This window comes from Salvelinus alpinus, chromosome 39 (assembly GCF_045679555.1).
Source record: "Salvelinus alpinus chromosome 39, SLU_Salpinus.1, whole genome shotgun sequence".
NCBI lineage: Eukaryota > Metazoa > Chordata > Actinopteri > Salmoniformes > Salmonidae > Salvelinus > Salvelinus alpinus.
This window is the reverse complement of record NC_092124.1, coordinates 6,829,540-6,893,264: the sequence shown is the minus strand read 5'-3', so window position 1 is coordinate 6,893,264 and position 63,725 is coordinate 6,829,540. Positions and strand designations below refer to the sequence as shown.

Below are 63,725 nucleotides of genomic sequence, written 5' to 3'. Positions count from 1 at the left end.
TAGCAGAGAGACAGTACTCTGTGTGTGATACAGAAAGTCTTGGTGTCAAATGCGAATATTAGCTCCAGATGTGGACCCCCAACAGGCTTCCGCTCCTTGCTACTGCGCATAGGGAAAATGCCCTCGCGAAATCACACTTAAGTAAACTAGTGGAACACTGTTCAGGTTTATGCTTTCTCTGTGTATGCTCATGCTGTTACCTTTTGATCCTTGCGTGCACACCAATGCTGGTTTGATTAACAAAGAATTCGGTGATGACTTGCTTACTAATACCTTAGCGAGACTGCAGCTGTACTCCTCCCCCCATTTTGTCAGAGTGTTTCTGAACTCTCTGCGCCGTAACCTTCAAATATTTCTTCAAAATGTATTTCAAAAAGTCTACTATCCTTGTCTGATGTGCAGCCCAACCCACTGTTCACCTCTCCCTGCGTTGCTATGACAAAAAGCCTATTGTACTTAATCTGTTAAAACACAGATCCAGTCCAAATGACTTAGCGCTCAGCGATATTCATCACTGGTCATCGGAACCCTCTAAATCCATACCCAAAGGCCCCCGTCACGCAAAACAAAAATATCCATCATCACAAAGATATCCACCATCTTAGTTTTTTCCCCAAAGAGCATTGAATAACGTGGTTCTAGATTCGCTAACTCTGCAGAAAGAGAAAAATCTGGGGGCCCCAGTATATGCCCTGTATTGATTAAAGGCTGTTGATCGATACTGCACAGTTGATGGTTAGTAGTTTTATGAGGGGCAGTCATGCCATCCCACTTTGTTTTATGGACCCCTTCACCCTCTGCTGACCCAGCACTCTTTACAGGCTCTGGCTAGGGCCCAGGCAGGGGGAGGCAGAGAGGAAGGCAGGCTGGGGGAAACAGACCAGTCAGGGAGACCAGGTAGGCTGGGGGAAACAGACCAGACAGGCATGCCGGGAAGTATAGGCAGAGAGGGAGGCAGGACAGGAAGGCTGGGGGAGGTAGACCAGGCAGACAGACAGGCAGACAGACAGACATACAGACTGGCAGGCAGACAGGCAGAGGGTGCGGGGGCATGTCTTTAGTTCAGCCTCCTAATATCCTCTGGAGTTCAGTGGCAGAGGGAACGTTTGATATTGTGTTCACTAAGGGCTTTGTTTGTTCTCTGTCTGTGTCCTCGCAGAACAGTGAGCTTTTATTCTGCGGTGTTTGTGTAGTGCTTTGCTGTTACTGTGTCCCTCATCGACTGTGAGTCATGCAATGAAAAGAGAAGTACAGTCAAAAGGATATTTGATCATATTTTGTTATAACAATGATATTACCATATCCGTGTAAACATTTGTGTATAACATTAAGTGGTTGAATAGGAGTTGTGTAGGTGGTAAAGGTGGCTCTAAATCATGTTGCATTTCCACAATCATTTTGAAGAGAGATTTGTTCTGTTCTGTTCTATGCTGCCGTCTCCTGACGACTCCTGACACTGTCACCCCCCACAGCACGTGTGTTGCTGTATTGATTACATGATTTCCAGCTTTGACACACGCACACACACACACACACACACACGGGACTCACACACACGGGACTCACACACACACGGGACTCACACACACGCACATAAACCCATGCACACAAGGGCGGGCGCGCACACAAATCACTCACACAAACTGCTGTTGCTGGTCTTTCAATCGCTGTGTAGGGCCATGAATACATATGGTAATACATTCAAGGGGTCATGCATATTTTACAGCTTTAAAGGGCGAGGGAGGCGAGGGAGAAAACAGTGAGTGACCAGATATATATATAATCTTCTAAAGATATTTCAGGTCATACCTCTCCTTTAAAAATAATCTCCACCTCAACTGATGATAGCATATGCAGTACATAAACAATCCCATAATTGACATGCGTTGTGTGGTCCCACAGAAATACCTCCTCCAAGGCTGCGTGTGTGTGTGTATGACTTTGCAGATATGATGGGTTGCCCTTGAGAGACCTTCACTAGCATTGCAGGGATGATGAAATGCACACTCTCTGTTACTGTATTCACTCTACCTCCCTCCTCTGACCAAACCAGGGAACTGCACCCAAATCAGATGCGCAGTGAGCACACCAGCGTTTAAATTGCAGGGGCGCATCGAGGGAGGCAGTCGTGCACCTGAATTGTTGGTCCACACAACTGTCTGGGTGGTTCAAACAGCTTTCTTCTGCTGTAATTACTTCCTTAATTCATTATTCAAATTATTAACTGCTTTTAAAGGGGTGAATTGGATGCTATCCTAGCTGCTACCCTGTAACTTACATACTGTGTAGCCGGCTACACCTAATATTGCTGTTAAGGGCAAACACTATACAAATGGTCAAGTCAGTTAGTCAATCGACATTTGAAACATAATCCAAATCAAACGTAGATGCCCTGGCTCCTGAGCATAACAGAGCAGAGCTTATTTTTTTCTGTACAAAATGAAGTGACAAATATAATGGAAAATACATACATTGTCGATATAGCCTATCTATTTGGATATTTATCTAATCTTTTCTCGTCCAGATAAGTCCTCCTATAACACAGCCTGTGATAAGTGCTTCCTGTACTGCCCCATAAGCTAACCTGAATTCAAAGTGGACAGGGAAATTCTCTTTTGACTTGGTTGTTTAATAGTGTTGGGGGAGAGGGAACCCCGTTTTGTGGGGGAACACCTGAGCAGTGGAGCCAGATAACCTGCCCCTGTGGACAATGTAAATGTAATGGGGTTGTGTTGTGACGCAGACCAGTGAAGTTAAGGTCTAATTATAACACTTTTAAGGGGCGACTTTATAGTCAGCTAGATGCTGTACATACTTCACAAGGCGATTGTTAAGTGAGTCAACCTGGGGACTAGTAGTTCGCTTTGTTTACCTAACGGCTATTGAAAGAAGTGTTTGCAAATACCTAATTTAGTCTAAACGTGCGAAGAATAATTCTTTTTTTTGTCTGTGTAAAATGCATGAAATAGGGTGCCAGCTGAAAACATAGTCAGTTCCAGGAGCCCATTGCAACAGTGTGACAGCCTTTTGTTCATTCAACACTTACCTGGACAAGTCCCTGAGGTAGCGCTGTTCTTTCATGATGTCTGGGGTTGAGTGGTGGTGGTGGTGGGGGGGGGGGGGGGGGGGGTGTCGGGAAGAAGGAGTGTCTGCATTCTGGTCTCCGTGCACGTCCTACTGCGTCACACAACCCACCCCTTCCATCACCCCCCTACCTCGCTCTCTCACTCCCCTCCCCTCTTCTCTCTCACTTTGCAGCTCTCAAGGCTTCACACCAGCCAGCTCTTATGCAATCCAGCCCTCACTTGTGGAAATAGCCCTGCAATGCAGCACAGTTATGAAATAGCAAGCCGCACTGCTGCTGTTGGGTTGTGCTCAGGATGGAGGCTGAGAGATATGCTAGTGAAGTGGCTGCAAGCGAGAGAGGGAGGTTCAGCACACAGTATCTGCATTCATAGAGGAGGTTGGAGATTGAACACCCAGAGAAGAAAGTCCTTGAGAAATAACTGTTTTTCAAGTCCTCTGTTTTTCTGTAGGCTAATTCACTGCTGCCTTTGATGACTGTATGCAAGCATGCAGATTTGCAGAATTCAGAAACTTCTGAATGAAGAGTTGATCAGACATTTGATTGAATATCTACCCTAAGGTAGCCTGGTAGTTCGCTGAGCTATGTGCTCTCATTTGCCTGATGGGTGACCTTACCTGAGACCTTAAGCTCATATAGATAACACCTAGGATTTAGCTTAGCGGGATATTATGAGTTGAGTGATGACCATAGACCGGTGAGGACCCACATTTGATACCCGGGCCTGTTCAATTAAACTCATCCAGGCCAGGGGTAGTCATTGATTAAAGAAACATTTCAGAGAAATAGCTCCATCAACTGGCAATGAGAATCCTTCAGAAACTAGAAAAGGAACATTTTCTGAAGAAAATATGTGTGCTTGCTTCAGCTTTTACTACATGTTTCAGATACAGTGTATGTATTCTAGTTCGATGAGTTGTAAGTATTGGTCTAGATTAGAGCTAGTCTGGTCCCAGATCTGTTTGTGCTTTTGCCAGCTCCATTGCTGTCATTGTCAAGCCATACATAATTGGCATCACAACAAAGAGTGACAAGGCGTTGGCATGATGGTACAAACAGACTGGCACACAATCTAGTTGGTCTTAATCTATAGTCTTATAGAAAGTCAAAATATTAAGTCTAGGTAGAGGTCAAGTAAGTTGGTCTAGGACTTGACCTGTACTATTAGACTAGTTAGATGTCTAGTTGGTACAGTTGGTTTTAGGGTGCGGTTTAGTTGGCCTAGACCTAAATCTATGATGAAGTAAGATGTTTAGATGGTCTTGTCCAGTGTTTCCCAAACTCGGTACTGGTGCTCCCCCTGGGTTCACAGCTTTTTTGTTGTTGTTGTTGGGGGAGGCAAGTCCGAGTTTGGGAAACACTGGTCTAGTCTAGGTCTATGTTATAGTTAGATGCCTTGTAGATAGATCTATAGTGAAGTTTGATACCTAGCTAGAAGGCCTGATTGGTGGAGTTCTGCAGAGATGGTTGTTGTTCTGGAAGGTTCTCCCATCTCCACAGAGGAACTCTAGACCTCTGTCAGAGTGACCATCGGGTTCTTGGTCACCTCCCTGACCAAGGCTCTTCTCCAGATTGCTCAGTTTGGCCAGGTGGCCAGCTCTATGAAGAGTCTTGATGGTTCCAAACAACCTCAATTTAAGAACGATAGAGGTCACTGTGTTCTTGGGGACCTTGGAGGGGGGGCGTCACGTGCGCTAGCTAACTAGCACACAGTGTAGCCAACTAACAAGCTAGCCTCCCGCCTGCTGTACCAGTAAACAGTGTCCTTCTCCCACGTCTGTCGAGCAACTTTTTCACGCTGTTCTATTAACGAAGACAGGTGTTTGGCAGGAACCAATGGGATGCTTGGGGGCAGGTGTTCCTGTTGATACAGGAATGCCCACATGCAGGAACACCCCGAATTGCAGGCTGCAGTTGAACACTAATTGTACTGGCTCGGTGAGAGGTTTGCGCTGCTCGAATATAAAATGAAGTATATATTTTTTAAGATTTCGCACACAAAAGCAATATATGTGCCAGTAATGTTAAATTAGTTTGAGTATAAGTACCCGGGACCATTTCACTTTCACGCAAGCCTATATCTGAAAGAGACATGATGAGAGACATTACATGAAATTAGAGGATCTGCTTGAATAAAGGTAGGTAGCAAGTTAATTTAGTACAACGTTCACGCTTCAGAGTATTGCATGCTAGCGCTAGCTTGGTGGTACCTAGCTAGCTAACTTTGACCTAGCTACAGTAACTAGCTGACGTTAGCGGAATTACACTTTTGGCTAAAGTTATCTTGCTAGCTAACTAACGCAATATAGACAAGACAAATATATTGTGCTTCGTTATAACTAACTTCGCTATCATTTTAGTTAATGTAATATATTCGCATTTTCACTATGAATCACAACGCTAGCTAGCCTAGTTGAAATTAGCTGAAGTTAGCACACGTAAGTTAGCTGGCTAGTATACCGGTAGTTATCTAGCTAGCAAGTAGGAAATGTAACACTAGTCAGATATTCATCATATAGATACCAAATCTCACATTTGTCATTGTCGGCTAACTAACCAGTGTGAATAAAGCGAGTTGAGTTAACTAGCTATCCCGCTAACGACGTTAACAGCAACCCATAGATAGCTAACTGCTAATAGCTTGTTGGCAACATAACCGGGCTGATTTAGGCGAACTTTTTAAGCTAATAGGTATGTAGCGAGCTAACGTCAGCTACTTTTATAAATTGAGACCGACTTTGATATGGCAAGGCTGACTATACAAACATGTCTATTCAAACTAAAAAGGAATAGTTAGCCTAACATTTGTATTCCCTGGCAAGTTTATTCTAGCTAGCTAACATACTGTATAATTGAAATAGCTACATTGTAAATAGCTAGAATAGTTAGTCCTTTAATGAGAAATATATAGTTAGTTGAAACTGGCTAATTTTCTATCTACATCTGATTTCAGCAATGCCCATTACACTATTATTTAATGTACATTTGTGGCGTGAGTGTATGGATGGAGGCCTGTGTGCTGGCTATTAGAGAATACAGTAGATTTATGTTTGTTGCTTCGGGTGTGGAATTAAATATTTTGTCCCACCACCTACTACTGTACATCAAAGTACATTCTTAGTATTCCTCTGAATACCAGTGGGTGGCGCAATTTCACAATTAGCAACACGTTATTTTCATAAACTGCCTTTAGATTTAACAGTATATGATACAGATATACAGTATGAAATAAACAGACCAGGATCTGTCTTTGTTTAGGTACGAAATAGACGTGTTATGCAGGCCTTTGTCTAGACTATACAATCTTGGGAGGCAGACCCTTTTTATATCCTAATCAGACAGCACTAAATGTTCTGTAAACACCAGCCCGAGAGTCTTGTAGGAAGTCAAAACAAAAAGGCAATGAATGTCAGATGCTACAGAATCACAGAGTTCACAGGATGTCATCAATACAATACAACAGTAAATCATTTGTGTGTCCTCAGTCCTTGTACATCCAGTCTGGCGTCAACTACTATCAACAGATAGGAGAATAATCCATAACATTCAGTATCAAGTCTAGTGACCATCAACCCGTACCTTGAGTATCACAAACACTGGAAATCATGTGTATTACAGATAGGGAAAATGTATAAATATTCAAAACATTGTATTAATAACCCTCAAATTAATATGAATTTTGTATTACATTTTTAATAGAATTTTATAACATACAGTGAAGCCACTCAACATTTACATTCAGCAGACACTCCCATCCAGAACGACCCACGGGAGCAACCAGGGTCAAGCGCCCCCACCCAGTCGAACCGGGGACCCGAACCAGCGATCTCTCGGCCACCCGCCCTAGCTCCCAACAGCCAGACCACCAACCATCTAAGATACCCCTACAGTTCCCCTTTTTCCAAACAGTGAAATTACTTGACCAACAGAAAATAATATCAAAGATCTGTATAAAATGACGAGGTGCTTATGTTTACGCCCTAACAATGGGAGTGGTTCTAAGGCAGGGAAGGCAGGCGGACAAGTTTAGGCCCAAAATAAGCCCATAGAAGTGCATTGGATTAATTTTGGATTGATTTTGGCGAGAGCGAAACTGATACTACGCATGCATACAAGGACCGGACATTTTTTCATTAAGAGTTTAATGGAAACATTCAACAATGGTAAGTCTATCGAGTTAGTCAAAAGGCTATAGCCTATTATTGAACATGCAACTCCTTAAATGTAATGGCAAAATGTAGATTTCCGCCTAAATAGGCATACCCAAAAGTAACTGCTATTCATGTGTAATTACATGATTGTGACATGCAAAAATGTGGTATATTTGGAAAGAAGACATCTGGGAGATTGTGAGGAAATGATCAGAAGATAGGAGTTACACAAGATCAAGCACACAAAATAAACGTTTTTTTTTATATTGAAAGTCCTATTTCATTGACAAGCTATAAGTGAATTATTGATGACAACGTGAACAATATCAGAAAAATAATGTGATTAATACACCTAACAACTAGAAATGAGCAGATGTTTTAGTAAGTGGTGTCAGGTGTGGTCATGGGACGTTTCCAAATCTCTGAGCCAGGTAGCAATAGTTCGCATTACGCATAAAGGCCTAGGCCTCCCGAGTGGCGCAGTAGTCTAAGGCACTGCATCGCAGTGCTAGCTGTGCCACTAGAGATCCTGGTTCGAGTCCAGGCTTTGTCGCAGCCGGCCTCGACCGGGAGACCCATGGGGTGATGCACAATTGTCCCAGCAATGCACGCTCACACTGTTGCCAGGTGCACAGTGTTTCCTCCGACACATTGGTGTGGTTGGCTTCCGGGTTAAGCGGGCATTGTGTCAAGAAGGTTGTGTTTCGGAGGACGCACGGCTCTCGACCTTTGCTTGTCCTGAGTCCGTACGGGAGTTGCAGCGATAGGACAAGACTGTAACTACCAATTGGATACCATGAGAAGAAGAGAAAAAGGGGTAAAAAAAAAAGGTCTATGCCTTGCTTTGTCCCACCCAGGTCGTCTGCATATCCCTGTAAACATTATCTCATTGGCTAAGAGACTGTTAAGTTGCCATAGTAGCCAGTTCCCTGTGTAATGGATGTCTACCGCGCGTAAGCAGGTAACATCATTTTTTTGTCCCACCCAGGTCGTCTACATATCCCTGTAAACATTATCTCATTGGCTAAGAGACTGTTAAGTTGCCATAGTAGCCAGTTCCCTGTGTAATGAATGCCTACCGCGCGTAAGCAGGTAACATCATTTTTTTGTCCCACCCAGGTCGTCTACATATCCCTGTAAACATTATCTCATTGGCTAAGAGACTGTTAAGTTGCCAATTCCCTGTGTAATGGATGCCTACCGCGCGTAAGCAGGTAACATCATTTTTTTGATGCGCAAAGATATAGTCACTCGGTGGACATTCGATGTTGCTATTAAGTCATACATCATCAGATAACATGGGCAATATGCTAGATTTGTTCATACCAACCAAATTATTAATTTGATACCCTCTATGTAGCTATAGCTCAAACACAGACAAAATCTAAGCTTACCTTGTAAGATGTTTGGTGAAAACGTTTTGCAAAAAATATTTTGACTCTCGGGGCTGGTGATCAATAACTGTAGGTCACAGGGAGACAAATAAGATATCCTCATGATCTGTGGAATCCCGGCTTTCGGTGTGTATCAACGTATCCGTGTTTTAGTTTATGCGTCGCAACGCTAACCGGAATGTAGGTAGCAGCCATCTTGAAATGAGGTCATCGGCTCGGCCTGTCCTTATAAATTTAGATGCCTATACAGTGGGGAGAACAAGTATTTGATACACTGCCGATTTTGCAGGTTTTCCTACTTACAAAGCATGTAGAGGTTATAATTTTTATCATAGGTACACTTCAACTGTGAGACGGAATCTAAAACAAAATTCCAGAAAATCACATTGTATGATTTTTAAGTAATTCATTTGCATTTTATTGCATGACATAAGTATTTGATCACCTACCAACCAGTAAGAATTCCGGCTCTCACAGACCTGTTAGTTTTTCTTTAAGAAGCCCTCCTGTTCTCCACTCGTTACCTGCATAAAGACACCTGTCCACACACTCAATCAAACAGACTCCAACCTCTCCACAATGGCCAAGACCAGAGAGCTGTGTAAGGACATCAGGGATAAAATTGTAGACCTGTACAAGGCTGGGATGGGATACAGGACAATAGGCAAGCAGCTTGGTGAGAAGGCAACAACTGTTGGCGCAATTATTAGAAAATGGAAGAAGTTGAAGATGATGGTCAATCACCCTCGGTCTGGGGCTCCATGCAAGATCTCACCTCGTGGGTCATCAATGATCATGAGGAAGGTGAGGGATCAGCCCAGAACTACACGGCAGGACCTGGTCAATGACCTGAAGAGAGCTGGGACCACAGTCTCAAAGAAAACCATTAGTAACACACTACGCCGTCACGGATTAAAATCCTGCAGCGCACGCAAGGTCCCCCTGCTTAAGCCAGCGCATGTCCAGGCCCGTCTGAAGTTTGCCAATGACCATCTGGATGATCCGGAGGAGGAATGGGAGAAGGTGATGTGGTCTGATGAGACGAATAGAGCTTTTTGGTCTAAACTCCACTCGCCGTGTTTGGAGGAAGAAGAAGGATGAGTACAACCCCAAGAACACCATCCCAACCGTGAAGCATGGAGGTGGAAACATCATTCTTTGGGGATGCTTTCCTGCAAAGGGGACAGGACGACTGCACCGTATTGAGGGGAGGATGGATGAGGCCATGTATCGCGAGATCTTGGCCAACAACCTCCTTCCCTCAGTAAGAGCATTGAAGATGGGTCGTGGCTGGGTCTTCCAGCATGACAACGACCCGAAACACACAGCCAGGGCAACTAAGGAGTGGCTCCGTAAGAAGCATCTCAAGGTTCTGGAGTGGCCTAGCCAGTCTCCAGACCTGAACCCAATAGATCATCTTTGGAGGGAGCTGAAAGTCCGTATTGCCCAGCGACAGCCCCGAAACCTGAAGGTCTGTATGGAGGAGTGGGCCAAAATCCCTGCTGCAGTGTGTGCAAACCTGGTCAAGAACTACGGGAAACGTATGATCTCTGTAATTGCAAACAAAGGATTCTGTACCAAATATTAAGTTCTGCTTTTCTGATGTATCAAATACTTATGTCATGCAATAAAATGCAAATGAATTACTTAAAAATCATACAATGTGATTTTCTGGAATTTTGTTTTAGATTCCGTCTCTCACAGTTGAAGTGTACCTATGATAAAAATTACAGACCTCTACATGCTTTGTAAGTAGGAAAACCTGCAAAATCGGCAGTGTATCAAATACTTGTTCTCCCCACTGTATATGGTAGTAAATCACATGGAAGAATTGGAGGCACCAATCAATAGCCAAGACTCTCAGCTTTCCGCAGACACCCTGCTTTTGCATATAGGGATTACCCTTCTCATACCAGACTCAATTGAACAAAACAAATCTCATAGGGTCCCCAAATATGGGGACTTAACATTTTGAGAGTTAATGAGGCAGCTAATAAAACTTAATTTTAAAAAATTTGTCCAAATGCAATTAGTGGAAAACACATTTATAAACTGCACACCTAATGCAAGCAGTTCCATATCATATCTATTTAAACTTTGTCACGTGCCGAATACAATAAGTGTGGACTTTACCGTGAAATGCTTACTTACAAGCCCTTAACCAACAGTGCAGTTCAAGAAGTGAAAAGAAAATCTGTACCAAGTAGACTAAAATAAAAAGTAATGATAAGTAACACAATAATAATAATAACGAGGCTATATACAGGGTGCACCGGTACCGAGTCAGTGTGCGGGGGTACAGGTTAGTTGAGGTAATTTGTACATGTAGGTGGGGGTGAAGTGACTGCATAGATAATAAACAGCGAGTACAAAAGGGCCCCCTTTTGAGGGGGTGTCAATGTAAATTGTCCGGTGGCGATTTTATTAATTGTTCAGCAGTCTTATGGCTTGGGGGTAGAAGCTGTTAAGGAGCCTTTTGGTCCTAGACTTGGAGCTCCGGTACCGCTTGCCGTGCTGTAGCAGAGAAAACAGTCTATGACTTGGGTGACTGGAATCTCTGACAATTTTATGGGCTTTCCTCTGACACAGCCTATTATATAGGTCCTGGATGGCAGGAAGCTTGGCCCCAGTGATGTACTGGGCTGTTCTCACTACCCTCTGTAGCTCCTTACGATCAGATGCCGAGCAGTTGCCATTCCAGGCGGTGATGCAACCGGTCAGGATGCTCTCGATGGTGCAGCTGTAGAACCTTTTGAGGATCTGGGAACCCATGCCAAATCTTTTCAGTCTCCTGAGGGGGGAAAAGGTTTTGTCGTGCCCTTTTCGACTGTCTTGGTATGTTTGGACCATGATAGTTCGTTGATGTGGACACCTAGGAACTTGAAGCTCTCAACCTGCTCCAGTACAGCCCTGTTAATGGGGGCCTGTTTGGCCTGCCTTTTCCTGTAGTCCACGATCAGCTCCTTTGTCTTGATCACATTGAGGGAGAGGTTGTTGTCCTGGCACCACACCAACAGTTCTCTGACCTCCTCCCTATAGGCTGTCTCATCGTTGTCGATGATCAGGCCTACCATTGTTGTGTCGTCAGCAAACTTAATGATGGTGTTGGAGTCGTATTTGGCCACGCAGTCTTGGGTGAACAGGGAATATAGGAGGGAACTAAGTACACACCCCTGAGGGGCCCCAGTGTTAAGGATCAGCGTGGCAGACGTGTTGTTGCCTACTCTTACCACCTGGGGGCGGCCCGTCAGGAAGTCCAGGAACGAGTTGCAGAGGGAGGGGTTTAATCCCAGTCCTTAGCTTAGTGATGAGCTTCATGGGCACTATGGTGAATGCTGAGCTGTAGTCAATGAACAGCATTCTCACATAGCTGTTCCTTTTGTCCAGGTGAGAAAGGGCAGTGTGGAGTGCAATAGAGATTGCGTCATCTGTAGATCTGTTGGGGCGGTATGCGAATTGGAGTGGGTCTAGGGTGTCCGGGAGGATGCTGTTGATGTGAGCCATGACCAGCCTTTCGAAGCACTTCATGGCTACCGACGTGAGTGCCACGGGGCGGTAATTATGTAGGCAGGTTACCTTTGCTTTCTTGGGCACAGGGACTGTGGTGGTCTGCTTGAAACATGTTGGTATTACAGATCCCGTCAGGGAGAGGTTGAAAATGTCAGTGAAGACACTTGACAGTTGGTCTGCGCATGCTTTGTGTACACGTCCTGGTAATCCATCTGGCCCAGCGGCTTTGTGAATGTTAACCTGTTTAAAAGTTTTGTTCACATCGGCTACCGAGAGCGTTATCACACAGTCATCCAGAACAGTTGGTGCTCTCGTGCATGCTTCAGTGTTGCTTGCCTCGAGTCGAACATAAAAAGCATTTAGCTTGTCTGGTATGCTCGCGTCTGGGTTCCCCTTTGTAGTCCGTAATAGTTTTCAAGCCCTGCCACATCCGACGAGCATCAGAGCTGGTGTAGTAGGATTCAATCTTAATCCTGTGTTGATGCTTTGCTTGTTTGATGGTTCGTCTGAGGGCATAGCGGAATTTCTTATAAGCGTCCGGAATAATGTCATTCTATCAGGAGGATAGAATTATGGTCAAATTTGCCAAATGGACGGCGAGGGAGATTTTTGTATGTGTCTCTGTGTGAGGAGTAAAGGTGGTCTTTTTTCCCTCTGGTTGCACATGTGACATGCTGGTAGAAATGAGGTAAAACGGATTTAAGTTTGCCTGCATTAAAGTCCCCGGCCATTAGGAGCACCGATTCTGGGTTAGTATTTTCTTGTTTGCTTATGGCCTTATAGAGTTGGTTGAGAGCGATCTTAGTGCCAGCTTCGTTCTGTGGCGGTAAATAGACGGCTATGAATATTATAATGAGAACTCTCTTGGTAGATATTGTGGTCTACAGCTTATCATAAGGTACTCTACCTCAGGCGAACAATACCTCTAGACTTCTTTAATATTAGACATCGCACACCAGCTGTTATTGACAAATAGACACACACCCCCACCCTTCGTCTTACCAGAGGTAGCGTCTCTGTTCTGCCGGTGCATGGAAAATCCAGCTAGCTCTATATTGTCCGTATCGTCGTTAAGCCACGTCTCGGTGAAACATAAGATGTTAGTTTTTAATGTCCCGTTGGTAGGATAATCTTAATCGTAGGTCATCAATTTTATTTTCTAATAATTGCACGTTAGCAAGAAGAACAGATGGCAGTGGGAGTTTACTCGCTCGCCTACGGATTCTCGGAAGTCTGCCCGATCTGCGTCCCCTTTTCCTGCGTCTTTTCTTCACGCAAAAGGCGGGGATCTGGGCCTGTTCCAGTGAAAGCAAGATATCCTTCTCGTCAGACTCGTTAAAGGAAAAAGTTTCTTCCAGTCCGCGGTGAGTAACCGCTGTTCTGATGTCCAGAATTTATTTTCAGTCATAAGAGACGGTAGCAGCAACATTATGTACACAGTAAGTTACACAAAATGCTAAAAAAAAACACAATTGGTTGAGAGAATGTCAAATGTCAGCCATGTTCTTTGGCGCCATCTTGTGACAGAGATGACAACTTAGAAAGAGGGGGAATCTAACAGCAGTTACGATGATGGGTTGCTAATATGACTAGGATTGTGCCTTTGGCTTCTGGACGACGAAAGAAAGTTCATATGAAAACCAATAGAACAGGAGAGAAATGCTGGTAATGGCATAAGGAAGTCTTTATAAAATAATTGCCTCCACGTTTCTCTGGATGGATTTTTGAAAGGCTACTTTGAAGCAAAGTAAGACATGTCTCATTATTTGAAGTGAAGTAAAACGTTCAGGTTTCAAACAATTATACTGCCTTAAGGTCACATTGCAAACTGATGGGTGATGTGCTGATAGTCAACGGTATGCCGACTATAGCCTATGCATCCGAATGGCGAAGGGGAGGCACGCTTTACAAGTTGAGATTGAGAGATAAAAATAGCTCCTTTTTTAATCGTGGCCACCGAACCTTTTAACGCACGACTGTATTTAGAATTGTTATTTGTTGCGCAATGACTGAGTTTATAAAACCAGGATTCAATCCAGTAGCCTACAGGCTTTTTGAGGTGCTACTATCACACTGTCTGACAGGTGGTAGGTAGGCTAACATTTTGGGGGGGTATGATATTTATGCCTCTAACTTTCTCACTCCGCATTATTAACAATTAATTCAGGACCATCCGTAACCATGGTAGCATTTACATTAATGTAGAAGTGTTTAGAAACATTCTATTCCTATATACAATAAAATTACATTCATAATTACAATATATTATTCACCATTCATGTCTATTGGGCCACAATTAATCTGAAACACAACCAAAACAAACAACAAAAGCATCCAACAAGTTTGTGGAGTTCCAAGCTTGACGTAATCATTGCGTGCTAGGAATATGGGACAAAATACTACACTTTTGACTACTTTTACTACTACTACTTTAATGTACATATGAGTGAATTTGGCTCAATACTTTTATTCCCCTAAAATGGGAGGGACTATGTACAAAAAGTGCTGTAATTTATAAACAGTTAACCCGATATCACAATACCTCTATATTAAAGCTGACAGTCCGCACTTTAACTTCATAGTCATTATATCATTTAAAATCCAACGTGCTGGAGTACAGAGCCAAAACAACAAATGGGTCACTGTCCCAACACTTTTGGAGCTTACTGTAACTATCTTAAACAAATATATGGCATGTTAATATACCTTGCCTAATCGGGGTCTATGTTTGGGCTAGGCGATGTAGGATTATCAATATTTTCCTATGCAAACAATGTTCTCGCTATATAGATGGAGAGTGGCGGTGTCTGTGCAAACAGTGTCTATGCAGTGTCCTCGGCTTGGACCAGGATGGATAAGAGGATGTAAACAGACAGCAGGTGAATGGGTTCAGAAATCTGTAGTTTTTTTTCTGGTTGCTTATCAAAGATAGCTGGCTTTCTGGGGAATAGAATCAGCTTGATCCCCTCTGTCGAAGACGCTTGGACCTTCTTTTTTTGATATTTTCAGTTTGCAAACACACCGCCATAAAGAAAATGAGAATTAAAAACAGGTTCAGCCCCTGGTTCAACCGTGATCTTGTACTCCACCTCAAGAATTGCATTTTGGCGGAAGGCTCGGAACACGCATATTCAGGCTGACTGGCTCTCGTTTAGGCAAATGAGAAATAAGTTCACTCAGGCTATCCGGAAGGCAAAAGTTAGTTACTTTAAGGAGCAGTTCTCGCTCTGTGGGTCTAACCCCAAGAAGTTCTGGAAAACGGTTAAAGACCTGGAGAATAAACCCTCCTCACAGCTGCCCATGTCCCTTAAAGTTGATGATGTGGTTGTTACTGACAAGAAGCACATGGCTGAGCTCTTTAATCACCACTTCATTAAGTCAGGATTCCTATTTGACTCAGCCATGCCTCCTTGCCTGTCCAAAATGTCCTCATCTCCCACCCCTTCTAATGTGATTATCCCTGATGCTTCTCCCTCTTTTTCCCCTGCTCCACTACAAAGTGTCTCTGTGCAGGTGTCACTGAGTCCGAGGTGCTATAGGAGCTTCTTAAACTTGACCCCAAAAAAACATCTAGGTCAGATGGTTTAGACCCTTTCTTCTTTAAGGTTGCTGCCCCTATCATAGCCAAGCCTATCTCCAACCTTTTTAACCTGTCTCTCCTTTCTGGGGAAGTTCCCATTTGCTTGGAAGGCAGCCACGGTTGGTCCATTATTTAAAGGGGGAGATCAAGCTGATTCTTCCTAATTGTTATAGGCCTATTTATATTTTGCCATGTTTATCAAAAGTGTTGGAAAAACTTGTTAATAATCAACTGACTGGCTTTCTTGACGTCTATAGTATTCTATCGGGTATGCAATCTGGTTCCTGCTCAGGTTATGGATGTCACTGCACCCTTAAAAGTCCTCAAGAATGTCACCATTGTCCTTGATTCTAAGCAATGTTGTGCTGCTATTTTTGACTTGGCCAAAGCTTTTGATAAAGTAGACCATTCCATTCTTGTGGGCCGGCTAAGGAGTATTGGTGTCTCTGAGGGGTCTTTGGCCTGGTTTGCTAACTACATCTCAAAAAGTGCAGTGTATAAAGTCAGAAAATCTGCTTTCTCAGCCACTGCCTGTCACCAACGGAGTACCCCCAAGGCTCAATCCTAGGCCCCACGCTCTTCTCAATTTACATCAACAACATAGCTCAGGCAGTAGGAAGCTCACTCATCCATTTACATGCAGATGATAGTCTTATACTCAGCTGGGCTCTCCCTGGATTTTGTGTTAAATGCTCTACAACAAAGCTTTCTTAGTGTCCAACAAGCTTTCTCTACCCTTAACCTTATTCTGAACACCTCCAAAACAAAGGTAATGTGGTTTGGTAAGAAGAATGCCCCTCCCCACAGGTGTGATTACTACCTATGAGGGTTTAGAGCTTGAGGTAGTCACCTCATACAAGTACTTAGGAGTATGGCTAGACAGTACACTGTCCTTCTCTCAGCACATATCCAAGCTGCAGGCTAAAGTTAAATCTAGCCTTAGTTTCCTCTATCGTAATCGCTCCTCTTTCACCCCAGCGGCACAACTAACCCTGATTCAGATGAACATCCTACCCATGCTAGATTATGGAGACGTAATTTATAGATCGGCAGGAAAGGGTGCTCTCGAGCAGCTAGATGTTCTTTACCTTTCGGCCATCAGATTTGCCACCAATGCTCCTTATAGGGCACATCACTGCACTCTATACTCTTCTGTAAACTGTCTATCTCTGCATACCTGTCGCAAGACCCACTGATTGATGCTTATTTATAAAACCCTCTTAGGCCTCATTCCCTCCTATCTGAGATACCTACTGTAGGTCTCATCCGCCACATACAACACCCATTCTGTCAGTCACATTCTGTTAAAGGTCCCCAAAGCACACACATCCCTGGGTCGCTCGTCTTTTCAGTTCGCTGCAGCTAGCGACTGGAACGGGCTGCAACAAACACTCAAACTGAACAGCTTTATCTCAATCTCTTCATTCAAAGACTCAATCATGGACACTCTTACTGACAGTTGTGGCTGCTTTGCGTGATGTATTGTTGTCTCTACCTTCTTGCCCTTTGTGCTGTTGTCTGTGCTCAATAATGTTTGTACAATGTTTTGTGCTGCTACCATGTTTTGTGCTGCTACCATGCTGTGTTGTCATGTGTTGCTGCCTTGCTATGTTGTCTTAGGTCTCTCTTTATGTAGTGTTGTCATATATATATTTTTTTTTTTATCCCATCCCCGCAGGAGGTCTTTTGCCTTTTGGTAGGCCGTCACTGTAAATAAGAATTTGTTCTTAACTGACTTGCCTAGTTAAATAAAAGTAAAAAATAATAACATTGATCCGGCTTTGTAGTACACTTCTCAGGTTGTATCATTGTACCATTCCAACCTGTCCCTCAAACCTGGTAAAATAAGGGTTAAAAATAATAAGAATTTCAAACACCTGAGGGGGGGAACAAATCTTAATCAGACGTGGCGGCTTCCTGACTATACTATAATATTTGCACAAAGGAAGGCCAAGGACTCAGGCTTTAAGCCTAAGCAAACAAGGACCAATCGAAAGACACCCTGCAGATGGCAGAGCTGGCAAAAAGCCACAAGTACATCTTGGAGAAGATGGGAAAGAACTGATGTTTTGACATTGTTCTTTTATGAGTAAGATTTATTATAACCTTAGTAATAATGTTAGGGACCGATTACAATCAAAAATTTGACACATCGAATCATCAATGATCACATTGAATCATGATGCGGGCGCTGTATGTGAATTGTAAAATAATATATGTAATCGTACAATTTTTTTTAATCAACAATCTGATGTATTGCACTGTTATGCTTTAGCTTGTGCTAGTTAGCACCATAAGTCCCTCGATTGGTGTTTAAAATGGTGTAAAATACAAGAACTAATAAAGAATCCAAACAAGGCACAAATGAATCACTTTCTTTGACATAATTGAGATTACAGGAGTAATTGCTTTATCTATACCAGGCAGGTTCCAGAACTAAGATGCTGATTTAATGCATTTTAAACGTCGCATGCAGAACACCCATACGAATATTATAGCTTTACCATACGCATAAATATGAGCCCAAGCCCCTCCCAAAAAAACAGAATATTATATTATACAGCAGAACAACATAAAAAAAAAGTCCATAGATTTAACCTTTCTAGCCCCAGCGTTCCGCTAGCGGAACTCCTCCCACATTCCACTAAAAAGCCAGAGCATGAAATTCAAAAAATATTTTTTTGAAATATTTAACTTTCAAGTCCAATACAGCAAATGAAAGATACACATCTTGTGAATCCAGCCAACATGTCCGATTTTTTTTTAATGTTTTACAGGGAAAACACAATATATATTTATGTTAGCTCACCAACAAATAGAAAAAAGCACAGACATTTTTCACAGCACAGGTAGCATGCACAAAATCAACCAAACTAACCTAGAACAAACCAAAGAAACCAAGAAACAACTTAATCAGATGACAGTCTTATAACATGTTATACAATAAATCTATGTTTTCTTCGAAAAATGTGCATATTTCAGGTATAAATCATAGTTTACATTGCGGCTACAATCAGAAATTGCACCGAAAGCAGCCAGAATAATTACAGACACCAACGTGACATACCGAAATACTCATCATAAAACATTTCTGAAAAATACATGGTGTATAGCAAATGAAAGACAAAGATCTTGTGAATACAGCCAATATTTTCGATTTTTTAAGTGTTTTACAGCGAAAACACAATATAGCATTATATTAGCTTACTACAATAGCCTACCACACTACCGCATTCATTCATCAAGGCACGTTAGCGATAGCAATAGGCACGTTAGCGTTAGCGAATAAACCAGCAAAACATATTAAATTTCACTAACCTTCATAAACCTTCCTCAGATGACAGTCCTATAACATCAGGTTATACATACACTTATGTTTTGTTCGAAAATGTGCATATTTAGAGCTGAAATCCGTGGTTATACAACGTAGCATAACGTAGCATAACGTGTTAACGTAGCATCTTTTTCCCAGAATGTGCGGATATTTCTATTAGACTCTCACCTATTCTGACCAAATAGCTATTCATAAACATTACAAAAAAATACATGTTGTATAGGAAACGATAGATCCATTAGTTCTTAATGCAATCGCAGTGTTAGAATTCTAAAAATATCTTCATTACGACATAAGACTTAGTTATGGTAAGGGAATAACCAAAACCTGAGCGCAAAGCTACTAGTACACAGTTCGACAGATATATATGAAATAGCATCACAAAATGGTTCCTACTTTTGCTGATCTTCTATCAGAATGTTGTACAAGGGGTCCTTTGTCCAGAACCGTCGTTGTTTTGGATTCAGAACGTTCTTTTTCCCTCTTGAATTAGCAAGCACACTGGCCATGCGGCGCTAAGCTCTCCAACGTCAACAAAGTCAAACAACGCAACACGCCTAACGTCCCGAATAAATTTCAATAATCTAATGAAACTATATTGAAAAAACATACTTTAGGATGATATTGTAACATGTATCAAATAAAATCAAAGCCGGAGATCATATTCGCCCATAACGACAGCTTTCCAGTAGGCAATAACAGGTCCCAACACGCGCCTTGCAGAAAACAGAAAATGGGGGACACGTTGTTCCAAGAGGGCTTATTCAACGTCAGACAGAGATAATCAACTAATTTTTCCTCTCACTTCCTCTTGACATCCGGGTGAAGGTGTATGACGTGCACGTATAGTCATAGGTATCATACCCATTTATAGGCAGTCACTTGAACAGAACATAGATTTCAGACTTTCCACTTCCTGGTCACAAAGTGTGCTGCCAAATGAGTTCTGTTTTACCCACAGACAAAATTCAAACGGTTTTAGAAACTAGAGAGTGTTTTCTATCCAATAGTAATAATAATATGCATATTGTACGAGCAAGAATTGAGTACGAGGCCGTTTATGGGCTTTCCTCTGACACAGCCTATTATATAGGTCCTGGATGGCAGGAAGCTTGGCCCCAGTGATGTACTGGGCTGTTCTCACTACCCTCTGTAGCTCCTTACGATCAGATGCCGAGCAGTTGCCATTCCAGGCGGTGATGCAACCGGTCAGGATGCTCTCGATGGTGCAGCTGTAGAACCTTTTGAGGATCTGGGAACCCATGCCAAATCTTTTCAGTCTCCTGAGGGGGGAAAAGGTTTTGTCGTGCCCTTTTCGACTGTCTTGGTATGTTTGGACCATGATAGTTCGTTGATGTGGACACCTAGGAACTTGAAGCTCTCAACCTGCTCCAGTACAGCCCTGTTAATGGGGGCCTGTTTGGCCTGCCTTTTCCTGTAGTCCACGATCAGCTCCTTTGTCTTGATCACATTGAGGGAGAGGTTGTTGTCCTGGCACCACACCAACAGTTCTCTGACCTCCTCCCTATAGGCTGTCTCATCGTTGTCGATGATCAGGCCTACCATTGTTGTGTCGTCAGCAAACTTAATGATGGTGTTGGAGTCGTATTTGGCCACGCAGTCTTGGGTGAACAGGGAATATAGGAGGGAACTAAGTACACACCCCTGAGGGGCCCCAGTGTTAAGGATCAGCGTGGCAGACGTGTTGTTGCCTACTCTTACCACCTGGGGGCGGCCCGTCAGGAAGTCCAGGAACGAGTTGCAGAGGGAGGGGTTTAATCCCAGTCCTTAGCTTAGTGATGAGCTTCATGGGCACTATGGTGAATGCTGAGCTGTAGTCAATGAACAGCATTCTCACATAGCTGTTCCTTTTGTCCAGGTGAGAAAGGGCAGTGTGGAGTGCAATAGAGATTGCGTCATCTGTAGATCTGTTGGGGCGGTATGCGAATTGGAGTGGGTCTAGGGTGTCCGGGAGGATGCTGTTGATGTGAGCCATGACCAGCCTTTCGAAGCACTTCATGGCTACCGACGTGAGTGCCACGGGGCGGTAATTATGTAGGCAGGTTACCTTTGCTTTCTTGGGCACAGGGACTGTGGTGGTCTGCTTGAAACATGTTGGTATTACAGATCCCGTCAGGGAGAGGTTGAAAATGTCAGTGAAGACACTTGACAGTTGGTCTGCGCATGCTTTGTGTACACGTCCTGGTAATCCATCTGGCCCAGCGGCTTTGTGAATGTTAACCTGTTTAAAAGTTTTGTTCACATCGGCTACCGAGAGCGTTATCACACAGTCATCCAGAACAGTTGGTGCTCTCGTGCATGCTTCAGTGTTGCTTGCCTCGAGTCGAACATAAAAAGCATTTAGCTTGTCTGGTATGCTCGCGTCTGGGTTCCCCTTTGTAGTCCGTAATAGTTTTCAAGCCCTGCCACATCCGACGAGCATCAGAGCTGGTGTAGTAGGATTCAATCTTAATCCTGTGTTGATGCTTTGCTTGTTTGATGGTTCGTCTGAGGGCATAGCGGAATTTCTTATAAGCGTCCGGAATAATGTCATTCTATCAGGAGGATAGAATTATGGTCAAATTTGCCAAATGGACGGCGAGGGAGATTTTTGTATGTGTCTCTGTGTGAGGAGTAAAGGTGGTCTTTTTTCCCTCTGGTTGCACATGTGACATGCTGGTAGAAATGAGGTAAAACGGATTTAAGTTTGCCTGCATTAAAGTCCCCGGCCATTAGGAGCACCGATTCTGGGTTAGTATTTTCTTGTTTGCTTATGGCCTTATAGAGTTGGTTGAGAGCGATCTTAGTGCCAGCTTCGTTCTGTGGCGGTAAATAGACGGCTATGAATATTATAATGAGAACTCTCTTGGTAGATATTGTGGTCTACAGCTTATCATAAGGTACTCTACCTCAGGCGAACAATACCTCTAGACTTCTTTAATATTAGACATCGCACACCAGCTGTTATTGACAAATAGACACACACCCCCACCCTTCGTCTTACCAGAGGTAGCGTCTCTGTTCTGCCGGTGCATGGAAAATCCAGCTAGCTCTATATTGTCCGTATCGTCGTTAAGCCACGTCTCGGTGAAACATAAGATGTTAGTTTTTAATGTCCCGTTGGTAGGATAATCTTAATCGTAGGTCATCAATTTTATTTTCTAATAATTGCACGTTAGCAAGAAGAACAGATGGCAGTGGGAGTTTACTCGCTCGCCTACGGATTCTCGGAAGTCTGCCCGATCTGCGTCCCCTTTTCCTGCGTCTTTTCTTCACGCAAAAGGCGGGGATCTGGGCCTGTTCCAGTGAAAGCAAGATATCCTTCTCGTCAGACTCGTTAAAGGAAAAAGTTTCTTCCAGTCCGCGGTGAGTAACCGCTGTTCTGATGTCCAGAATTTATTTTCAGTCATAAGAGACGGTAGCAGCAACATTATGTACACAGTAAGTTACACAAAATGCTAAAAAAAAACACAATTGGTTGAGAGAATGTCAAATGTCAGCCATGTTCTTTGGCGCCATCTTGTGACAGAGATGACAACTTAGAAAGAGGGGGAATCTAACAGCAGTTACGATGATGGGTTGCTAATATGACTAGGATTGTGCCTTTGGCTTCTGGACGACGAAAGAAAGTTCATATGAAAACCAATAGAACAGGAGAGAAATGCTGGTAATGGCATAAGGAAGTCTTTATAAAATAATTGCCTCCACGTTTCTCTGGATGGATTTTTGAAAGGCTACTTTGAAGCAAAGTAAGACATGTCTCATTATTTGAAGTGAAGTAAAACGTTCAGGTTTCAAACAATTATACTGCCTTAAGGTCACATTGCAAACTGATGGGTGATGTGCTGATAGTCAACGGTATGCCGACTATAGCCTATGCATCCGAATGGCGAAGGGGAGGCACGCTTTACAAGTTGAGATTGAGAGATAAAAATAGCTCCTTTTTTAATCGTGGCCACCGAACCTTTTAACGCACGACTGTATTTAGAATTGTTATTTGTTGCGCAATGACTGAGTTTATAAAACCAGGATTCAATCCAGTAGCCTACAGGCTTTTTGAGGTGCTACTATCACACTGTCTGACAGGTGGTAGGTAGGCTAACATTTTGGGGGGGTATGATATTTATGCCTCTAACTTTCTCACTCCGCATTATTAACAATTAATTCAGGACCATCCGTAACCATGGTAGCATTTACATTAATGTAGAAGTGTTTAGAAACATTCTATTCCTATATACAATAAAATTACATTCATAATTACAATATATTATTCACCATTCATGTCTATTGGGCCACAATTAATCTGAAACACAACCAAAACAAACAACAAAAGCATCCAACAAGTTTGTGGAGTTCCAAGCTTGACGTAATCATTGCGTGCTAGGAATATGGGACAAAATACTACACTTTTGACTACTTTTACTACTACTACTTTAATGTACATATGAGTGAATTTGGCTCAATACTTTTATTCCCCTAAAATGGGAGGGACTATGTACAAAAAGTGCTGTAATTTATAAACAGTTAACCCGATATCACAATACCTCTATATTAAAGCTGACAGTCCGCACTTTAACTTCATAGTCATTATATCATTTAAAATCCAACGTGCTGGAGTACAGAGCCAAAACAACAAATGGGTCACTGTCCCAACACTTTTGGAGCTTACTGTAACTATCTTAAACAAATATATGGCATGTTAATATACCTTGCCTAATCGGGGTCTATGTTTGGGCTAGGCGATGTAGGATTATCAATATTTTCCTATGCAAACAATGTTCTCGCTATATAGATGGAGAGTGGCGGTGTCTGTGCAAACAGTGTCTATGCAGTGTCCTCGGCTTGGACCAGGATGGATAAGAGGATGTAAACAGACAGCAGGTGAATGGGTTCAGAAATCTGTAGTTTTTTTTCTGGTTGCTTATCAAAGATAGCTGGCTTTCTGGGGAATAGAATCAGCTTGATCCCCTCTGTCGAAGACGCTTGGACCTTCTTTTTTTGATATTTTCAGTTTGCAAACACACCGCCATAAAGAAAATGAGAATTAAAAACAGGTTCAGCCCCTGGTTCAACCGTGATCTTGTACTCCACCTCAAGAATTGCATTTTGGCGGAAGGCTCGGAACACGCATATTCAGGCTGACTGGCTCTCGTTTAGGCAAATGAGAAATAAGTTCACTCAGGCTATCCGGAAGGCAAAAGTTAGTTACTTTAAGGAGCAGTTCTCGCTCTGTGGGTCTAACCCCAAGAAGTTCTGGAAAACGGTTAAAGACCTGGAGAATAAACCCTCCTCACAGCTGCCCATGTCCCTTAAAGTTGATGATGTGGTTGTTACTGACAAGAAGCACATGGCTGAGCTCTTTAATCACCACTTCATTAAGTCAGGATTCCTATTTGACTCAGCCATGCCTCCTTGCCTGTCCAAAATGTCCTCATCTCCCACCCCTTCTAATGTGATTATCCCTGATGCTTCTCCCTCTTTTTCCCCTGCTCCACTACAAAGTGTCTCTGTGCAGGTGTCACTGAGTCCGAGGTGCTATAGGAGCTTCTTAAACTTGACCCCAAAAAAACATCTAGGTCAGATGGTTTAGACCCTTTCTTCTTTAAGGTTGCTGCCCCTATCATAGCCAAGCCTATCTCCAACCTTTTTAACCTGTCTCTCCTTTCTGGGGAAGTTCCCATTTGCTTGGAAGGCAGCCACGGCTGGTCCATTATTTAAAGGGGGAGATCAAGCTGATTCTTCCTAATTGTTATAGGCCTATTTATATTTTGCCATGTTTATCAAAAGTGTTGGAAAAACTTGTTAATAATCAACTGACTGGCTTTCTTGACGTCTATAGTATTCTATCGGGTATGCAATCTGGTTCCTGCTCAGGTTATGGATGTCACTGCACCCTTAAAAGTCCTCAAGAATGTCACCATTGTCCTTGATTCTAAGCAATGTTGTGCTGCTATTTTTGACTTGGCCAAAGCTTTTGATAAAGTAGACCATTCCATTCTTGTGGGCCGGCTAAGGAGTATTGGTGTCTCTGAGGGGTCTTTGGCCTGGTTTGCTAACTACATCTCAAAAAGTGCAGTGTATAAAGTCAGAAAATCTGCTTTCTCAGCCACTGCCTGTCACCAACGGAGTACCCCCAAGGCTCAATCCTAGGCCCCACGCTCTTCTCAATTTACATCAACAACATAGCTCAGGCAGTAGGAAGCTCACTCATCCATTTACATGCAGATGATAGTCTTATACTCAGCTGGGCTCTCCCTGGATTTTGTGTTAAATGCTCTACAACAAAGCTTTCTTAGTGTCCAACAAGCTTTCTCTACCCTTAACCTTATTCTGAACACCTCCAAAACAAAGGTAATGTGGTTTGGTAAGAAGAATGCCCCTCCCCACAGGTGTGATTACTACCTATGAGGGTTTAGAGCTTGAGGTAGTCACCTCATACAAGTACTTAGGAGTATGGCTAGACAGTACACTGTCCTTCTCTCAGCACATATCCAAGCTGCAGGCTAAAGTTAAATCTAGCCTTAGTTTCCTCTATCGTAATCGCTCCTCTTTCACCCCAGCGGCACAACTAACCCTGATTCAGATGAACATCCTACCCATGCTAGATTATGGAGACGTAATTTATAGATCGGCAGGAAAGGGTGCTCTCGAGCAGCTAGATGTTCTTTACCTTTCGGCCATCAGATTTGCCACCAATGCTCCTTATAGGGCACATCACTGCACTCTATACTCTTCTGTAAACTGTCTATCTCTGCATACCTGTCGCAAGACCCACTGATTGATGCTTATTTATAAAACCCTCTTAGGCCTCATTCCCTCCTATCTGAGATACCTACTGTAGGTCTCATCCGCCACATACAACACCCATTCTGTCAGTCACATTCTGTTAAAGGTCCCCAAAGCACACACATCCCTGGGTCGCTCGTCTTTTCAGTTCGCTGCAGCTAGCGACTGGAACGGGCTGCAACAAACACTCAAACTGAACAGCTTTATCTCAATCTCTTCATTCAAAGACTCAATCATGGACACTCTTACTGACAGTTGTGGCTGCTTTGCGTGATGTATTGTTGTCTCTACCTTCTTGCCCTTTGTGCTGTTGTCTGTGCTCAATAATGTTTGTACAATGTTTTGTGCTGCTACCATGTTTTGTGCTGCTACCATGCTGTGTTGTCATGTGTTGCTGCCTTGCTATGTTGTCTTAGGTCTCTCTTTATGTAGTGTTGTCATATATATATTTTTTTTTTTATCCCATCCCCGCAGGAGGTCTTTTGCCTTTTGGTAGGCCGTCACTGTAAATAAGAATTTGTTCTTAACTGACTTGCCTAGTTAAATAAAAGTAAAAAATAATAACATTGATCCGGCTTTGTAGTACACTTCTCAGGTTGTATCATTGTACCATTCCAACCTGTCCCTCAAACCTGGTAAAATAAGGGTTAAAAATAATAAGAATTTCAAACACCTGAGGGGGGGAACAAATCTTAATCAGACGTGGCGGCTTCCTGACTATACTATAATATTTGCACAAAGGAAGGCCAAGGACTCAGGCTTTAAGCCTAAGCAAACAAGGACCAATCGAAAGACACCCTGCAGATGGCAGAGCTGGCAAAAAGCCACAAGTACATCTTGGAGAAGATGGGAAAGAACTGATGTTTTGACATTGTTCTTTTATGAGTAAGATTTATTATAACCTTAGTAATAATGTTAGGGACCGATTACAATCAAAAATTTGACACATCGAATCATCAATGATCACATTGAATCATGATGCGGGCGCTGTATGTGAATTGTAAAATAATATATGTAATCGTACAATTTTTTTTAATCAACAATCTGATGTATTGCACTGTTATGCTTTAGCTTGTGCTAGTTAGCACCATAAGTCCCTCGATTGGTGTTTAAAATGGTGTAAAATACAAGAACTAATAAAGAATCCAAACAAGGCACAAATGAATCACTTTCTTTGACATAATTGAGATTACAGGAGTAATTGCTTTATCTATACCAGGCAGGTTCCAGAACTAAGATGCTGATTTAATGCATTTTAAATGTCGCATGCAGAACACCCATACGAATATTATAGCTTTACCATACGCATAAATATGAGCCCAAGCCCCTCCCAAAAAAACAGAATATTATATTATACAGCAGAACAACATAAAAAAAAAGTCCATAGATTTAACCTTTCTAGCCCCAGCGTTCCGCTAGCGGAACTCCTCCCACATTCCACTAAAAAGCCAGAGCATGAAATTCAAAAAATATTTTTTTGAAATATTTAACTTTCAAGTCCAATACAGCAAATGAAAGATACACATCTTGTGAATCCAGCCAACATGTCCGATTTTTTTTTAATGTTTTACAGGGAAAACACAATATATATTTATGTTAGCTCACCAACAAATAGAAAAAAGCACAGACATTTTTCACAGCACAGGTAGCATGCACAAAATCAACCAAACTAACCTAGAACAAACCAAAGAAACCAAGAAACAACTTAATCAGATGACAGTCTTATAACATGTTATACAATAAATCTATGTTTTCTTCGAAAAATGTGCATATTTCAGGTATAAATCATAGTTTACATTGCGGCTACAATCAGAAATTGCACCGAAAGCAGCCAGAATAATTACAGACACCAACGTGACATACCGAAATACTCATCATAAAACATTTCTGAAAAATACATGGTGTATAGCAAATGAAAGACAAAGATCTTGTGAATACAGCCAATATTTTCGATTTTTTAAGTGTTTTACAGCGAAAACACAATATAGCATTATATTAGCTTACTACAATAGCCTACCACACTACCGCATTCATTCATCAAGGCACGTTAGCGATAGCAATAGGCACGTTAGCGTTAGCGAATAAACCAGCAAAACATATTAAATTTCACTAACCTTCATAAACCTTCCTCAGATGACAGTCCTATAACATCAGGTTATACATACACTTATGTTTTGTTCGAAAATGTGCATATTTAGAGCTGAAATCCGTGGTTATACAACGTAGCATAACGTAGCATAACGTGTTAACGTAGCATCTTTTTCCCAGAATGTGCGGATATTTCTATTAGACTCTCACCTATTCTGACCAAATAGCTATTCATAAACATTACAAAAAAATACATGTTGTATAGGAAACGATAGATCCATTAGTTCTTAATGCAATCGCAGTGTTAGAATTCTAAAAATATCTTCATTACGACATAAGACTTAGTTATGGTAAGGGAATAACCAAAACCTGAGCGCAAAGCTACTAGTACACAGTTCGACAGATATATATGAAATAGCATCACAAAATGGTTCCTACTTTTGCTGATCTTCTATCAGAATGTTGTACAAGGGGTCCTTTGTCCAGAACCGTCGTTGTTTTGGATTCAGAACGTTCTTTTTCCCTCTTGAATTAGCAAGCACACTGGCCATGCGGCGCTAAGCTCTCCAACGTCAACAAAGTCAAACAACGCAACACGCCTAACGTCCCGAATAAATTTCAATAATCTAATGAAACTATATTGAAAAAACATACTTTAGGATGATATTGTAACATGTATCAAATAAAATCAAAGCCGGAGATCATATTCGCCCATAACGACAGCTTTCCAGTAGGCAATAACAGGTCCCAACACGCGCCTTGCAGAAAACAGAAAATGGGGGATCCTCTCACTTCCTCTCACTTCCTCTTGACATCCGGGTGAAGGTGTATGACGTGCACGTATAGTCATAGGTATCATACCCATTTATAGGCAGTCACTTGAACAGAACATAGATTTCAGACTTTCCACTTCCTGGTCACAAAGTGTGCTGCCAAATGAGTTCTGTTTTACCCACAGACAAAATTCAAACGGTTTTAGAAACTAGAGAGTGTTTTCTATCCAATAGTAATAATAATATGCATATTGTACGAGCAAGAATTGAGTACGAGGCCGTTTAAATTGGGCACGTTTTTCCCAAAAAGTGAAAACAGCACCCCCTGTCCTCATCAGGTTTTAAGATGGCTTTTGAACATACAGTGCATTCGGAAAGTATTCAGACCCCTTGACTTTTTCCACATTTTGTAACGTTACAGCCTTATTCTAAAATTGATTAAGTCCTTTTTTCCCTTCATCAATCTATACACACTACCCCATAATGACAAAGCAAAAACAGGTTTTTAGAAAGTTTTGCAAATCTATAAAATGACATTTACGTAAGTATTCAGACCCTTTACTCAGTACTTTCTTGAAGCACCTTTGGCAGCAAAACAGACTCGAGCCTTCTTGGATATGACGCTACAAGCTTGGCACACCTATATTTGGGGAGTTTTTCCCATTCTGCTCTGCAGATCCTCTCAAGCTCTGTCAGGTTGGTTGGGGAGCGTCGCTGCACAACTATTTCCAGCTCCCTCCAGAGATGTTTGATCAGGTTCAAGTCTGGGCTCTGGCTGGGCCACTCAAGGACATTGAGACTTGTTCCGAAGCCACTCCTGCGTTGTCTTGGCTGTGTGTTTAGGGTCATTGTCCTGTTGGAAAGTGAACCTTCACCCCAGTCTGAGGACCTGAGCGCTCTGGAGCAGGTTTTCATCAAGGATCTCTCTGTACTTTGCTGCGTTCATCTTTCCCTCGGTCCTGACTAGTCTCTCCCAGTCCATGCCACGAAAACCATCCCCACAGCATGATGCTGCCACCACATTGCTTCACCGTAGGGATCGTGCCAGGTTTCCTTCAGACGTGACGCTTGGCATTCAGGTCAAAGAGTTCAGTCTTGGTTTCATCAGACCAGATAATCTTGTTTCTCATGGTCTGAGTGTCCTTTAGTGCCTTTTGGCAAACTCCAAGCGGGCTGTCATGTGCCTTTTACTGAGGAGTGGCTTCCGTCTGGCCACTCTACCAGAATACCTGATTGGTTGAGTACTGCAGAGATGGTTGTCCTTCTGGAAGGTTCCATCTCCACAGAGGGGCTCTGTCAGTGACCATTGGGTTCTTGGTCACCTCCCTGACCAAGGCCCTTCTACCCTGATTGCTCAATTTGGCCACACCTGAGCTCAATTTCAAGTCTCCTGTAGGTTTTTACTCCAACCCCAGTTGTGGAACCTGATTCAGCCCTGAGCTACACCTATTTAGTCAACTGACGTTTTGGAAGTGCCAGTGCAGGGTGTAGTTATTTCAACTCAGATATTGGCATGGAAGGAACATGCCAATAGGAATAGTAGAGTTAGGATTAACGGGTTCTGTCGCAACATGAGGTGAAATCTAGCCTATTTCTGAAGTCTCATGACGTTGTGTAAGAAAAAAGTATCCATAATCATTCTGGTGCTAGCTACAACTAACCTAGTCATTTCCTTTGCGATTGTAGCCTATTTTGTGAATTGTTTCTGACACAGGATAGGCCTAGATGTTTCATTTTTCTCAACAAGCTGACATGTTTCTTGTTGGCTGGATCCATTTGGTTGTATCAATCCACACCCAGTGTGTCAATAGCCCATGCTGAATTAAGTTATATGTCATGCCTGGAACCCAACTGTTATTATGAAGTATCTGTCTAGCCCAGTGGTTAGAGCGTTGGCCAATTAACCGAAAACCCCGAGCTGACAAGGTAAAAATCTGTCGTTCTGCCCCTGAACAACGCAGTTAACACACTGTTCCTAGGCCGTCATTGTAAATAAGAATTTGTTCTTAACTGACTTTGCCTAGTTATAATTATTAGCCTAAGTATTTGTGACTGACTGTAATTAGGCCTATGCTGTTCTTGGAACTAGGCTAGTAAACATATGTTAGTACTACTAGCCTGGGGCGACAGACCACGTGGTACAATAACCAGCTATCTCGCTAGAAGTGGACTATGGCTTAAAATAGTGGAGTCCAGGCTAGGTTGGTAGTACCTTTTAGTTTTGTTTGCTCTCTTTCTTCTGCACTGTTTTTTAGAGGGGAAGCCTGCACAGTAAGGTGATACTTTTGTCATTCTATTTGGCCTACTGCTTTATTGGGGGCGGGGGAGAATCGGTATGGAAAGGGGGATACCTAGTCAGTTGTACAACTGAATGCATTCAACTGAAATGTGTCTAACGCATTTAACCCAACCCCGCTGGGATTAGTTTAGGTTTTATATTTTACTGTGAATTTGAAAAGGGCTAGTTTTATTTTTTTTGCTTGGTTATAGAAAGCATCACAGTATTTTTTTAAACATGTTTTTATAAGCCTAGTAGTATTCCCGGCAGCATTATTGCTTCAAGCATCTGAGATGGAGATTATGGCATCATCAAATTCCTGTAAATTATTCATTACTAGGCCGGACCTATTTTGTGTTACTTAATTGGCCAATTATTAATTTTTTTGCATGAGAAAATTAGGCGTGTGTGCACGTGCATGTGTAGATGCGCAGGCTACGTTCCAACTTCCTGTTCCATGATGGGGAACATTCCTGGCTTTGGCAGATGTCAGTTCACACCCAGTAAGTGTTTACGACCTAGGCGTATCTACAGTAGTAGTAATGGGGTGGGGGATAGCATTAGCTAGCGATAGTCGGCTGTGCCTGTGTCAAAACTCCAGTATTCATCCTATAGCTTGTTCTCTCATCTTTTTCAATAGTGAGTCAGCATGTTTTTAGTTTCTTTTTTTTCGTGACTGATCAAAACAATGGTTCTCATGCTCTCTGAAGCAGACGTAGTGCGCAATATGTTCCCAGATAGCACACGTATGTCTGCCCAACGTAGGCACGATGTATACAGGATACATTGGGAAGATGCCAATTAGCAAACGCTGTATAAACGGCGAGACTTAGATGTATTTAGAATGCCTACATTTTACAGTTCTACATTGTTTTATACATCGACATTCTGTTCTGATGTCTCGTTGACATCTTCTCCAAACTACGTAGATAGATAGATACATACGTCGGCCAAAGGTACTCGCGTTATCTGGGTTTGGAACATGAAATCGCAATACAATCTCAGTATCAAATAAAATGCATATGATTTCCTGAGATTAGCAATGCATATGGTATCGTCACCTAAGTGTCGCGATAATGTAATAAAACAGCAGGGAGCAGGTCTCGAACCCTCGACCTTCTAGCCCGAAGTCCAGCGCGGTATCGACTGTGCCGCAAAAGCATGCTCGAGTGGCAGAGTCGATGTCCGCGCTTATAAACCCAGGCTCGTTACACTACTCCCTCCTTTCAAAGAGCGCGTCCTCGCGCTAGCTTGCGACTCAACGTCTTATAGGAACGCGCTCACTGGCCAAGCACACGCACTGTCGTGGATGCAAGGTCCGATCCAACTTCTGACACCAATGTAATGAAACAGGCAGGGAGCAGGTCTCGAACCCTCGACCTTCTAGTCCGAAGTCCAGCGCGCTATCGACTGTGCCCCAAAAGCATGCTCGAGTGGCAGAGTCGATATCCGCGGTTATAAACCCAGGGTCGTTACAATAATATCTATTGTGAGGTCCCTGTGAATTCCGTGCCTAACATATAATATGTTCAGTCCTCCACCCACCTCGCATTTGTCTCATCTAGGTGGTATGTAGACAGGGCAAGAATATCTACAAAATGACTTAATTATTCATTTTGTTGTAACTAGGCTAGGGCTGGCGATATGTCGAATTAATTTGTTTTTGCGTAATATTCCAAATGATTGTATCGCAAGAATCAAGTTGTTTTATGAGCGTTTATGTCCGCCTGTTCTCGTGTTGTTTTTGGTTCCTTCGCCCCTTCTGTGCTGTGTGCAATAACTGTAGGCTGTGAACATTTACATTCACACACACCAAGCACCGCAACCATTTCACTCATTCCTCTCTGACGAGATTTCCACTCGCTTTTTGCATCTAAGGTTTAGTCCAACGGAATCTGTCATATGGACACCGAAACACATTGAAACATTCTTTTACTGTAATACAGCAGTTAGCCTTTCTAACGATACCCGTTTTATGTATGAACTACTCAAATTGGGCGCAGAGCAGACACTACTAAAACGGAAGTATTAATGAACATTTATTCTGGAAAATGAATGCTCAGTTTGTGGCACGCGGGCATTGCGGTTCGCTAGAAGCATTTTAGCCAAAGACCGTTATACTAGCTGTCTAATCCGTTTTTATAAATGTGCAATAAGCATAAAACACAATTATATAAGGGATTGGAAACTTGTTCTCTCAAGGTAGTCCACTTGACTTCAAGATGTGAACAAAGTAGACAGGCTAGCATGCTGTTCAAACAGTTGGACAGAAGGGTGTGTTCATAACATTCCAACTGTTCTACCTTGTTGTTAGCTAGCAAATAGATCCAAGTTGGCTAGACTTTAAATATAAAGATTAGCTGGCTACTCACTAGAACGTGGGCTTGTGCTTGCGAGATTGTTTGTGACTTGTGTTAATTTTCTATAATGCCTGCTACAAGAAGTTAGTTATTATTAGTGAATGCGCGTTATGCAGGGTTCTGGTTAAATTTGTAACGAAAATGACATTTTCGTAGACATACTTGAAAGTCAGATCAGTGATTATTGCAAAAAAAACAGTTAAACTATATTGATTAAATTATTGGATCTTATGGTCGTGGAAGGCTTATATTTAGGCTAGGTATAACCCTGAATTCATTAGATTATTGCTGACTATATGAAATGCAGTGTATTTGACCTTTTTAATTGTACAACAAAGCTTATTGTGAATCACCCATAGATTGGTCCATATTGCCCAGCGCTAAGCTAGGTCTACCATCTTCAAAGGATGGCTGACCAAGTGATATCTACTACAACTATTGTGACTGCCACTCCAATGAACTGGGAAGGCAGACAAAATGACTCCAAACAAAAGAAAAACAGGTTTGACTCCATCAATGAAAAGCTTCAAGAATGTAGAAATGTTCTAGAAATGTTTTATTCTGTATAATTTTTTACATTTGGTTTGATAGTGCATCTAAGGTTAGAGTGTTGTCAAGAAACCCTTTGGTCTATAATTCACTGCTGATGTGTTGATACTGACATAATTATTGATTAGGAAGGGGGAAATGATGGTCATTGATTCCCAGACCTATGGTTGTCACTGTACCAGTATCGCAATACCACAAATCATGAGACTTGATTTTCCACGACAACAAAGAACATGACTGAACTCTATTGTCCTTTAAAAACCTGCTTTTTAAAAATATTGTGTGACGAGCCTTTAGCTTGGGTGTGACTCTGGGTGACAACAGAAAGCTGGGTTTGCAACATTAGGGGGGGGGGAAAGACTTCGCTTCATTATCAATATATGGTTATTGGCCTCATTTCTTATTAAGCAATGATTTATCTGGGTTGTTGAGATCATAGTCAGTCTGTAATATATTGGGCCCTGGCTGTAAGAGGCTTCGATGCAGGAAGCTTCAACCGTTCCCTCTCACCCAGCAGCCAATCAGGGCTATCTTGAGTCAGATGAGGGAAGGCACCTCCCCCTCCTCCCCTCTTTACTCTCTCTCGACAGGCCGCTGCTGCTTTGTCGGCTAGGAGGAAGACCAGCTAGCCTTTTGCAGTGAGCCTTTCAAATGATCCGAAGAGAAGGGAAGAGACCAAAGAAAGGAGGAGAGAAGGATAGAGAGAGGGGGAACTCTGAAAGAGAGAGGGAGAGGAGTGGATCGCGGAGCGGACTGACCATGCATTCAAGGCCTATAGGCAGAAACCCTCATGTGAGTCAAGGGGGCTTTTATCCTCATTTTTTCCTCCTCGCATGTTGCTGCTCCCCTTATCGCTCAGAGTAGGAAGCAGCCCCGGTCTTGTGACACTTCAGTGGAAACAAGAGCAGTGTGTGTCAGAGGGAGGGTGGATTCTGGCTCGAAGGCTACGTGTAGACAGGCAGACAAATTCAGATATTTTTTTCTTTTGACCAATCACATCAGCTTTTTTCACATCCAATCTTTTTCAGCGCTGATCTTTTTGGTCAAAAGACCAATTAGTGAAAAGAAGATCAGAATTGGGCTGCCTTTGTAAACGCACCCTAAGAACCAACCCAGTGCGGGGAGGAAAATGCCTGGCTATCATGTTAGCGTTTCAGTGAGACATCCGGCGTAGTCTACAGGCTGTGTGTGTGTGTCAGGGAGAGAGATGCAGAGAAGGGATGTGCTGGTTGGATGTTGTGATGAATACATTGGCTGTCTGTCTGAATGCATGGAATGCCCATTGTTTCTCTTCTTGTTGTTCAACAAACCAAAGGATGAAGATTTAATTTCATGTTGCAGTTGAATGGGATTTTTTTGTTCTTCTTGTATGGCTGTGCTCAATCTGTACTGTGGGTAGTTGGCCAGTTATTTGAAAAATGCGAAGGTTTCTCTTCTGGTTGATAGTGTAGCCTAATCATTTTTAATACTACTTATGACTTTGAGATGATGTGAATGTGACATGTTCAGTTGAGGCACCGTGTCTTTCATCACTCCACATGTCATTGAATAAAATGGGTTTGTTTCCAAGAGGACATACTACAATGTTCGGTTGTAGGCTAATACATTGATGAGGCCAACTGATGGTCATCAGAGCTTTTAACTCCTTATGTTAAGAATGTCACAACATTTGGGTCACTAGCTATATCTTTTTATGAAAGTTAGAGTGGTTCACGGGCTATACCTTGATGTCCCAGGTTTATTGGGAAAAGGTCAGCTAGGCGTCTTCAGTATTTGTAGTCGTTTGGATGCTGTGAAGGTGCCTGAATGTAGGCCCACTGTCTTGCTCTGTACTACATTCGTTTTTTTTTTTTTTTTTACTGGGTGTCAAAACTATGCTGTGGTGAGCAGCCTTGATTTAGCCTGTCCTAGATTTAAAATATAATTTTCAGCGGAGAAGTCTTTAATCTGGGTCTGGGAAACCAAACTTTAAAAAATCTCAGTTTGCGTTGAGTGACTTATTATCACCGTCAATCATCTGCTCCGAAGTTGAAGCCTCAAAGAGGATTTCTTAAGGATAATGCCTGGCACGGTCCCATTTTTAAACCACCTCCAGGAACGCCCAGGCTGAGTTACTTGTTGACGCTTCTGTCAATATTAGCCTGTAGTTAGTAGTACACCATAACTTCTACAGTTGTGTTCTTTTGGCTGCAGTTGTTTTTAGGAGTCTGTTTGCCTGGGTGTTGGTACAGCTGCATTTGTACACTGCCGCTCTGCTGCTGGTCAATTATTACTTCACAGCTTGTCTCAGTTCTATTGAAGGGGTGAAGGGATGGAATAAGAATATGTACATATAAATATATGGATGGGCATTGACCGAGCGGCATAGATAGATGGTATAAAATACAGTATGTACATATGAGATGAGTAATGCAAGATATGTAAACATTATTAAAGTGACTAGTGATCCATTTATTAAAGTGGCCAATGATTTCAAGTCTATGTAGGCAGCAGCCTCACTGTGTTAGTGATGGCTGTTTTAACAGTCTGGTGGCCTTGAGAGAGAAGCTATTTTTCAGTCTCTCGGTCCCAGCTTTGATGCACCTGTACTGACCTTGTCTCCTGGATGGTAGTGGGGTGAACAGGCAGTGGCTCGGGTGGTTGTTGTCCTTGATCTTTTTGGCCTTCCTGTGACATTGGGTGCTGTAGGTGTCCTGGAGAGCAGGTAGGTTGACCTTGGTGATGCGTTGTGCAGACCGCACCACCCTCTGGAGATCCCGGCGGTTATGGACGGTGCAGTTGCCGTACCAGGCGGTGGTACAGCCCGACAGGATGCTCTTAATTGTGCATCTGTAGAAGTTTGTGAGGGTCTTAGGGGCCAAGCCAAATGTCTTCAGCCTCCTGAGGTTGATGAGGCACTGTGGTGCCTTCTTCACCACACTGTCTGTGCGGGTGGACCATTTCAGTTTGTCTGTGATGTGTACGCCGAGGAACTTAACTTTCCACTTTCTCCACTGCTGTCCCGTCGATGTGGATAGTGGGGTGCTCCCTCTGCTGTTTCCTGAAGTCAACAATCGTTTTGTTGACGTTGATCTTATCAGGGGTTAGCCTATACTGTGTAAATATTATCCTATGATCTATCTTGACGTGGTATCAGTTCTGACTCGTTTTAAAAATTATTTTTGGTTCTGTTGAATTTGATTTTAGACTTTGGCTCGATCTTACAGCGTAGCCTAGAGTAGGCTATATCAATACTTTTCTTCATTGATATTTACACCACTGAAGTACATTCATAATATGTTCACTGCAGAAACATTCTGTAATAGTAGAAGAAAAAAATTGTCTAAGGCTGGCTTACAGAGGATGAGATGTTTAAGTACACTTTCTCAAAGCTTTACTTCTTTGTGAATATCATTTTATACTTGGTTTTGTGTCATGTGCCTTAAAATAAGTAATCAAATGAAACATATCACAACAGTTTGAGTGTAGAGTTTCAATAAACCAGTTGACCATATCTGGCTAAGCTTCCAGGTAACCAACTTAACCATTTACATCAGTGTTAACATGAGACCACAGATACAAGTAGCTTGTTAGCGGCTGGAGTGTACAGTAGGGCCTTCTCTCTCGACCTTGGGAGGAGACTCTCCTTAACTTAGACTTAATGGATTCACACACCGATTGAATTAGTTTCAGAAACCACCTGCAGGATGGCCCCATATTGTATGATGATAAAGTATTTTGTTTTTCAAAGGCCTGTCCATTTTTGAGCTTACAAACAAAACACACAGAAGCATGTTTATATACAGTGCCTTCGGAAAGTATTCAGACCCCTTGACTTTTCCCACATTTTGTTACGTTACAGCCTTATTCTAAAATTGATTAAATTGTTTGTTTTCCTCATCAATCTACACACAATAACCCTTTCCTTAGATCCTGACTAGTCTCTCAGTCCCTGCCTCTGAAAAACATCCCCACAGCATGATGCTGCCACCACCATTCTTTACTGTAGGGATGGTGCCAGGTTTCCTCCAGACGTGACGCTTGGCATTCAGGCCAAAGATTTCAATCTTGGTTTCATCAGACCATCAAACATTTTGAATGCTTAGCAGGACAGGAAAAGGGTCCAATACACGCACTTAATATAAGGAATTTGAAGTTATTTATACTTTTACTTTTGATACTGAAGTATATTTTTTAACCAAGTACTTTTAGACTTTTACTCAAGTAGAATTTTACTGGGTGACTTTTACTTGAATGATTTTCTATGAACGTATCTTTACTTTTACTCAAGCATGACAATTGGGTACTTTTTCCACCACTGGTTGATAATGACAAATCATTGTGGTCGATTTGCTATATGTCTATTGCTTTTGCAAATCCCTATGACCCCCGCCTCTCTCTAACCCTTTATTACATTCAATGGCAGCGGAGGCACTGAACTCTGACCTATTACTTTTCCGATCCCTTCACTTGTGCGCCTTCAACATCATAGCTGTGATTGGTTGTCGTAGGTAGCATCCAATGAGTGTGGAGATAATTGTCAGACTTGCCCTTCCATATCAGAACCGGTGTCTGTCCATGAGGACAAGGCTAGTATTTGTAGGTGATCAAATACTTATGTCATGCAATAAAATGCTAATTAATTACTTAAAAATCATACAATGTGATTTTCTGGAATTTTGTTTTAAATTCCGTCTCTCACAGTTGAAGTACCTATGATACAAAATTACAGACCTCTACATGCTTTGTAAGTAGGAAAACCTGCAAAATCGGCAGTGTATCAAATACTTGTTCTCCCCACTGTATATATACACTACCGTTCAAAAGTTTGGGGTCACTTAGAAATATCCTTGTTTTTGAAAGAAAAGCACATTTTTTGGTCCATTAAAATAACATCAAATTGATAAAAAAATGTGTAGACATTGTTAATGTTGTAAATTACTATTGTAGCTGGAAACTGAATCTTAAATTTTTTTTGCAAAAAATGTAAATGGAATATCTACATGGGCGTACAGAGGCCCATTATCAGCAACCATCACTCCTGTGTTCCAATTGCACGTTGTGTTAGCTAATCCAAGTTTATCATTTTAAAAGGCTAATTGATCATTAGAAAACCCTTTTATATTATGTTAGCACAGCTGAAAACTGTTGTTCTGATTTTATTTTTTTATTTTATTTTATTTATTTTTTTATCCCCTTTTCTCCCCAATTTTCGTGGTATCCAATCGCTAGTCATCACTATCTTGTCTCATCGCTACAACTCCCGTACGGGCTCGGGAGAGACGAAGGTCGAAAGCCATGCGTCCTCCGAAGCACAACCCAACCAAGCCGCACTGCTTCTTAACACAGCGCGCCTCCAACCCGGAAGCCAGCCGCACCAATGTGTCGGAGGAAACACCGTGCACCCGCCCCCCTCGGTTAGCGCGCACTGCGCCCGGCCCGCCACAGGAGTCGCTGGAGCGCGATGAGACAAGGATATCCCTACCGGCCAAACCCTCCCTAACCCGGACGACGCTAGGCCAATTGTGCGTCGCCCCACGGACCTCCCGGTCGCGGCCGGCTGCGACAGAGCCTGGGCGCGAACCCAGAGCTAGCACTGCGATGCAGTGCTCTAGACCACTGCGCCACCCGGGAGGCCCACTGTTGTTCTGATTAAAGAAGCAATAAAACCTTCTTTAGACTAGTTGAGTATCTGGAGCATCAAAATTTGTGGGTTCGATTACAGGCTCAAAATGGCCAGAAACAAAGAACTTTCTTCCGAAACTCGTCAGTCTATTCTTGTTCTGAGAAATGAAGGCTATTCCATGTGACAAATTGCCAAGAAACTGAAGATCTCGCACAACGCTGTGTACTACTCCCTTCACAGAACATGATGAGGAGCATCGGGCCACAGGCCACTCCTATAAACCTCACTGTTTTCATCACAGCTTCCTTTGACTGACATTCCAGCGTCTCAACTCTGAACACCATCTCTCTCTCTTTCTGCTCACCAGGAACTGTACTATCTGAGAATGCAGAGGACGAGAGAGAAGACTGACAAGATGGAGGAGAGCAAAGCCACGAGGAAGCTGCGGGTGTGCGTGGCGACGTGTAACCGGGCAGACTACTCCAAGCTGGCACCCATCATGTTTGGGATCAAGGCCAAGCCGGATGAGTTTGAGCTGGAGGTGGTGGTGCTGGGATCACATCTCATTGATGATTATGGGTGAGTTTGAGCTGAAGGTGGGTGTGCTGGAACTAGTTTTTCCTGATCCACTGAAATCATGACTATTTGACAATGTTTTTACAATGACGGTCATTGTTTATTTGCACTATAAGGAAGAAGTGTTAATTGAGTCATCATGTCTCAAGTTTTTTCTGATTGCTTGCCCTGACCAGGAAAAACTCCTGTCCTTAATGAGGACCACAATGGAAATAAGTCTGAATTTGTGTTTTTATCTGTGACGATATTTTGTTTATTGTTCATTTCACTTAGTTGAAGCCACCTCATGTATTTTTTATTTGTCTAATAGGATGTATTCATTCATGAATGAAATGATTGGTTTGACCACCTTGTCCTCCTTTAGCAACACGTTCCGGATGATCGAGCAGGATGACTTTGACATCGGCTCCAAGCTGCACACCATCGTGCGTGGGGAAGACGAGGCAGCCATGGTGGAGTCAGTGGGTCTGGCGCTGGTCAAGCTGCCAGATGTCCTCCACCGTCTCCGTCCCGACGTTCTGGTCGTCCACGGCGACCGCTTCGACGCCCTCGCCCTGGCAACTGCTGCCGCTCTGATGAACATTCGCATCCTGCACCTGGAGGGAGGAGAGGTGAGGGGATGGAGGAAGTGATGTCATATATCTGAAGGTTTTTTGAGGAAGTAAGGTATATCTGTGTTGGGAGCTGAATATAACTAGATTAAAATATTGGTTGCTCCCTCCACTTGTAGTTACCTGGTATTTGATATAGGATGTTTTTTAAATGTCGTTTTGTGTATTTTAGTTACTATTTACCGTGTAATTGCCATTTAACAATGTAATTACTGAGTTAATACCTGCTTATTACCATAAAAAATAACGAGGTCACCAAAAATACACAGAAGTCCTGGAAACCAAAGAAGGCAACATAACAGAGATAATGATGGTCTTGGTTCAATAAAAACGACTATTTGTTCCCTAAGAGCAATGGCAGTGCTTCAAACACTCAACGAACCGCCACAGAGACAATACAGACTTTTTATCCTGATGTCTGATCCTTCCTCTTTTCCCATTCCCAAGGTGAGCGGCACCATCGACGACTCGATCCGTCACGCCATCTCCAAGCTGGCCCACTACCACGCCTGCTGCACCCGCACCGCCGAACAGCACCTCATCGCCATGTGTGAGGACCACACTCGCATCCTGTTGGCGGGCTGCCCCTCCTACGACAAGCTGCTGGCCGCCCATCACCGCGACGACTACATGGACATCATCAGGAACTGGCTCGGTACGTATTGTAGTAACTATCCTTAACCCCTAAATCAGTGTGGTTCAAACTTTTTCAGCGGGGGAACGCAGTTCAATGCAGTATACCAGACTAATAGCCAGGTTCCAGGGCCCAGAGTTTTTCCTGGTCAGACAGGGAATTACAACCTCTGCTGTCAGTGTCATGCAACCAAACTAAGACGGCTACAGTTTCTGCACAGCACCAGCTTTGAACTCCTATTTGAATATGCAGCAGATCTCTTAGTACTGACCTTGATGGCCTAGTCGGCTACAGTTACCTGGACTGAGGACAGTGATGGCGTTTTTGTTTTAGGTTTCATGGCCTGCCTTTACATCACCAAGGTGACAAAGTCGCAGTGTCTTTGTCATATAGTTATATCTGACACTGGCTGGTATTACACCCAACATGAACCCACTATAAACAGCATGTGAAAAGTCTGTCAGCATCCCAACAACTTGTCTTCTCGAGATACAGGTAACGCACCCTAATGTGGTGTGTGAGTAGGCGGTGCCCTGGAGTGCGTACAAGCGACCTGATTGGTTGGAATGAGGGGAGGCTTCAGTAAAGGGTGATTGACAGGGCTGCAGTCCAATCAGGTTGAAAGGGCCAGCCTTTTATCACCAACTTTAAGACAGTGGTATAGTGCATAGTACCTTCAGTGTGGAAAGATGTGGGAAACGTGTTATCATAAGAATATTGTTAAATCAGTTCATAGATTTATGGGGCTTTTAGCTAGTCCCTTCAGAGCAGAAAGAACAGTGGCAGCGGTAGACTGTTGACTTCCCCCTGTTCAGAAAGTACTAGAATGCTGAGAATGTTCTAAATGTCATCCACAGGAGACAATGTGAAGGAGCACGACTACATCGTGGCCCTGCAGCACCCGGTCACCACCGACATCAAGAACTCCGTCAAGATCTACGAGCTGATGTTGGACGCCCTCATCTCCTTCAACAAGAAAACACTCGTCCTCTTCCCCAACATAGACGCAGGTCAGTGGTGGATTCTCAATTTTTCGTCGCCCTTTCCTCATTTCGCTCCTGTTTGCGCCGTCGTATTGCGCAACCCCACACGCACATCGTGGAGCTGGAGCTACAGTGTCAACCCTCCCTTGGTCAATAGTGTGAGAAGGCTGCTCTGTTGAAGGGATCTGCTTATCTAGTTCAGCTGCATGTCTTTTTTCCTTAGATCTAATACATGTTCCCGCCTCTGTAATTGGCTAGAAACAAGCATGACATGTTTTGGGTTTCATCTTAGACGCAAGTGTCTCATCTAATGCCAACATAATGTGCAGTAAATGCCTAAGGCAATTTAGTGTCTAGGGCTGAATCCTTCAGTCTGTCTCATGGTTAGGGCTAGGACTGGTTTGAAGGGCGTAGAACGTCCCCAGAAAGGATTAGAAACCAAGTGTACAGTACTTCAAATCCAACGAAACACTACGGCAAAACAAGAAATGGCTGCAGTTGATTCAGTTGAATGTCCAAGTGTAGACTGTGTAGGAGTCGGTTAAATTAGACATCCCACAGTCTTCTCCGTTCCGTCTTGTAACTCCTGGTGTCCCGTCTCCGTGACGACCCCCAACAGGAAGTAAGGAGATGGTGCGCGTGATGAGGAAGAAGGGCGTGGAGCAGCACCCTAACTTCCGGGCGGTGAAGCACGTGCCCTTCGAGCAGTTCATCCAGCTGGTGTGTCACGCTGGGGCCATGATCGGCAACAGCAGCTGTGGCGTCAGAGAGGCAGGGGCCTTCGGGACCCCCGTCATCAACCTGGGGTCCAGGCAGACTGGGAGAGAGACTGGTAGGGGGGTCTACTAATGTTCATGACCTTTTAGTCCAAAATGGCACCCTATTCCCTATATAGTGCTCAAATATGGGCCCTGGTCAAAAGTAGTGCACTAAATGGAGAAATTGTGTGCCATTTTGGAGGCAAGCGTGGCCTCCATTTGGAGCAGGCTAGGGGGCCTACTTGTGGTTACCAGTGTTACTTTTCATTGTATATTTCCTGGTATAGTTCTTCGTTGTAATTTGCCAGTACAGTATGAGTGTATGGTGATTGCTTTGTTGTCCTTCTTCAAGTCGTCCCATTATGAATGCTTATAGGATGTTGAGCTGTATTTTCTATTTCCAGGTGAAAACGTCCTCCATGTCCGAGACGCAGACACTCAGAATAAGATCTACCATGCCCTGGAGCTGCAGTTCGGGAAGAGATACCCCTGGTAAGCATCATCGCGTAACCTCTAGAAAAAGGGCTTATTACAAGTTGCAACAGGGAGACACCATCCAGCCCAGAAACAGAGAAAATGTCTAACTGACCTCTTGGAGACGGGGCCTTTCTATCCTAATCAGACAGCACCAAATGTTCTGTAAACACCAGCCCGAGAGGCTTGTAGGAAGACAAAACAAAAGGCAGTGAATTTTTCAGCTGGTACAGAATCACAGTGTTCACAGGATGTCATCAGTACAATACAACAGTGAATAATCAGCGTGTCCTCGGTCCTTGTACTTCCAGTCTGGCGTCAATCATTATCAACAGATAGGAGAATAATCCATAACATTCCGTATCAAGTCTAGTGACCATCAACCTGCACCTTGAGTGTCACAAACGGAACACTGGAAAGTGTGTGTTACAGAAACTCAGAATCACTCTGAACTGAACTTAAAGGTGAACTGCCGCTTAGAACCAACTTATTTGGTTTTAAACGGCCCATGTGGCATCGATACGAGTCAGAAACATTCATTCTAGTGTCAAAGTTGACTACAAACTGTAAATAAGATCATTTTGGTCAAAGTCCAAAACGGAGTTTGTCATGACATACTGGTGAGTTGGGGATGGATTACGATCGTGCCCAGTGCCCACTAACAGAAAAGAAAGGACAGTGCTGATTGTACTCCATCTGCTGCGCACACTCCATCCAATCATAGCAGCCAGAACATCCAGACTGAGACCGACCTGCCCATTACTCAGCACCTCAGACTTGTTTACATAAGAGAACATGTCGCCAATGTTATGCTGAAATAACCCTTGGCCCTAAACCCTTTATGGAGTGGCCACTTGCTGATGTGTTTGATAGTGTCAATCACTCGAGTCTGACACTTACTTGGCCAAAATGATCATTGAGACGATCAGAGTGCACTTGTCTCTCAACTGGAACTTGTCAGTGTTCCTAAACCCATTCGTAAGCATAGTGTCCCCCCAAAACCTGTTTTGTAACATCATTCCCTATTAAACACTGTCAGACAGATACACTGTGGTAATGATGAGGAAGTTGTAAAAAGCAAAACTGCGCCGAAGCGCACACTTTGCACCTCGCCAGTGACTTGATGAGCTGATTGTGGCCTGGCTGCTCAATGTGCCTGATGGCTACTATTTCCCAGCGTCATTGACGAACACAGAGTTGGAACTTAGCTAGCTAGCAAGTGATTTAGTGATGAAGGCCACTGATAAACAGCGTGTAGCTTGTGCTTTATTTACGATAGTTTGACAGCTTGCAGATAAGGAAGTTGTAGACATGTTACTGTTCCCAGAAATCAGTCCTGAGTGCGTAGCCACTCAACAGACTGTCTGCGGTGTACTGACTAGTTTATCATGCACATTTTGTCAACTTGAGAAATACTGCACCAAACACCTTCGCTAGATCTAGAATTGCGCGACTAAAACTTTCTCGGCAAAAACTTCTACATTTAATTACAGATGTCTTGATTACGGATTAATTCTGACCATTTTAATATTTTGAGGAAGTGGCTTTGTTGTTGCTACGGTGACTCAGGAGGGACAAGCAACCGTACCTGCCACGGTACAATTAAGCAATAAGGCCCGACGGGGTGTGGTATATGGCCAATATACCAAATATACCACAGCTGAAGGCTGTTCTCATGTTGCGTCGTGCCTGGATACAGACCTTAGCCGTAGCATATTGGCCATATTAGGTGCCTTATTGCTATTATAAACTGGTTACCAATGTAACTAGAGCATAAAAAAGTTTTTCCATACCCATGGAATATGGTCTGATATACCACGGCTGTCAGCCAATCAGCATTCGGGGCTCGAACCACCCAGTTTATAACATGCGAACATAGCACACCCCCAAGACAACTCTCATTCGGCTTCAGTCATAGCCGCTAGCAATTCTTAATGAGAAATCTTCAAAACGAGGCCAAATCAGTGCAGTCACCTTTTAAGTCATCTTAAATTTCCCCATTTCAATGAGAACTTATACCTTAAAAAAATATATATATATATATATATATTTGCGGCAGAATTGGCTCTTTTAGTGTTTCTTAAACCTTTAAACCTGACTTGGCTTGTTAAATGAAGATCTAAAATCTCCCTTCTCCTGTTTCAGCTCTAAGATATATAGGGATGGGGATATATATACAATACCATTCAAAAGTTTGAGTTCACTTAGAAATGTCTAGAAGTCCAGCATCCCGGCGTTGCCTCTTCACTGTTGACGCTGAGACTGGGGTTTTGCTGGTACTATTTAATGAAGCTGCCAGTTGAGGACTTGTGAGGCGTCTGTTTCTCAAACTAGACACTCTAATGTACTTGTCCTTTTGCTCAGTTGTGCACCAGGGCCTCCCACTCCTCTTTTTATTCTGGTTAGAATCAGTTTGCGCTGTTCAGTGAAGGGAGTAGTACACAGCATTGTGTGAGATCATCAGTTTCTTGGCAAATTCTCACATGGAATAGCCTTCTTTTCTCAGAACAATAATAGACTGACAAGTTTCAGAAGAAAGGTCTTCGTTCCTGGTCATTTTGAGCCTGTAATCGGACCCACAAATGCTGATGTTCCAGATACTCAACTAGTCTAAAGAAGGCCAGTTTTATTGCTTCTTTAATCAGAACAACAGTTTTCAGCTGTGCTTACATAATTGCAAAAGCATTTTCTAATGATCAATTAGCCTTTTAAAATGATAAACTTGGATTAGCAAACACAACGTGCCATTGGAACACAGAAGTGATGGTTGCTGATAATGGGCCTCTGTACGCCCATGTAGATATTCCATAAAAAATCGGCCGTTTCCAGTTACAATAGTAATTTACAACATTAACAATGTCTACACTGTATTTGTGATCATTTTGATATTATTTTAATGGACAAAAGATGTGCTTTTCTTTCAAAAACAAGGACATTTCTAAGTGACCCCAAACCTTTGAACGGTAGCATGTATTTATTTATAGTAACCCTCACAACTAACATTTTTCATATAGAACTGAAATCTCACTAAAATTTCCCTCTTCTTCATCCCGTGTGATTTTCCCCTCACCAGCTCGAAGATCTACGGCGACGGAAATGCGGTGCCTCGCATCATGAAGTTCCTGCAGACCATCGACCTTGATGAGCCGCTGCAGAAGACCTTCTGCTTCCCCCCCGTCAAGGAGTGGGACATCTCCCAAGACATCGACCACATCCTGGAGACTCAGAGCGCCCTGGCCGTCGACCTGGGGGGGACCAACCTCCGTGTGGCCATCGTCAGCATGAGGGTACGGTGGTAGTGGTGCGGTCGGGGGGGGGGTACACTGCATGTTAGATTTATTATTCTTATTTATCTTACCATTATTAGTCGGGATTGGTTAAAAGCATAAATCCTCTTCCTGGTCATACATCAGCAAAATAAACATACAGTACATTACACTATCCATCTATTCTCTCACTGCCGTGTGCTTCTCAGATTTCTGTCTAAACATCCATGTGGGTTCATCATCCCACTACACCCAACTAGTTCAGGTTTGTAATGGTGATTTGATAGTGTAGAATGCCCATAACCACCAAAGGTCCCTAGAAGTGTACTAAAGAAATGATCGATGGAACTAGAAAAGTTTCAGATAAAAAGATTTACCATACCAAGATGGCATGATGTACAGCGCTGAAATGATTTGCCTTTCAACACGACCAAGAATGAAGTCAATTCTGTTCTATTTTTGTAACGTTGCACTTCTCATGGAAGAAGCCCCGGGCCTGTACCATTTCTAGCCTGATCAAGCCATGAACTGTCCCTCTCCATCTTTGGAGGATGCATGCGCTCGAAGACTTGGCCTCTAGTGGTTGACCTAACCATAGCCAGGCTACTCATGATGCATTGCTTGTTTATTTTTAGCTTTTGAAGCGCTTTCAGATTGTGTGAAGCGCTATAGAAATGTAATTTGTTATTATTTGTCGTGGGCATGTGTATTGTCTAAAACGGCTTTTCGTCAGTGAGTAAGTTGGAGTTGAACACAAATGTCAACAGTGAGAAGTCATATCTTGTGGTTGGATTAGAATGTCAACAGTCAACCGATCATTCTTTAGCCTAACGGAAGTCGTCTGTCTTTAACACATTTTTTATCTTGATTAGGCTCCATTTGATTTATGATTTTACGTGAGTAACACCATGAGCATGTGCTGCTCAGCTGAAAGTGGCTGTGAGGTATAACATTATTTTTGAGACGCTGATATATTTAATGAAATCGCTGACGTCAGACAAGCACTGACTTGTCAACCAACACATTGTGTTTTCCTTTCCTTGTGTGGCCTTCCTTATCAAATAATGTACCAACTGTACTTATGGGTTGATTGTGTTGAACAAGTGGATTGATCTGCATGAAATATCTTTGTGGGCAACAATTTAAAACTTGTTGATTCTCTGTGGCTGAGTTGGTAGAGCAAGACACTTGTATGGTTGTGGGGGAGAGCTCTGCTGGGGCCACCGATAGGATGACTAACTCGCTTCGGATAAAATCGTCTCCTAAATGGCATATACTTTGTTATTTTATATATGGGCAACAATAAAATAAAATGTTATTTAAAGAACATTTTATTTGAAATATTAGTGTATTGGTCCGATTTTTTTTATATATATATATATATATATATATATTTTTTTTTAATACCTATTTTTTAATTGTAGGGTAAGATAGTGAAGAAGTACACTCAGGCGAACCCCAAAAACTACGAGACGAGGATCGAGCTGATACTGAAGATGTGTGCGGAGGCAGTCTTTGACGCTGTTCATCTCAACTGCCGGATTCTGGGAGTGGGTATGTGGCTTTCTCTCCTTCATGAAATGTCCCTTTTTATGTTTTGAATTGCACTTGAATATGGCAACCTTTTCTTATGCGAATTTGTCAAGAAGCACATAGACTATACCAAATGTTGGGCGGGGCTTGCAATTGAACCATTTCACTGTACTTGTGTCAAATAACTTCACTTTATTCAATGTTTTAAATGCGTAAACGTCACAATCTCTTGCCACAGTTTGTTGTGCTCAGCGACAATAAATACGCGTCAAAGTCTGTGTAGACCCTAGTTTTCTCACTATATAATCATTTTTTACATTTTAGTAATTTCGCAGACGATCTTATCCAGAGCGACTTAGTTAGTGCTAGGTAAGTTAGCTAGGTGAGACGACCACATATCACAGTCGTAAGTAAATTTTTCCTCAATGAAGAACTTGTTAGTAGCTACTAGGGAAAGACCCCTAGTTTGACAGGATCTGATTCGCTCTCCTCCACCCTCAGGTGTGTCGACTGGGGGCAGGGTGAACCCTCAGGAGGGTGTGATCCTCCACTCTACCAAGCTGATCCAGGAGTGGAGCTCCATTGACATCCGCACCCCCATCTCTGACGCCCTCCACCTGCCCGTCTGGGTCGACAACGACGGCAACTGTGCCGCCCTGGCAGAGAAAAAGTTTGGCCACGGCAAAGGAGTGGAGAACTTTGTCACCATCATCACTGGAACAGGTACTATTACCGTTCATTCTGCTGATTCATTTTCTGTTCATTGTGTTTCTATGAAATATGCACGACTGTCATTATAACCTTTTAACTCTAAGTTAGATTATTTGCAAAGGTTAAGAATACATTCCACACCCAGATGAGATGGATAAACAATGACTGTGTGGGTGAATCGTGTGCATAACAGACCAATCGAAACTAGGCAATCAGATGTCAGTCAGTACCTTTTTCATTTTGAGTGGATTGAAAAGGTATTGAAAACTGGATTTGTGTCCTGGAACACAGTCCTCCACGTCTACCCACTGTTGAATGAGGGATTGTCTTTGAGGCATTTGCAAACCATTTTGATTTCGTTTTTACAAAAGTGAGCGACTAAAGGGGAAAAAACTCACCGTAACCATGTTTTGACAATGCTACGGATACTATTATGATCTCTATTTAATTCACTTGAGAACTTTTCCTGAGGACAATGACATTTTTAATCTACGTGGCACGAGGCATTGGAAACGATAGCAACGATGAAAGCACATGTTTTGTATATAATCTCTTAACGCAGTGCTAATGTGTAAATCATAGGTTAATGACAGCTTAATTAAAGCTTAACGTTGCGACACCTGGTTAGTCGATCAATAGGCTATACACGCCAAAAAGCCTTTAATAGCTATTTGTCGGATAATCTATTTCACCGACGACAAAATAATTCACCCATGTCAAACGTGTTTTGTAAGTACAGTTTACAGACACACCTGCGCATAATTGTTCGGGGTTTGAAACGTTTCGACTGTCTGCAAACCGGCATGGTGACATTCTTTCCATGCCTCTGTTCTTTGATATCAGACATAACAATAGTATGATTTTCTATAGTCAAGTTCCACATTCCAAAAGCGGACATTTTTAACTAATGCATATAAAATATTATAAAAATATTGGTCCGTTTTAATTACTTACACTTAACCAGTCATATCTAGATTTGGGACAATGTGGTTTCTATCTGAACGTTCTGAGAGCGTCACTTTCTCCTCCATAGCCGTTGCTAAATGATAATTGACGCTTCTGTATTGTGCTGTTTATTTCTGCTAGTTTTCAATACCTAATGAATATGTCCAGTGAAAGCAGATATGCAATTTGTTGACACCACAACACAGTACAGACGTGGAAACGCATGTTAATCAATAGAAACGTTAGTTAAATTCCCCCTTTCTGTTTTGCTTGTTTACAGCGGGTCATTTCATATAGGGAATTGTTGGAGGCGCTCTCGTGTTACATCTCCAAAATGTAGAGAATGAAGACGCTAACATGGCAGCCGTTCTAAAACCTGACAGAACTCTCTCTCTCGTGTGTGTGTGTCTCTGGACTTAACCGTTGTGTCATTTCTGAACAGGGGTAGCGACCCAATAAGCATGGCTTCTTTCTGATTTGCACCGGATCCGTTCTAAGCAAAGTTCCGTCGCCCATAGTGACGAATGACGTTTTGATCGCTACGTTGCTCTACCGTTGTATTGCTAGCTGAAGTATCTAATTAGTAAAAGTTAAACCTACCCCCCCCCCCCCCTCGGTTGATCAAGGAACGAACATAACAATTAGCTATCATCAAGCTGGTGCACAAGATACACCACACGTTTAGTTTTTTTGTGAGTCACAACATAAGGCTTGCTTGTTCATGCCGTAGCTAATTATCAAAATGAAGTCATGCGTAGCAATCAAAACAACAGTTGTCACTATAGGGCTGACAGAACCTTGCTAACAAAGGACCCCTAATGAATAAGGTAGTCATGCTGATCGGGGAGGCACCACTAACCATTCTGTTTGATTTTGTGAACAGGCATCGGCGGGGGCATCATCCAGCACAACGAGCTGATCCACGGCAGTACGTTCTGCGCGGCCGAGCTGGGCCACATCATGGTGTCTCTGGACGGGCCGGAGTGTATGTGTGGCAGCCATGGCTGCATCGAGGCCTACGCATCAGGCATGGCCCTGCAGAAAGAAGCCAAGAGGCTCCATGACGGTTAGTTAGAACACTTCTTGATGAGCCTTTTTTGGTAATCCTTTACTTAAAACCGAAAAGCATAATGCATGGCGGTTATAATGCATTGAACCAGGCACACATTGGGTGTCCGTCTTCACCAGGGAGGGATGCAAACCTTAAAACAACACGTCTTATGAAAAAGAGATGTTGATTCGACCTCTGGCCTGTGTCTGTTTGGTTCTCCAGAGGAACTGCTGGAGGTGGAAGGGATGGTGGATCTGAAGAAGGCTGAGTCCGTCAGCGCCATCCACCTCATCAACGCAGCCCGCCTGGGCAACCGCAAGGCTGAAGCCGTTCTCAGAACAGGTGGGTCCACGCTCCTTATGTTGGTTGAACATCACCTTAAATCAGACCTACTCCTTCATAAGTTAAATGATGCGGTGCCTGTAGAAAGTCTACACCTCCCTTGGATTTCTTCACATTTTGATAATACAAAATACTCTTAAAGAAAAATTCAAACATAAAAAAAAGATGAATGTAACATAAAGCACTAATATACCTTGATTAGATAAATACTCACCCCCCTGAGTCAATAATATTAGAAACACTTTTGGTAGTGATTACAGCTGTGAGTCTTCCTGGGTAAGTCTCCATAAGAGATTTGCACCCCTGGATTGTGCAATATTTGGCCATTTTATATTTTTCAAGCTCTGCCAAGATTTTTGGGATCATTGCTAGACAGCCATTTTCAAGTCTTGCTATAGATTTTCAAACAGATTTAAGTCCATTTTAACTTGGCCACTCAGGAGCATTCACGGTTTTCTTTGTTAGCAACTCCAGTCTAGGTTATTGTCCTGCTAAAAGGTGAATTCCTCTCCCAGTGTCTGGTGTAAAGCAGACTGAATCAGGTTTTCCTCTAGAATTTTGACTGTGCTTAGCGCCATCCTGTTTCTTTTCATCCTGAAAAACTCCCCAGTCTTTGCCGATGTAAAAAAAAAAAACGATTGTATCTTTTGATGTGTCTGGGTGGTTTAATACATCATCCACAGCATAATTATTAACCTGAACATGCTTAAAAAGGATCGGACCCTTTTTTTTCTATTTTCGCCAAAGATTTGGTTATGTCATTTATCTGCCTGTAGCTCAGGATCTGAAGCTAGGATATGCATATTCTTGATACCATTTGAAAGGAAACATTGAAGTTTGTGGAGATGTGAAATGAATGTAGGAGAATATAACACATTTAGATCTGGTAAAAGATAATACAAAGAGAAAATAAAAAAAATCTTGTTACTTACAACCACATGCTAATCAGCATTAGCCTACATTAGCTCAACCGTCCCGCAGGGGGCACCGATATTCAATGTCTGATTTGTTAGTTATCCATTACCAATCACTGCCCTTTATGAGGCTTTCGAAAAGCTCCCTGGTCTCTGTAGTTAAATCTATGCTTGAAATTCAATACTTGACTGAGGGAACTTAGATGTTGTATGTATGGGGGTAGTCATCCAGAAATCATGTCAAGCTCTATTATTTCACACAGTCCATATAATACATTTTTCTTGTGAAATAATTTAGGCTTGCCTAAACAAAGGGCATGAAAACTTATGCAATGACTCTTTTACTTATTGAATTAATTTGTAAAAATATGTATTTTCTTACAGTATTTTCTTTTCACTTCGACATTATGGAGTATTTTGTGTAGATCAATGACCAAAAATTACAAAGTGGGATTGAAATAGATTGAATTGTAATGCAACAAAATGTGAAAGTTCAAAGCACTGTACATTTATTTTCCCTCAATGACTGACCTGGTTAAATACGTTTGATAAACCACTTTCCTCCCACCATTTTCATTTACTAGCTGAATTATGATGCATGACAACAAGATATCAAATGTGACATTGACATCCATAGTCCAGACCCAGTTTGAATCAGTGCATCTGTATGAAACCCACCCTGTATTTTATAGCTAACCACTCTCCTCTCCCCCGTTTCCTCCTCATTCAGCCGGCATGGCCCTCGGAGTGGGCATCGTCAACATCCTCCACATGGTCAACCCCTCTCTGGTCATCCTGTCGGGAGTGCTGGCCGCCCACTACCAGGCACCTGTCCAGCAGGTCATAGGTCAGAGAGCCCTCACCTCCGCCCAGCGCATCCAGGTCCTGACATCCGACCTCGAAGAGCCCGCCCTACTGGGGGCCGCTAGCATGGTGCTGGACTACACAACCAGGCGCATCTGTTAAGAACGTTACGGTAATGGACGACACAACCAGGCGCATCTATTAAGAACATTACAGTAATGGACTACACAACAGGCGCATCTATTAAGAACATTGGTCAGTTAACAAGCTCTAGTTTATTTAAGTGGTCCCCAAAGGAGGGCCATATCTTGCAATTCCCTGGTGTAGAAAGATTTGCTATTAGCAAATAGAAATGGCTAAGATAGAAGGTAGGATCGACAGATAGATCTGCTCAATAGGACCTACATCTATGCTACTGTCCCAGATGGGACAATCTGACATGCTCTTCTAGCTATCGACGACTCCTATTGGATGAACCGCTGGCGGTCATTTATTTCAGTTAGACGATGACAAGTTGGGTATTTTCCAAAGGTGTCGTCAGTGATAGTCTAATTTTCAATGTCAACATAATACAATTTCTACAGGGGATACAGTACTTAAATGGTAGTACTATAAACAACAGTGCTGAAATAGTAGTGTGTGTGTGTGTGGATAAAATATATAACGGCCTATACAGTAATAGGTTGGGTGTGTCCAGACAAAAGATGTGACCAAATTTGTATTAATTTATGCTTGTACTACATGGCCATATTTTGACCCTCATAATTCCATGTTTTTGTTACTTCTTAATTCTAAACGTACAATATGTTATTCTTGAAACCACGCTATGAAAGCAGCATGTTGCTATGACATATTAACTGTACGTATTTGTCATACCGAGCTGTAAGCACTTTGCGCCACTTTATCTTATTTTGTCTCCATTTTGGAATCAGCAAACGTTACAGCTGGTTTGGAAAACCAAATGCTCCCAGGAGATGTTTTACGTTCCGCCATGTTAAATGTTTCATTTCAACCAATCAAATTATTCATTACCATTCAATCATTTAAGTTGAGCATATGGAACTGGAACCAGTTCTGCAACCAGGTGACTTACCCAAGGACCACTCTCTTCTAGGACCACAGTTACGACCTACCCTCAAATGTAATGCCTATGCTATGTATGTCATAGTTGTCTTGACTGTGTGCTGCCAAATCACGTCTATTCATTATCATTCTTTTTTTGTTTTATGCGCACTTCTTTTGCCTTGATTGTCATATTTGAAGAGATTACTGTGTACAAATCAGTCATGTGATTATCCCGTTTGTGTATTTCTGTTTTTGATTATGTCATGGATACTGAAGCTTTTTAATTTTACTTCACTTGGGTACTTTGTGACCTCTATCAATGCAATGGGTATTTTACACATTAAAAACACACAACAAAATGTCCGTTTCAGATGGATGGATGGATGGATGAATATGATTCATTAGATGCTATTCATGGTTTTTAGGTGTGGCTGAACAAGGCTACATCGTAAACGCACCACAGGGCTTGGTGGAGTGCCAGTCTGTGCTATCGTAGGATTTAACTTTAATGTCCCTGAGTGAAAATTGGCTTAAATCCAGTACGGCTGTATACAAGTAAACACTGAATATTAAATATTTTAACATAATACAACACACTTTCCCATGTCATACACACCTTGTCACTCATTGTCAACACAATAAGTGACGTTGACATGATGGTACATCATGTATAATATCTGCCACTATTACGTATGGGTATTCCCTGGAATCGAATCCACTATCCTGGTGTTGCAAGCTCCAAGTTTTACCAACCAACTGCGCTGCAGAGAAACTCGGGGCATAGTGATTACAATCAGGTGGTGGAGTGATTGAGACGCCGCAAACCAGAATGGCTGATTTCTTCCCATGCCCTTCATCTCCAGTTGGCAAGCATAATCAGCTGTTTGGTCACAGTAGTAGTGTGATTTTATAGAATCACATCAGGTTCACAAAACAGTTGCACTCTTTTACTGTACAGAAATGGCCAGATACCTACTTGGTAAAGGGAGAAAAAAAAACGTATTTACAATATGTAAGTATGGTTTCAAATGTGACGATACAAAGTAGTCCTGTGGCAATACCCCTGTTCTTTTGTCTGTTTTGACCATGTCATAGACGGACACTAGAATCTATACTGTACAAAAATATGAACGCAACATGTAAAGTGTTGGTCCCATGAAACATGAGCTGAAATAAAAGATCCCAGATATTTTCCATATGCACAAAAAGCTTATTTCTCTCAAGTTTTGTGCACAAATTTGTTTACATCCCTGTTAGTGAGCATTTCTTCTTTGCCAATATAGTCCATCCACCTGACAGTTGTGGCATATCAAGAAGCTGAATAAACAGCATGATCATTACACAGGTGCACCTTGTGCTGTGGACAATAAAAGTCAACACAATGCCACAGATGTCTCAGGGGAGTGTGCAATTGGCATCCTGACTGCAGGATTGTCCACCAGAGCTGTTGCTAGAGAATTTAATATTAATTTCTCTACCATAAGCTGCCTCCCACGTTGTTTTAGAGAATTTGGTAGTACGTCCAACCGGCCTCACAACCGCAGACCACATGTAACCATGCCAGCCAAAGACCTCCACGATCGTCTGAGACCAGCCACCTGGACAGCTGATAAAACTGGGTTTGCACAATCTAAGAATTTCTGCACAAACTGTCAGAAAACGTTTCAGGGAAGCTCATCTGCGTGCTCATCGTCATCACCAGGGTCTTGACCTGACTGCAGTTGGGCATCGTAACCAACTTCAATGGGCAAATGCGCACCTGTCGTGTGGATGCCCCATGGTGGCGGTGGGGTTATGGTATGGGCGGGCATAAGCTATGCACAACCAACACAAATCCATTTTATTGATGTCAATTTGAATGCACAGAGATACCGTGACGAGATCCTGAGGCCCATTATCGTGCCATCACCTCATGTTTCAGCATGATGTTGCATGGCCTCTGTATAGGGTTGCACATTTTGGGGAATATTCAGAGGTGGAAACGCTCCTTGGGAATATATGGGAATTAATATTAATATCATTTGAATGTAGATATTTTTTGCATTGGATATATTTACTATATCATATGGAGACAAATAAACCTTTTACCTTATAAGTAGACATAATTACAAATGATTAAATCCTTCCAATAGAAAAAATAAATGAATTGAACTTTAAATGAGTTGATTTCACTGAACAAAAGAAAGTTAATATTGAATGATCCATCGCATCTCCCAAAAACGTTTTCAACATCTGTAAAATGATAGTCTAGAAACTAAAGGTTTGGTTGTCTTCCTCTCAGGCTTCCATGTCTTCTCCCTGGACCTCCTCAATGTCCACCTCTGAACATCAGACTCTGAGGCCTCATCTTCACTGTTCATTGTTGAGGATGGCTCGTTGTCAGACTCAAAAAGCCTCCATTTTTCAACCCTTGTATTGGTCAGCCTGTTGCGTGCTTTAGTGTGTGTGTTCCCAAACAAGGACCAGTTGCGCTCTGAGGTGGCTGATGTTGGTGGGATTTGGAGGATGATGGAGGCAACAGGGGAAAGAGCCTCAGATCCACGGAGTCCCTTCCACCAGGTAGCTGATGAGATATGTTGGCACGACTGCCATATATTGTACCTCCATCCCAAAGCCCTTGCTTGCTTGGAAGTGTACTTCGCCAGACTGCCAAGAACCTTGCCCTCATCCAGGCCAAGGTGGCGAGACACGTTAGTGATGACACCATAGGCATTGCTGATCTCTGCAGCAAACAGGATGCTCTTGCCAGCATACTTGGGGTCCAAAATGTACGCTGTGACGTGTATGGGCTTCAGTCAGAAGTCTAAATGCTTTTTGATATATTTCAGAACTGCAGTTTCCTCTGCTTGGAGCAACAGTGAAGTGGGCAGGGCAGTACGGATTTCTTATCTTACATCTGCAAGCAGAGTCTGAACATCAGACAGGATGGCATTGTCTCCCTCAATCTGTGCAATGGCTACTGCTATAGGTTTCAGGCTGCTTACCACTCTCCCAAAATACATCATCCAGGGGGATCCTCTTGATGGGGCTGTCCATATCGGCAGACTGTGATATGGCCATTTCTTGGAGAGACTCCTTCCCCTCCAGGAGACTGTCAAACATGATGACAACACCACCCCAACGGGTGTTGCTGGGCAGCTTCAATGTGGTGCTCTTATTCTTCTCACTTTTCTTGGTGAGGTAGATTACTGCTATAACTTGATGACCCTTCACACACCTAACCATTTCCTTGGGTCATGTAGAGTGCATCCATTGTTTTCAGTGCCATGATGTCCTTGAGGAGCAGATTCAATGCATGAGCAGCACAGCCAATGGGTGTGAAGTGAGGGTAGGACTCCTCCACTTTAGACCAAGCAGCCTTCATGTTCGCAGCATTGTCTGCCACCAGTGCAAATACTTTCTGTGGTCCAAGGTCATTGATGACTGCCTTCAGCTCATCTGCAATCTAGAGACTGGTGTGTCTGTTGTCCCGTGTGTCTGTGCTCTTGTAGAATACTGGTTGAGGGGTGGACATGATGTAGTTAATTATTCCTTGCCCACGAACATTCGAAAACCCATCAGAGATGATTGCAATAGTCTGCTTTCTCTATGATTTGCTTAACCTTCACTTGAACTCTGCATCCAGCAAATTAGTAGATAAAGCATGTCTGGTTGGAGGGGTGTATGCTGGGCGAAGAACATTCAGAAATCTCTTCCAATACACATTACCTGTGAGCAGTTGCATACACAGCTCAAGCAAGACATTCATCAGCATTTCTGTGAATACGTTCCTCCATAGAGTAAAAAAAAATTCTGATTCCAGGAGGACCAGAAGCTGTTGCGATCGATAAGGTGTCTGATTCATCATTTTCACCACGAATAGAAGTAGAGGGATTTTTGTCCAGCGGTTGCTTGTTGTGAGCGCTAAGGGAACTTTATGCACTTGCCAGATGATTCTGCATCTTTGTTGCATTCTTCACATATGATTTGGCACACTATTTGCAAATGTACACAGCTTTTCCTTCTACATTAACTGCAGTGAAATGTCTCCACACATCAGATAGTGGCCGTGGCATTTTCCTGTAAAGATGAGAAAAAAGAGTAAAAATAAATACAATTCCATGTACAGATAAATAGTTAAGCAGTTAGATTAAACAACTCCTTTGTATAAATGTTTTAAAATTAAACATGTATGGAAACAGGTGAATTAACACTCAGTTAGCAGTCTCAAGCAAGCTAAAACCCACATCGTAGAAAAAACTAACTAGCAGAAATGGTTAACAAGTTAGAAATGATTTAAACACACTTTTCTGTAGGCTACTATTTACTAGTTAACAAAAAGTCTTAAAATATATTCACCCCACCCAGTATTGTAATCAAAACTTACCAAAAAGCATGTAGTCCTTGGCTCAGACAGTGTAGTAGTGTGTGCTCAATAGCATCTCATTAGTATGCAAGATCTTGAGAATCAGCTGTACATGTGATGGAAGAATGCACTGTGCATGCAGAGGGTTGCAATTCCATTGAATTGGGGATAGTTTAACCAAAATATGCCACAAGACCTAGAATTGCCTTATGTGTATCCCACAAAAAAAGGTTCACTGTTATAAGCTAACATTTTTATTGAATTTAAGCAAAATTCCACAAATTCCCAGGCTTAACTTCCCATGGAAAATTTACCGGAATGTTTCCGACCCTTTGCAACCCTACCTCTGTACACTCTTTCTGGAAGCTGAAAATGTCCTTTATTCTCACCAAACATGTCACCCATTGAGCATGTTTGGGATGCTCTGGATCAACGTGTACGACAGCGTGCTCTAGTTCCCACCAATATCCAGCAACTTCACACAGCCATTGAAGAGGAGTGGGACAACATTCCACTCGCCACAATCAACAACCTGATCAACTCTATGCGAAGGAGATGTGCCGCGCTGCACGAGGCAAATGGTGGTCACACCAGATACTGACTGGTTTTCCTTTTTTTAAAGGTAACTGTGACCAACAGATGCATATCTGTATTCCCAGTCATGTGAAATCCATAGATTAGGGCCTAATGACTTTATTTAATTTGACTGATTTCCTTATGTGAACTGTAACTCAGTCAAATCTAAGAAAGTGTTGCATGTTGCGTTTATATTTTTGTTCAGTGTCTTTAACATGTCTCGAGTCAGACAATTCACCTGAGCAACTTGAGCAGCAGTCAGTCAGCCCATCACCTATCAATGATGAAAGGAAACGTAGAGCTGTACTACTGACTGGAATGCCTCTGTTTTCATAAAGGGTGGAACATGGCCATCAACAATGCCTCTCTCGCGTTAAGCCTAATATTTACTGATATAGATGTATCACTTGGTTACAGTATGTCACCACACTGTTTTCCATGTACAAATACAGTGAGATGCGAGGGGCCTGGCTTCCAAAATTAGGTAAATACTCTTCCCTGAACAATTAATTAGTACTTTACACTGTCAAGAGTATGACAAAATGTAAACCAGCAGGTCCTTCAGTCCTCTGGGAATGTTTTCATAGCCTAGCTATTATATATCTAGCCTATATGGAATGGTCATATAAAACCCTTCAAACTCAACTTTGGACCTTGAAGCTAGTTCCACTGCTTTTTTCCACATTCCTCCCCTCGAATCGGACTGATTTAGACCTGGGACACCAGGTGGGTGCAATTAATTATCAGGTAGAACAGAAAACCAGCAGGCTCCAGACCTCGTAGTGTTAAAGGCACAGCATTGTCAATCCCACGTCTGCATTGGCCATGCAGTATTTACGTTGATACAGCCTCTGCAGAAGTCAGGGCATGAATGCTTCGATGAGCAGTGCAGTTTGTGTTTAAACAGGACCTTCCGCCAACCAATGTCAGTGCGGAGCCCTCCGCATTGTTACAAAATTTGGGAGGCACACGGCAATGCGTACGGAACTCAATTCGGCCTCTGCATTTGTGTCACACCCTCCGTAAAGGAGCCTCCGACCACATTTTCGGATCAAACAGAAATTGGCTTTAAGAGTTGAATACTCCTGATGTAGACGTTCAAAATTAGGTTGCATTTGTAAAATCCACAATAGCTCGTTGCTACACCAAATATACATGAACATAACTAATAAAGCCTTTTATTGGTTGAACAGATTCAAGCTCAAAGATGTCACGTTCTGACTGGCCACCTCCCAACCAACAGCGTGGCTTTGATCAAAGGTAGGCAACTTCGGTTTGACCATTTGAGATACCGCATAAATTGAGATGATCGTCTCTGCCCTAACGATGGGAGTCATCCAAAAGGCAGGCGGTCTGCCTCCCGTGGACAGATTTTAACAGGAGAAAAAACCCTCGCTTCACCTCTTCCTCTGCCATTTTCACCAGAGATTAATTTGAAGCCAGAGAGAACCCAAGGCCATACAACAAACCGCAATAGTGGTGGAGGGCCTAAGGGCACACAAAACATAATTTAATTGAAAACGCAGTACAAAATGTCATTTCTCACCTGAAATTTTACTTCCACCAATTAGGTGCAACCATAATAATTTGAATGTCACGGACAACACTTCAATAACGACGTTGACAACAAAAGTTTAATTCATGTTTTACTGATATTGAAATTGATGGACAATGAACACATTAAGCAACACTTGGGCTACAGTAAACCTTTAAACCACAATTGTACTCTGACATTAACAATTTATATATTGCCTGTATATGTACATAGGTACACGCATATAGAGTACATGATACACCACATGATGTTTACCAGGGTTGGGGGTAATTCCGTTTCAATTCAGGAAGTACACTGAAATTCCAATTCATTTCAATGAGCAAATATTTGATTTGGAATTGTGTACTTTCTGAATTGACTAATTTAAATGGAATTGACCCCAACCTTGATGTTTACACACACAAATAGATATTTACCGTACTTGATTCGGGGTTCAAATGGGAAAAATGCATAGATTGAAATAGTAACAATAAATGCCACAAGCCGGCTCTAAATGGGTTTTCAACACACTTAATAAAAACAGAGTTTGGTCCTTAAAAGAATAGAAACAAAAAATAAATGCTTATATACTTATTTTGTTTTTTAATGATGGAAAGGGCAATGGAAGAGAGGAATGATATCATCAATCCATAAACAACGACGACCTCTGGTCAGGTAGGTGGGTTGGGGGGGGGGGGGGGGGGGGAATGATACATTGCCCTATGAGAGGTTGGTTGCAATCTGGGTCCAGAGAGGGTTAGGGCCAGGGTAGATACAGCCGTCTCAATTCACCCCCTTTCCCCTCAACGTTAACAGATCTGTAAGGTGAAAGCGACATGGTGGATTGTGGAAGCTCCACCACTACACTGCTTTTACGTATCCAGAGCCTTCAGATCTGCAAACACTGAATGAATGGTTAGTGCGAAGGGGAGTGGTAGGGACTGAATTGAGACATCAGAGAAAGAGAGGGGGGGGGGGGGGGGGTTAGCGGACCAGAGGGGCCTGCTTGAGGGAGATGAGGACAGAGCGCATGCGGGACACATCTTTGGCTTGCTTGCTGGACTTGGGGTTGAAGTCACAGAGGCGCGCCACGCGCTCCCACTCGGTGCCCGGGTTGTTCTCGTCCATGTCCGACAGCATGGCCTCCTCGGCCGCTCTGCAAGGCAACACGGGGGGGACAGCGCTTTAGAGAGGGAGGGAGCAGGCCTGGGCCCCAGAGATCAGCTGAGTTTTACAGAGGGCCTTACTGCTGCTCACTTACACACCACCTCCTCCGCAACACCACAGGGTTAGACATGGGGAATCCCCATATAAATACATGCAGGTAGTTTAGATCCATTCAGCATGACACTCATTGTGAGTTGCCAATAACATTTTTTTAAATGGGGCCATTTTAGCTTGGCTTTTTCACCATTTTAGTCCAACAGTTTGTGTGTGGTCTGAATCTAAACCTTTGCTCGAGGAGGAAGTGTCAAGTAGACAGCAGCGGAGACCCAACTCAGAACAGTCGACCCAACTACATTACAGTACATCCAAAAAAATAAACATTCTCCGGGTGGCCACATCAAAAACAGATGAAGAGTACAGTGCTGGATAAGATCATACAGCATGCCCCCTATAACCCCAGTCATACAGCTAGCTAGTTACCTGCATTTCCCTGTCAGTCTAATCAAGGGGTTTTGGAAAAACAAGCGCAGGTTTTTTTGGAACGGTTAAAACGCGGTTTGGTTGGTTAAAAATGCAGTTCGTCACAGAACTGGGGGGGGGGGTGTAACTTGCTTTTTGGTTACCTTCAAATATTCTCTCAAGATCCAAGTATAGTATTAGGAATATGTTTTGTTTTATGTCCTTTATACTTGTGCTTGATAAGTGCGCTTAGTGGCAAGTTCCTTTCTTTTTTTTTAACAACCAAAACCTGGATACCTGAGACTTTGTCATGCATTTTGCTGCGGTTGGAAAGCAGGCCATTTGAAATGCAGCAAATACTTGATATAATAACCATACGAGACTTTTGATTGACATGTCACAATCTTCACTAATAACTTACATAGATAATCTTTACAGCAATACCGAACCCAAAAGGGCATCTAATTCCGCTAGAAGGCTTAGCATACATAACTGAAATTAAATAAATAAAAATGATACAGTGCCACAATCACAATAAGACATTTTGAAATGCAAGCCAGGGGGAATAGCAAAACCCAAAGCCACCCACCCACCCAAGATAGGACACTTCCACTGCCAAAGAGTTAAGAAAATGAAAGGCCCCCTCTATAAACTAGAACACAATACACATAGCAAAATGGGGATGAGAAGCCAATGAAAATTCACTGTCACAACGAAACTACAGATACGAACAGGACTAGTGGAACCAACGCATCACAGGAGGGACACCCAGCTTCTAAAATCATTTAAATTGGCAGTGGATTTGTATTCATCTACACCAGGACTCTCCAATCCCGTTCCTGGAGAGCTACCCTCCTGTAGGTTCACTCCAACCCCAGTTGTAACAAACCTGATTCAGCTTATCAACCAGTTAATTATTTTTAAAAAGGGTTGGAGCGAAAATCTACAGGAACAGGGTTGGAGAACCCCCGACTACAGTCTAGTCTAATTGTGCACTACTATTGAATATTGTTTTGCCATTTTTCTAGGCTAATATACACTTCTCCCTACTAGGATATTGTCTTTTTGTTTTTTTACTTAACTGGTCTAGGCGGTAGCAAGGATGGTTAATGTGTGTGCTTAAAGGTGCATAGGAAAAGAAACAAGGAGAAACAGATCACAAGTCAGATATATAGAAATGAAAAGTAAATGAGCTTTATGCAGATGACAAAAGCCAGCATGCATTTTCCCAGAGAGAAAAAAAGTCATTTTCAGGGGGGGAGGGGGGGCAGATTAAAAATAATAATAATAATAATCTGTCCACTAAGAAGTGTGCTTAGCTTGCAGCCTTCATCTGCTGTGCCATTGAGTTGGTTGGGTGAGGCAAAAAATACATGCCCCCTTGGTCTCAGTAGCTGTGGGTCTTTGTTTTGGCAGAGACAAGGACGTTGGTTATATGGGAACCTTTGCTCTTTAGCGATCGAATGAATTCAATGGCAGCTAGA

At 42.6% G+C, this 63,725-nt stretch overlaps 2 protein-coding genes across 9 annotated transcripts in view; one reads left to right on the top strand and one right to left on the bottom strand.

Annotated features, from left to right (window-relative positions):
* The first annotated feature begins 4,825 nt into the window (after positions 1-4,825).
* Positions 4,826-54,519, top strand: LOC139566712 (bifunctional UDP-N-acetylglucosamine 2-epimerase/N-acetylmannosamine kinase-like). Of its 6 annotated transcripts, XM_071387967.1 has the most exons (15): positions 4,826-5,223; positions 33,699-33,841; positions 34,479-34,680; positions 39,861-40,072; positions 40,434-40,680; positions 41,128-41,335; positions 42,172-42,324; positions 42,917-43,129; positions 43,460-43,547; positions 46,603-46,816; positions 48,220-48,349; positions 48,830-49,051; positions 50,868-51,050; positions 51,258-51,377; positions 53,022-54,519. In XM_071387967.1, the coding sequence occupies exons 3-15, from the start codon at positions 34,540-34,542 to the stop codon at positions 53,255-53,257; spliced, it is 2,367 nt and encodes a 788-aa protein (XP_071244068.1). In that variant the 5' UTR covers positions 4,826-5,223; positions 33,699-33,841; positions 34,479-34,539; the 3' UTR covers positions 53,258-54,519. The 6 variants fall into 6 exon arrangements, with proteins under 6 accessions (XP_071244068.1, XP_071244070.1, XP_071244069.1 ...); XM_071387968.1 differs by lacking the exon at positions 33,699-33,841 and having other exon boundaries at positions 5,030-5,223; XM_071387969.1 differs by lacking the exons at positions 33,699-33,841; positions 34,479-34,680 and having other exon boundaries at positions 4,826-5,023.
* Positions 54,520-60,714: 6,195 nt separating this feature from the next.
* Positions 60,715-63,725, bottom strand: part of LOC139566649 (clathrin light chain A-like) — a 9,900-nt gene continuing 6,889 nt past the window's right edge. For 2 of the 3 annotated variants that reach the window (XM_071387901.1, XM_071387903.1), the window contains one exon: positions 60,715-61,771. In XM_071387901.1, coding sequence (XP_071244002.1) covers positions 61,600-61,771 — 172 coding nt within the window. In that variant the 3' untranslated portion in view covers positions 60,715-61,599. Of the gene's footprint in view, positions 61,772-63,323; positions 63,360-63,725 lie in introns of all 3 variants that reach the window. The other variant, XM_071387900.1, reaches the window with a different exon arrangement.

Excerpts from the sequence above, each read along its gene's own strand:
- LOC139566712 (XM_071387967.1), top strand. The coding sequence starts at position 34,540 with ATGATCCGAAGAGAAGGGAAGAGACCAAAGAAAGGAGGAGAGAAGGAT. Across the intron at positions 34,681-39,860 it reads CTATAGGCAGAAACCCTCAT|GAACTGTACTATCTGAGAAT; the intron begins GTGAGTCAAGGG and ends TCTGCTCACCAG. Across the intron at positions 43,548-46,602 it reads TTCGGGAAGAGATACCCCTG|CTCGAAGATCTACGGCGACG; the intron begins GTAAGCATCATC and ends TCCCCTCACCAG.